At 39.1% G+C, this 72,089-nt stretch overlaps 2 long non-coding RNA genes across 4 annotated transcripts; one reads left to right on the plus strand and one right to left on the minus strand.

Moving 5' to 3' along the window:
* Window positions 1-20,200: 20,200 nt before the first annotated feature.
* On the minus strand, window positions 20,201-29,724 carry LOC102552950 (uncharacterized). 3 transcript variants are annotated; one of them, XR_591613.4, is made up of 4 exons: window positions 29,576-29,724; window positions 21,716-21,868; window positions 20,501-20,586; window positions 20,201-20,394 (listed from the first exon to the last, which is right to left on the minus strand). It is a non-coding gene; the product is annotated as an uncharacterized LOC102552950 (long non-coding RNA). The 3 variants fall into 3 exon arrangements; XR_005502015.2 differs by having other exon boundaries at window positions 29,477-29,724; XR_005502016.2 differs by having other exon boundaries at window positions 20,201-20,397; window positions 29,576-29,710.
* Window positions 29,725-29,734: 10 nt separating this feature from the next.
* Window positions 29,735-35,781, plus strand: LOC102553090 (uncharacterized). Its single transcript, XR_352520.5, has 3 exons — window positions 29,735-29,951; window positions 32,399-32,501; window positions 35,492-35,781. It is a non-coding gene; the product is annotated as an uncharacterized LOC102553090 (long non-coding RNA).
* Window positions 35,782-72,089: the final 36,308 nt, after the last annotated feature.

The following is a 72,089-nucleotide window of genomic DNA, read 5'->3' on the forward strand; positions in this document are numbered from 1 at the left end:
TACTTCAGAAAGCGACTAAGTAACTTTTCAAAATAAAGTTTTTAAATTTTTTTTCTGTACACTTACACAAATTTTTCTTCTGTATTTGGAACGAGTAATTCATTCTTAAGTGATCTGGAGTGTTTAGAAAAATGCTTAGGATTCCTTAGGGAATTTAGGAGGCGACTGGGATGCCTTTTGAAGCTGTCAGTAGGCCATCAAGAAGAAATTGAGACTGCACTTCTAATCTAAGGCCTTTGAAGAGAAACTGCCCTCCCTAAGACCTCCCCACTGGACTTTAATCATGCCCTATGTGCTCTTATTACCCCTACATTTTTTCTTTTCAAATTTTATTAATTATACACTTTACTGCTTAATCTTCTTAAAATATAATATTCTTATGATGTTTTCTGTTGAGGGAATCTATAATATTTTTAACTGACTCTCAGAAGAAATTTGATATCCCTAAGTATTTAGCAGACATTTAAATTGTTAGCTAAGTGCTAAAACCTCCTTCTTTTCCTCTTCCATCGAGCCTTGACCAGAAGAACCAACGCACTCTGTACGTTTTACTCACTACTGCCATGACAACTTTAGCATAAAATTCCACCACATGCTACTTGTCCACCCCTGCCACAATAGCCTTTTAAAAATATTTTTCCAAATATTTGTAGAATTACTTCCATACCATAGCTCTCGTGATTATGACTCCAATCTACCTCAATATTTCTATTAATTATATATATATATATATATTTGTCAGTAAATTTGTACTGAGTGTCTACATATGCCTGAGATTTAATCCAGACTCCACAGACACAAAGAGATTAGAGGATATAGTACCTAAACTCAAGGAGCTTTATGCTGATTAAACAAGAAAAATAAAATGTAGAGACAAATCTCTATTAACAAATGTAAATCCTGCTGAAAAACCAATGAGAAGCAGGGATAGGCTAGAGGCTAGTTCTCTGGCATGACTCATCTATTCTAAATTTTAGCAATGATATGTATGGTTCTTGCTTTCCATACCACTGCTTGTCCATAGGTCATGTCTACTGTACCAGCCCATTTCGTGTTGCTATATGAAAATACCTGAGACTATATACTGAATAAAGAAGTCTATTTAGCACACAGTTGCAGTGGGAAAATTCCAAGATTGGCTGCCACCATTGGTTGACCCCTGTTGAATTCTTGTAACAGATAGCATTACCACTGTAGAAGCACAAGCAAAAGAGACCACATGATAACAACAGGAACCCAGAAACTAAAGTTTCAGTCTAGCTCTTCTTTACAACTCAGTCTCGTGGGAACTAATTGGCATCCCACATGACCTCCATTATTTCATCCCCAAGACATTGTCTCTAATTATCCAATCCCTTCCCACTTGACTCCTCCTTTCAAGGAGACCCCCACACTCACCAGTACCACTCTGAACACAGAGTTTCTAATATAGAGACCCTCAGTGAAAGAATGTAAGCCACCCTAACATAAAACTCCACTTTTCTAGATTTTTCCACTAAAAGAGAAGACTTATGAAATGCATTCCATGATCTGTATGGATCAATATAGGCCATACTCCCTTACTTCTTTCCTAAGTAAACTCTACTTTTGTTTGAGGTAAATCAATCTACCCAACTAAATGATTATGGGTTTCTATGAGAGGCAGAGAGGTGCAGTAGATGTGTTGGTCACATAAAATGTTGCTTTCCTTAATATGCAATAAAGAGGACTTATTCAGATGACTTGTGTGCTACTGCCCCTTGCCCTGCCCTTTCTATCCTCCCGTAATACAAACGTGGCAGTCCACTACTAAGTACAGCACTGACACACCAGACATTGTACGGTCGTAAAGATTAGTATCGCACACTGACATGAGAGGACCGAGCGGAGTTCCACAGTTTCCATTAGGTGACATACAAATACTACTTATTTTTTGATGCTGACACTATAGTCAAGTTTCTGGTCATTGTAGTTTAACATGGCTCCTGAAATATGACGCTTTCTGAGTTTTGCCTCATAGGGAACCACACATGGTGACTTTGCAAAAATAAATAAATAAAAATAATGGGGGGCTCTCAACCTACCTAGAGGATAAGACAACTAGTAGGGGCTCTTACTGTACCTGGGGTCAGTACTTCTGAAGCTCAATACATTTTTACTGTAGGACAGGAAATTCACAGAAGGATTAAAGTGATTCATGTTTCCCTAATCAATGAACAATTAACCTTCATTAGTGTACTGAAATCACTTTAAATGGTAGATAAGATGCTGTCACCTGGCAAGGACACTTCAAACACAATGAAAGCCATTACAATTATATTACATTGGATCCCTCATGGGGCAGATCTGATTCTAGTTCCAATGCAATCAGAACCACATTGAGAGAATATGGACAAATGTGTTAAGTACAAACCACCCGTTCCCAAGGTAAAAGCATCTATATCCTGTGACTGAAGTGTGGTTGGCCCCTCAGTGGTCTCTAAACATGTGATGTTTTTACACCCTTACCAACTTGTTCACACTCATGGTCCACTCAGCTCTCATCTCAGCTACTCCAGGCCCTGGATGTATTTACAGTAATAGACTTCCTATTGTCTCTCATTGCATCATTACACACCCCTGCCCTCATAATTCAATGCTTAGTGTATGTGACGCTCTATCGTGGCAAATTCACATCCATCTTCTCACCTGCAATTTTGATCATCTTTACAGTTCTCAGATATAAAACCAAGTTCTGTTTTAAAGAAAAATACCCAAAGTCATACTGTTAGAGTAAGCAATTTGGTCCCCAAATGGCTCCACAATACTCCATTGTCTTTCAATCAATTCTAAGTAGTTTTCTGTCCTTCACTGTTGTCTGTCTCTTGACAGCCTGCCATGTTATGTTTCCTAAGGGTAGAGATAGCGCCATGTGTTTCTAGGTTTCCTTCGATGGCCACACACACTGTACAGTAGAGTCTTGGAGCACGTTAACAAGTGCAGTGTAAGAGCCTAGTCCAATCCTACTAATTCTTCGTGTCTTTTATCAACTTATTTGATACAAGAATTATCAATAAGCCCAGAAGTGATTGTTAAGACCAGTCGGTTGGATCTGGCTAGACAGGAAGCCCTTCTGGGCTGTTTATCCTTCTAATCACAAGAATAAATAGAAGAGAAGCCAGAGTAGGGCCTTGAAAAGACCGGCTTGGCTCATCAAATATATGTCTCTATCAGTCTTTTGAAACAGACAGCCTATTTTTAAAAAGACTTCAGTTTAATTAGAATTCCTTTTCCCATGGAGATAACATCTTCAATTGATTTAATCCTTTCTCGTACATTCCTTGCATCCTGAGAGGTAGTAATGGTTTTCATTTTACATTCTGGTCTTGAAACCTGATAAACAGTGAGTGTCGATTTTATTTCTTCAGGACGGGGAGCTAGCTTCTAGTCATATATAATTCTCACCTCACTCCATCCCTTCAACCTTCCTGTTCTGTTGTTCTGGTCCACCATTTTCCCTCAGAGACCAGAACCAGTGCTGTTGAAATATTAAAATCATCTCACATATTAGAGATCATCAGTGTTTGCAGACATTTAGGAAATTCAGATAAAGTCCCATAACTTTTTACTTGAAGTAGACCCCTGTTTTGTTTATTAAGGAAAACTAACACTAACTAGAATATAAAGTTGGCTCTGTTATTTTCATTCCTAATTATAGTTATTATTGAAGACTGTAAGCCTGAACAAATAGTCAAGAAAACCCGAGACGAAGACTGCAGATTTTCATATAAATACATCTAACGTATTCCAGACACTAATGAAAATCTTATGATGAGATGCTAACAGTAAAACCAGCATGTCAGGAATTTCATGGAGGACTAAGTCATCTGATCAGAAACGTATTTGGAAGAACAAATTCCAGGGAGAGATAATGCCAGTAAATGATCCTTCAAATTTAACTTTTCCAACCAGCTCCAAAGTTCACCTATGTGAGTCTCATTCTAAGGGCAAACATTTCCATTGAAGAAATTATGAGCTGTTTCTCTGGACAGTCATTATTTCAAGAGAAATGTTTTCTCTTTGCATAAGTATTTAATGAACTTCTTTCCATTTTCTTTTTTTTCAATTGGTTACTTTGTATATTTACATTTCAAAATGTTATTATGCATGCTTTTAAAGTAATTTACCAACAAAGAGTTAGATATTACACACAAACATTTATTTTCTCACTAATTTGGCTTAGGGGGAAATGAGCAAATCCAGTGACAAATGGTCCTTATGATCTAGTCAAAAACAATCAAAGTCTTGGCTCTACTTACTTAAATGCAATTAATAATTAATATTGTCTAATAAATATTGTACAAAGTTATAGAACACAGAACTAATTTGTGTAGCCATCAGTTCAGGGTGACTGGCATATTATCACCTTAAATGACTTTTATTTCTTTATATCAGAAATGTTTAAAAATGTTTTGAGATGTGCAGTTAACTGTTTTCTACCACAGATATCATACTATTCTGTTATACATTACAAGTTAATCCTCCTTGGGATTAACTATGGGTTAATCCCTCCTTGGGATTAATGCTATGCTCCAATGCAAACTATTTCTGTTCGGTCTTCTATACTCTTGCCAGGTTCCAGTAATCTCTATTCCACTGTCCACCCACGTAAGGCCAACTTTTCAGCTTGAACATTACATATGAGCAAAACTAATACAGTATTTGTCTTCCTGTATCTGGCTTATTTCATTTAACATAGTGTCATTCAGTTCTTACCATGTTACTTCAAAGAACAAAATTGGTTCCTTTTATGCCAAATGTTGCACTGTGCACAAATAACACATTTATGTTTCTCTTATTTTCCTTACTCTGTCTCTGGACATTATGAAGAAGTGCTACAGTAAACGTGCAAATACAAATATTTCTTTGGAACACTGATGTCGTTTCCTCTGGATACACAACTGGAGTGACTTGAATGGGTAAATGGCTGTTCTAGCTCTAGTGATTTAGGGAGCTGTCATACTGTTTCTTAAAACAGTTATGGTAATTACTTTCCTCCACCAGAGCAGAAGAATTCTCCATACCCTCCTTGAACTTGCTACATTTAGTCTTTTTTGAGGATAACTAGCATAACTGGAGTGAGTCTTAGCTCCTATGGCTTTCTTTTCCATTTCTCTCCTGGTTAGAGGTTAGCATTTATTAATATATCTGGTGGCTGCTTGCTGACCTTTTGAAGGTATTTTGAAATACTTTGCTCATTTTTAAATGAAACTCCTTTGTTGTGGTTTGTGTTTGGGAATTTTATGGTTATTTTGTAAGGTTTTACTTTCAAGTTTTGAGCAATATTTTTCTCTTATCCCCTCCCCCACCAAGGTGAGCCATAGAGATGCTTTTTCAACTGAGTCTTCTGAATGGAAATGCTTACGGTGATTTCAGTGGATGTGGCCTCCATAGGCTCATGCTTGAATACTTGGTCCCCAGTTGTGGACTTTCAGTGCAGGATTAGGAGGCGTGACCATACTGGAGGAAGTGTGTCACTGGGGGGTGGGCTTGAGGATTCAAAAGACTCCCACCATTCCCAGTGTCTCTCTATCTTCTGCTTCCATCTGGCGGATCAAGATGTGAGCTTGCGACTCTTCTGCCATCTTGGATTCTAACCTTCTGAACCCATGTGCCCAAATTAAACATTTGTTTCACAAGTTGCCTCGATGGTGATAGCAAGAGAAAGGTAGCTAAAGACAAGACAAGTTTTGCCAGAAGTTGGTGTTGAAGAGTCTTCTTCCCTAACGTGTGCTTTGCTGGACTTACCAGAAGGCATTTGGCTATAGATGAAAGAATTTATTTCTGGATTCCTTTTGTCTTCCATTAGTCTGTTTCGATTTTTAACGTGAGGCCATGCAGAAGTCTTGTCGTCTGACTCTGTAGTGTGTTTTGAAGCAAGTTTCACAATATTTCTGCCTTTGACTGCTCAAGGTTTGTTGTACTTTGGTAATTTCAATAGTATTTTTTTCTGTTTCTGTTCCTATAAAGAATGCCATTGATATTTTGAAAGAATTGCATTGAACCTTTGCAAACCACTCTGGATACTGTGGATGTTTTGACACTGCTGGTTATTCTCATCTGTGAATTCTTTCTAATGTTCTGTGTCCCCTCCAATTTCTTTCATGAGTAGTTTATATTTTCATTGCAGAAATCACTTACTTTACTGGTTAAATTTGTCCCTATGTATTTTTGTTCGTATAACTATTATGAATGGGTTTGTTCCAGTCATTGCTTTTTCAGCAGTTTCTTTATTGGTTTGCAAAAGTGCTGCTGAATTGTGTATGTTGACGTTACATCTTGCAAACTTACTATTTATCATTCCTAACAATTGGTTTTTGGAGTCTCTAGATTTTCCTATGTGTAAAATCATGTTATATGCTTGATTTATTTCTTTAATGAACCAATTTGTTTAATACATTATAATGTATAGCTACCTGTTTAAAAGTTCTAGCTTGTACCAATAGAATAATATTCTAATTTGTTCAAATCATTTTATACTATTTAGATGCTCTTTTACATATTCAATACAAAATACTGAAACAAATGATACATTGTTAATGCCAGTTTATGTAAATTACTTTCTTGTTTTCTGGCTTTCCTCCAGGGTTGGGGGGCAGGTACAATTCTTTGACTAAAACAATCTCACAATCTCAGAAGCACATAAATTTACCATCTTCCTTTATAATCTTCACCCTTGGTAATCCCCATCTCTTAAAACTACCAGCTCCCCCCATACCTGTGTTGGCACACCATCTTCCTTGAGCTTAATTTTGTGAAATATATTGTCTGTACCTTTAGTTCCACATTTGCACACCTTTATATTAAAATGTATTGATTTAAGTACAGTTCAGTCACGTTGGTGTCCAATTAGAAAGTCTTTTAATTTTTATAGAATTATTCAGTCTGTTTACATTAATAAAGATAGGGTTAAGTTTAAATATTTATTTAGATATGTGAGCATGACTACATGACTATATGTACACCATATATGTGCAGATGCCCATGAAAGACAGAGGAGGGCATTAGATCTCTGGGAACTGGAATTATAGACAGTGGTAGGCTTCTAAATGTAGATGCTAGAAACTATAGCATTCTATGTATTTTATGTGTCAGTTTCTCATAATTAATATCCAAGATAAAATAGATGCACACATCACACACTAATTAGAATGAATTGCTTCACTTTACCCGGAACTTTATAGAATTGTGTGAATCTACTGCTTACTGGAGATGTCACCTCACTGGAGATGTCACCTCACTGGAGATGTCACCTCACTGGAGATGCCTTTGCTTGTACTTTACTTTTAACTTTACAGTCAAAGGAAGTTTTCTGTTCGGTCTTTTGAAAAAAATCAAAAGTTTTTTATTAATAGTTGCTCAGCTATTTACCATGGCCAATTATTTCCACCCCTTGCTGTAGATCTGATTTTCTATTTAGTATCAATTCTAAAGATTTGTGTAGCATAACTTATACTTCCAGTCTTCTGACAAAGAACTCTTTCCGATTCTTTTGATCCAAAAATACCTTGATTTAGCCTTCATCTTTAAAGACTGTTTCCTGGGGAAAGATTTAGTGTTTTGTTTTCATGAAGCACATTCAACTATTTTTCAAATGTCTCATAAACTACATATTCTCTGATAAGAGTCCAGACATAATTTGTGTATTGTCATTTTCCTGTGCGTAATGTCCCCTTTTCTTTCAGATGCCTTTTATGACAGCCTTGTAATTTTAGAATTGGGGAAAGAGCTTATTTTTGTTTTCTTACTACCTATAATATATGTAAATTTTATTGGTATATACATTTCTGTGTTCAGTGGTTTTCTTAAATATGTCTTCCCCATGCTGTGGATTTCATAACCATTATTTCTTGGAATATTTTCACTGTTTTCTTTCTCTTCATAGGACTCCTGTAACACTAACTTAAAGTATTAAATATTGCCTCACAAGTCACAGAGACTCTGTTAATCTATTTCTTGATGTCGTTTCATTCGAGCTTAAGATCTTTTAGATCTTGTTCAATTTCTCTGGTCATATTTTTCTACATGAAACCTGCTATCTGTGTGAGCATCTCATTTCTAACATTATCAACTTTAGTTCTTTAATTTGATTGTATTTCATAAATGACCCTTCTGCTCAATGTCTATATATTTACTCAACATGCTTTATTTCCCTTTGCATCTTTGAACACAGTTTTAATAGTTCCTTAAAAGAAGTTTTATGCTCATTATAACATTTTAATCATGTTAGACTCTTACTGACCATTAGTGATACTTTCTTAATTTCTCTTCAGGGCTACCAGCATGCTTCTTATGTTGTAGGAAGTATGAATTATGCCCTTATGTTTTCCATTCAGTAAAGTCTTTGGAAGATTGTTTCAATTCTTTCAAATGTTTTTATGTTTAGTGAGAACTTATATTTTTTATTTTCTTTAGTCCCAGGATATAGCTTTTTCCCTAAAATACACTCATCACTGCCTAGTTATGCCTCTTTTGAGCCTCCATCCAATGCCTAGTCTACTTGGAGAGATAGATGTTTACCTATTAGAAGTCCAGAGATTTGCCACCTCCTAAATCCACATGACACTGTTAGCTTTGCTCATCTCTCAGCGCCTGAGAAGTCATCTCAGACCTCACTATCCTGCACTGGCTACATTCAATCTGACATTTGGGAAATAACTCAAACACTTTCCCAGGTTGATATGTGAGCCTTCCTTTCATTCAACTGTCATCTCTCCAACACCTTTCTTTTCCTTTAAAATCTCAGTACCTCAACTCTGATCTCTACTTGATCATGAGCTGGACTGATACTCTGCTATCCTTTACCCATTACCAGTGTGAAGGGCCCCTCGATGGAAATGCCAGGTGAATGTAGGGTTTCCTTTACACATCTCCCTTTCTTCCAGGAACCACAGTTCTGTGTAGTATGTTTTCAGCTTCTTAGAAACACCTTTTAACTAATTTCCACCCACACCACCTGTTTCTACAAGGAATCATTAAGCCTGATATCAGTTACTTTTTTGTGTCCAAATGCATGGTTCCATTTTTGTGGTATTTTTACTAAAGAAAAAAATTTTAACTTATGGAAACAAAAATGCTCAAAGTTCATAAATGCTGGCATGAACTTGTAGAAAAAGTCCATAAGAAGTCAGGAGACAAGAAGTCATTTGTCATTGATGGTTATCAAAATTGGCATCCCTCTTACAGAGATTGAACAGAAGGGCTCCTCTCCTTCCTCCTGATAATTACATTTCTCATTTTTAATTCATTCTTTGACAATTTCATACGTGTATACAATGAAATATGGACATATGTAACCTCCATTTTTCCCCTTCAATACGTCAATATCTTCCCCTAAAACACTGCCTTCATAACATCACATCTATATTTCTTGCAATGACTCACTAGGAATATTAATGTTATACATATCTCCATATAAAGCTCCCCAAGCACCTAGCAACTGGCAATGGCACCTCAATAGTTAGGGGTGGTGTTTTGATAGCTCCTTCCCCCATCTATGCTGGAGTTTTTGGTGAATTGAACTTGCATAGGTTTATCCAGGTAACCATATCTGATCTGAATTCATGCTGTAATAATCAGATCATGTTCAAAAGAAAGTGTCCACGAATTTCTTCCTCACCCTTTGGCTCTCCTTCTTTCTATCTCCTCTTTTCAACATTCCCTAAGCCAAAGCATTCACTGTCACTAATTTTAAGCACTAGGACTTGTTATGAGTCTCTGTAATGACTACAGAAGCTTCTCTGACCAGTGTTGGAGCAGGGAGGTCTATGGGCATAAATCTAATTATTTGGAAAGCAATTTGACAACAGCACTATTTAACAAAATAACAGTAGTAGATTCCACCCTAGGTTCTATGACTCCCCACCCATGAGCTTTTTGTCCAACATTATAGTACCAGACATAAAGTCATTCCTGTGAAGACCTCAGATTCCATCATAAAGCAGTCAGTTGTACCATAGCAACCGTGGCACTATTGCAGAAGTGGGCACATCTTGACTGGCAGGGTAATACTGTAGCATTGAGCTCCAGCATCAAGTAAGAGCATTGATGCGTTGTCTCCACACAAGTTTGTGTAGTATCTCCTGGTCCTATGTAAGTCTCCTGATTACATATTCCCCAGTTTACTTCCAAATAATCTAGGTGAGGTTATTTTGAGGAGCAGTCTCATTGTCTAAGGACAAAAAAAAATGAATCAGGAACAAAAACAAGAGACAGGTTAAGAAAAAAAATGAAATATAAAACATCAAAAAATGAAAGAAACAGAAAGGATAGAAGGGAAAGCATGATGAAATCTTAAACATTATAAACATGACTCCTCATTCAATGCCTCCCAAAACATTGTCTTTTCAATAACACAAAATACTTCTATGATCCACATTTAGCATAGTAAAAATTTCCAAGAGTACTTTGAATAATTTGCATCATGTATGTGCAAATTGTCCTGGGTCTTTGCTTAGGTAGTACTTAAGAACTTTTGGTGTCAATATGACATTCTGAGATCCCACATTTAGCTTCTCTTTCCAAAAGTTGATTGAACTGTCTGTGAATATCTTAAAACATCAATTATAATACTGCTGACTTATTTCAAAACACTCCTATGAAAACATATAGTACTAAGATAGTATTCTCTGTGCACTTTCAATATACTACTGCCATACAAAATTTACTTTGAAATTATTTCATCTGAACTTTATTTAGAAGAACTTGTAACATCATGAGCCAACATGTCATCATGACAAGACAGAGAGGTGAGAAGGGTTTTAAGATCTTGGTGATTCTTCTGAAACATGTAATTAAAAAAAACTTTACAGTTGTTTTTCATGGTATAGTGCATTTCCTCATTATTTAGGTCATTTATAGTTAAGTACTCTGTTACTTTATATAGCCAGAAATTAATTGTTATTGCAGTATTGTCATTAATACTCTACTATTCCAGCACGGAAGTTGCCATCAATTAATCAATATGTGTTACTGTTTTCTAATGAAACATTGATAAACATTGATGAAACAGATAGGTAGGTTCAGCTTATGGACTACAGTCACCCCACTTAGACATAAGTGACAACATGGGGCTTCATCAGTTGTGGCACAATCTGTTTACTGAATAGATTAATAACGCTCTATGGAAAAATCTGAACAAATGGTTAACAAAACTAAGGACCAGAGACTGATTTGCTATAGATTATAAAATAAAATCTCCTGAGTATACAAAAGAAATTTAATCCAAGGAAATGCATAATATATTAACAAAATAGACAGTAGTAACCCTGTAATTCTGTCCATAACCTAATTCTCAGAGCCCAAGAATTTGTTCTGTCACATAACAAATCAGATCCCATAGACGTGATTAAGATCACACACTGAGCTAGGCAGACTGCCCTGGATTCACATGCACTCAGTCTAATCACACCAGTCCTTAAATATAGAATCTGTCTCCACAGTGATAGGAAGACAGTGATAGTGAGATGCGGCTGGCTTTGAAAATAAAGGAAAGATCTGTGAGTCAAGAAGGATGGGCAACCAGAACCAGCTGGAAAAGAACAAGGGAAGAGGTATTTTCTGGGAGTCTCTGCTGAAAAACACACCTCAGACAGCATGATTTTTTTTTTTTTTGTAATTTTCGGTACTTTAATTCTGTTAAATCCCTTTTACTAGTACTACTACTACTTCATGTAAAATTGTTTCCCCTTTTCATAATTTCTTAAAAAACATTTCCAAATAACAGTAAATCAGTACAATGCTTTCTTCCATGCATTACGTGTGTAGTATATTAACAATCCTGTGGCATACATACTTCTAACGCCAACACTTGAAAGGAAGAGGCAGGCAAGTCTAATTTCAGAACATCCTGGTCTACACAGAGAGTTCCAGTCCAGTTAGGACTACACAGTGAGCCCCTGTCTTTTTTTTTTTTTTTATTAACTTGAGTATTTCTTATATACATTTCGAGTGTTATTCCCTTTCCCGGTTTCCGGGCAAACATCCCCCTCCCCCCTCCCCTTCCTTATGGGTGTTCCCCTCCCAACCCTCCCACCATTGCCGCCCTCCCCCCATAGACTAGTTCACTGGGGGTTCAGTCTTAGCAGGACCCAGGGCTTCCCCTTCCACTGGTGCTCTTACTAGGATATTCATTGCTACCTATGGGGTCAGAGTCCAGGGTCAGTCCATGTATAGTCTTTAGGTAGTGGCTTAGTCCCTGGAAGCTCTGGTTGCTTGGCATTGTTGTATTTTTGGGGTCTCGAGCCCCTTCAAGCTCTTCCAGTTCTTTCTCTGATTCCTTCAATAGGGGACCTATTCTCAGTTCAGTGGTTTGCTGCTGGCATTCGCCTCTGTATTTGCTGTATTCTGGCTGTGTCTCTCAGGAGCGATCTACATCCGGCTCCTGTCGGTCTGCACTTCTTTGCTTCATCCATCTAGTCCAATTGGGTGGCTGTATATGTATGGGCCACATGTGGGGCAGGCTCTGAATGGGTGTTCCTTCAGTCTCTGTTTTAATCTTTGCCTCTCCCTTCCCTGCCAAGGGTATTCTTTTTCCTCATTTAAAGAAGGAGTGAAGCATTCACATTTTGATCATCCGTCTTGAGTTTCGTTTGTTCTAGGGATCTAGGGTAATTCAAGCATTTGGGCTAATAGCCACTTATCAATGAGTGCATACCATGTATGTCTTTCTGTGATTGGGTTAGCTCACTCAGGATGATATTTTCCAGTTCCAACCATTTGCCTACGAATTTCATAAACTCGTTGTTTTTGATAGCTGAGTAATATTCCATTGTGTAGATGTACCACATTTTCTGTATCCATTCCTCTGTTGAAGGGCATCTGGGTTCTTTCCATTTTCTGGCTATTATAAATAAGGCTGCGATGAACATAGTGGAGCACGTGTCTCTTTTATATGTTGAGGCATCTTTTGGGTATATGCCCAAGAGAGGTATAGCTGGATCCTCAGGCAGTTCAATGTCCAATTTTCTGAGGAACCTCCAGACTGATTTCCAGAATGGTTTTACCAGTCTGCAATCCCACCAACAATGGAGGAGTGTTCCTCTTTCTCCACAACCTCGCCAGCATCTGCTGTCACCTGAGTTTTCGATCTTAGCCAATCGCACTGGTGTGAGGTGAAATCTCAGGGTTGTTTTGATTTGCATTTCCCTTATGACTAAAGATGTTGAACATTTCTTTAGGTGTTTCTCAGCCATTCGGCATTCCTCAGCTGTGAATTCTTTGTTTAGCTCTGAACCCCATTTTTTAATAGGGTTATTTGTTTCCCTGCGGTCTAACTTCTTGAGTTCTTTGTATATTTTGGATATAAGGCCTCTATCTGTTGTAGGGTTGGTAAAGATCTTTTCCCAATCTGTTGGTTGCCGTTTTGTCCTAACCACAGTGTCCTTTGCCTTACAGAAGCTTTGCAGTTTTATGAGATCCCATTTGTCAATTCTTGATCTTAGAGCATAAGCCATTGGTGTTTTGTTCAGGAAATTTTTTCCAGTGCCCATGTGTTCCAGATGCTTCCCTAGTTTTTCTTCTATTAGTTTGAGTGAGACAGCATGATTTTTATCAGCGACGTCTGCCTCAGACCATAGATCAAAACAACTAAGACAAAGCAAAGTCATGTTGTTGTCCACCAGGTATACAGTGATGCATCATGCAACCAACATACCGCCTTATTATTCAAAGTGTTCTTCGTGACAATTAGTTTCCTTTATTCAGTATTTTTTATTTCTTTTGCCTACTCCATCTCTAACACCACCCATCCACCACAAGGACGTGAGCAGTTCTGAGTGGCCATCTCAAAGGCAATGGCTCTCTGCCCTTCTCTATGCTGCTCTCAGCTCTGGGTAGTCATGCTAGACAAGTACAGGCATTTGTTACATCCTGAAGGCTTGCCATTTGTAGTGTCCTTAGTCCTAGCTCTCTGTATAACATTCATGGGCACACATGTCTTTTGGATACTGTCCCAGATCAATGCTCATTACTTGGGAGTAGCTTTTGTCAATCCTGGTTGAAACATCACTATCCTCATCTGAAAGTCTACTTCTCAAACACATTGGCATCCCTGAACAGCCAACTTCATACATTGCTTAGTCAATTTTTCGGTTCTTCATATAGAATGTTTTTCTATGCAAAATAACCCAAACTAAAAGGAAACATTTCTTATGATCAAGAGTACATATCAAGTCCATGTTCCTAACCTATGGAATGGATGACCATCTCCCCCTGCTAAAACTGAGCACCCTCCAATGTTTAGACTACACAGTGGATTAAAGTTAAATTCAAGATGCTATCAATATTCATCATTAGTCTTCAACCTACAATTGACAATTTCAGTTCAGATTTTCAAACTGTTCCACTAAATATAAAAACAGCAACTTGACCCTGATCAAATAGTTTTTAAAGGTCATCTCTATGAAAACACTGCTTTTCTATCATTCCCAGGAAAGAGGTCATTGACCTACGCTAGCGTTCTAGGCTAAGCTTTGGTTTCAGAAAGGGAAACCTTAGAAGTCCTCAGCCAGAGACCTCAACCTGGTTCAAGGTACATAGCTCCTGTAGCCGTCAGGTTCTCATAGAACAGCTGTGAAAATCCCACAATCTCTCAACACCAAGGCCACCTAACTGAAAGAGGAACATTTTCTCACAGAATATGGAACCAAGATTCCAAGAAGAGGGGAGTGCACAAGTGTTTATGTATGACTGGGAGAAACAAAATAAAGAAGGCTCTACTCATTGGCTGGACCCAGTGAACCACTTGAGCATCCAACCTCTGTGGCTCAGGATACGTGAAACAAAAGTAAATCATGTTTGAGTACCAAAGACACATCATCTTAGCACCAAAAAGAAAGGGAAAGAGAGGAGAGGGAAGGGGAAGGGAGGAGACATGAACTGTTGCATTTACAAACTGTGTCACCCCAGGCCTCATTTAATGATGAATTGAAAAAAAAATTTGAAATAAATTGTTAGCACCATCATTACATTATAAAATTGTAATTTGTCATTTCAAAAATACTAGTATAAAATTGGCAGTAGTATGGTTTCTGAGAAAGTCAGCTGCCAAGAGGCCAGTAGACACATCTTCAAGGTCTGTCTGTCATTACAAGAACTTTCCAATCTCTGGCTCAGTAAAAAGAAAACAAAACCAAAACATGTATGTTGATATTATGGGTATATATCATGTAATTTCTCTTTTAATTACATATATAATTTTTGTCATTATAACCCATACTATTTTTGAGGAGTGTGCTATTAGAATGTAATATGCTTGTGATGAATTTCTGAACTTCTTTCCAAATGTTATTTCCCTTTTGGCTTTGGTTAATGCTATCCTGTTCTCCACCAGGATGGAGATAAAGGTAGATACAATTGTTAGCACGGTAAAATTTGAACATGTTTTATGAAACTAGCACATGCTATCACATCAAATAGCTTTAAATATAAGGTTATCCTTCACATGTCTAATGAGAATAGCCTGGAATTATTTTTACTATGTTGAATGCATCTACGATGTTTCTAGAAATTTAGATTAAAGTTGTCAAAAATGTATACTATTTCATTGATGGAAGTTACACTTTCAAGTGAAGTTTGCCTTATTAAATATGTTATTTGAGAACCTTGTGGAATCCCCCTTATCTTATTTTATTTTTCTTAAGACAAGAGACTCATTGTATTCCCCGGCTGGCCTCAAACTGAGAATCCTCCTGCCTCAGGCTCTCAGGCTGGGAGTATAGGCATGTACCACCATGTTTAAGAAAAAAATTCCATTCACAAGGCCATTGAGTCATTCACACAGCTTTCTGACGAGCTCTCTGCAAGTCTGTCAGTCTGAACTGTTGAGAATGCAGTCCAACTTCAATGCGCGTATAATTCTGACACTTGCTATTTTACCCGAAGCATGGATTCACATTACACTGACGCTGATTATTTTTGCTGAATGACTCTGTTTATTTAATAACATCAAAGACTTGCAATTTTAAGGTCATGTTTCCTGAAATCCTTACTGAATCTGCGTTAGGTTTCTTTGTCCCCCTTTGATTATCCAATTGATTGAGCCAGCTTCAGACTAATGTGTCTTCCACAAATAATCATTTGTGTTCAAAATACAAGAACTGAGGAAAATCCCACAGGAAATGAAAATCTTTGAAAGGAGTTGATTATGAGGGGTGTGTGTGTGTGTGTGTGTGTGTGTGTGTGTGTGTGTGTGTGTGAAATCTACCCATATTTGTAGAAGACATCACTAGCTTTACAGAGCTAAGTTATCCTTACCGATCATATTTAGTTTCCCTTAGGTTTCAGTTGGGAAGGCATAAATACCAAGCTAGGATTTTTATGTGGGCCTCAGCACGTTGCATATTCTGGTGAATAAAGAAAATAATACTTCGTTCAGCTCTGGCTTCACTTGTTAACAAGTGAGAGGAACTAATGAAAACCACAGGTAATCCCCCAGCCTCACTGCAGCCATTAGTTTCAATCTTGTCCCCCACATGTCCTTTTACCAGAACTGCTGACAGGAGTAATGTGGGGCGGGCAGGGCAGGGGAGGCCTCCTCAGCCTGCACACTTCTCATCCTCCTGCTAATGAACTGTTGAATGGCCATGAGGCAGAAGTCCTGAGAAGAGAGGAGGAGAGAGAGGCAAATCCAGTGATAAGCCACCAGTATTGCCAGCTCAATCCCTACCCTGTAAGCTATCCAGAGGCTGTGATTGCAGCCTTCTACCTGCAGACACTGAATCACTAGAAACATGGGGCACAGCTCCTAGTTGTCCTGTTTGGTACTCAATTATGATTATTTGCCTTAAAAGATTTCTAGTGAGTCTTTTATTGGGACATATAATCAAGTGGCTGCTGGATATTCATCCATGTTACCAATTAATAGCACAAAGGAATTCACTAAGAACCAAACATACCATGTTAATACTAAAATCATCTAATGTTTTCTCCCAGCTGGCGAGGTTTAATTTCACACCAGGCTTGTCTCACCCTCATTAAAAGGCACTGCATCTAAGGCATGTTTGTTAAACATATACATGACAGTCTCCAACAGAGAAAAATCAAAGACCAACTACATTCACATTGGAGAGTACAGACAAAACTCAACATGACCAGTGAGATTTGTTAGGCCACAGAAAATATCCAGGGACTGAGAAGACTTCACTTTTGCTACTTTGTAATAAACTCCATTTCCATTTCAGTTTTCTTGTTCAAGATTTTGTGTGGCAAAATTTTAATTGCATCTAACAGAGTACTCAAACTTTTACAAGCCCTCAAGTGTGCTTAGATGTTTGCTTTGAAGGTGTAGGATTGAGAGTATAGAAATTGCCAGAAGTATGTTAGCCTCCCAACCTCACCAAAATAAAAATAAAAATCAACAAAAAACTCCCTAGGGTGAGCTCACAGAAAAATAAAAATTGAAGCCGAATAGAAACAGACAAAGTCTAAGAGAATTTGGTGTCATTGCCCACCTGACCTAGATGTGAAGGACAAACAATGCAGAGTGCGCACACTTTGTATTTCAGTAACTCTCAAAGTTTTCATGACCTAGGGGTTTGCAGTGGTTTGGAAGGAGCATTTTTCATGTAAGATTTATCTTGATGAGAAGTCCTACAACAACGTTTCTAGAATAATTTGACTAAAATCATCCCATTCAGTCAGCTTGCCTTGCAAAATCAAAATGCACAGTGAGGGAGAATCATTATTGCTTCCTTCCTGGAGTCCATTACTAAATGTTTCGTGGAGCCAAAATTTCCCTTTCTATCCCCAAAAGAAGCCTAAGGCTTCTGAATGTCAACCAGGTGTATTAAGTATAGGAGATGAGATGGGAATGCTGGAAACTTCATGTCTGTTCTGAATAGTCCATATGCTAGCTTCCATTATTTTTATTCATTCATTCATTCATTCATTCATTCATTCATTCATTTTTACACTCCAGATTTTATTCCCCTCCCAGTCCATTCCCCCTCCCAGGGTTCCACATCTCATACCTCCTCCCTCCCCCACTCCCTGTGTCCCCACCCACCCAGCCATGCAGACCTCTAAACTTCCTGAAGCCTCCTATCTCTTGAGGGTTAGGTGTATCTTCTCTGACTGAACCCAGACCCTGCAGTCCTCTGCTCTATATGTGTTGGAGACCTCATCTCAGCTGGTGTATGTTGCCTGGTTGGTGATCCAGTGTCTGAGAGATCTCAGAGGTCCAGGCTAATTGAGACTGCTGGTCCTCCTACAGGGTTGCCATCCTCCTGAGCTTCCTCCAGCTTTTCCCTAATTCAATAGAGGGGTCAGCAGCTCCAGTTCATTGGTTGGGTGCACATATCTGCATCTAACTCTTTCAGCTGCTGGTTGGGTCTATTGGAGAGCAGTCATGGTAGGTCCCTTTTTGTTTTAGGAACGGCCCATAGCTTCAGTAATGGTGTCAGGTCTTGGGGCCTCCCCTTTAGCTGAAACCCACTTTGGGCCTGTTCCTGGACCTTCTTTTTCTCAGGCTCTTCTCCGTTTCTCACCCTGCATTTCTTTCAGACAGGAAGAATTATGGGTCAGAGATTTGACTGTGGGACAGCAACCCCATCCCTCACTTGTTGCCCTGTCTTTCTGCTGGAGGTGGAATCGATGTTCCCTCTCCCTACTGTATGGTCTTTCATCTAGGGTCCCCCACTTTGATTCCTGAGATCTCTCACTTCCTAGGACTCTGGTACATTCTAGAGGGTCTTCCCAACCTCCTTCCTCCTGAAGGTGCTTGTTTCCATTATTTCTGCTGGCCCTCAAGGCTTCAGTCATTTTCCCTGACCCAATACCTGATCATGTTCCCCTCTCCCCCAACCTCATCTTCCTTCCCTCCTCTGTCCCTCCCTCTCTCCCCCATTGTGGAACTGAGGCATTCTCACTTGGGTCCTTTAGCTTGTTGATCTTTTTGAGTTCTGTGGACTGTATGTTGTGTATTCTGTACTTTTTTTTTGGCTAATATTCACTTACTAATGAGAACATACCATGCATGTCCTTTTGGTTCTGAGTTACTTCACTCAGGATGACATTTTCTAGTTCCATCCATTTGCCTGTAAAATTCATGATGTCCTCGTTCTTAATAGCTGAGTAGTATTCCATTGTGTAAATGAACCACATTTTCTGTATCCATTCTTCTGTCGTGGGACATCTGACTGGTTTGCAGCTTCTGGCTATCACAAATAAGGCTGCTGTAAACATAGTGGAGCATGTGCCCCTGTGGCATGGTGGGGCATCTTTGGGGTATAGTCCCAAGAGTAGTATTTCTGGATCTTTAGGTAGGTCTATTTCCAATTTTCTGAGGAACCTCCAAATTGATTTCCAGAGTGGTTGTACCAGTGTGCAATTCCACCAGCAATGGAGGAGTGTTCCTCTTTCTCCACATCCTACACAACATGTGTTGTCACTTGAGATTTTGATCTTAGTCATTCTGACTGGTACAATGTGGAATATCAGGGTCATTTTGATTTGCATCACTAAGGACTTTGAACATTTCTTTAGGTGCTTCTCAGTCATTCAAGATTCCTCTATTGTTAATTCTTGGTTTGGTTCTATACCCCATTTTATTTTAATCTTTATCCAATTGTTTTTAAGTACAGAATTGTGTATTTCTGTTGTTGTACCCATTTAAACTGTACACTGTGTAATATAAAGACTGCATCCAGCTTTAACTTTTCCTAACTACTAGACATCTCAATGTCTAAGGACCACATTTAAAATATAGGTGCTTTAGTACAAGCACCCATATCTCAGAACAATTCCACTGGTTCCTCATATCTCTTGACCATCAGAAAATCAGCTGGTAACCTGATTCAAGGAAGCTGATCTCCAATGATAACATTCTGTGCATTCATTGCTTCTTTCTCTTTGCTCTGTGCCCTGGATTTCTACATTCTAAACCAAACCCAGAGAGTTCCATGGCAAAAGTAGGGCCAACAGTACTACAGTGTTCTCACATGTAAGTTATCAGCATAAGGCAGCTCTAAGTGTCGAAGTGTTTTCCCTGGTAGCTGTCCTTCTAAGGAAGTTCCCAGGTAATACTCACCATCTCATTGCACAGTGAGTAACTTAACACATGAAGAAATGTATGCTACTCGATCCACACTTGACATGCATGGCATATAGTGGCAGACCACCACTAATTCTTCCTGTGTACCCTCCAACTCTAGAGAGCCACAAAGCTTCAGTGCCAAACACCAAGTGACAATAAGTAACAAATGGTCTTTTGGTTTATTAGTGAGCAGTAAATGCCACTTAGCAGGTGATTTCGGTCATGCATCCTATGCATTGCTCTCCTAACAGTCTCTAGCGTTGGGTAGACCTAGTTTCGAATCTTCAGTTGAGGTTTCCTTTCTTTGATGTCTTTCAGAATCAACTCCAAGGCCAATCTTGATTCTGCTTGATGATAAATAGATTTATAATGAAAACATGGAAAACACATAAATCTTTTCTAAATGTTAGGACAAAATTTCATTTTTAACCAGAGATAGAGGCATGTTACCATAAGCCTAGAGGATAATCTTGAAAAATGCTCCGCATGTCATCTTGAAACTCAGAGTTCAAGGCTAGACAACATGAAGGCATTGTCTGAAAAGGAAAATCAGATAACATAGATAAAAACATTTAAAATGTTTATTTGTTTTACCCTTGGAAGGTCTCTCAGACCTTTTTTAAAAAAATACCAAATGATGCTAAAGAGAAAATAAAAACATGAAATGTCACTTGACGGCACTGATTTTGGTCTGTGTATAAACTGCCTTTGCATTAAGTAGAATACTTTGAGGATGATGTAACATTGGACTCTTACTACAGTTACAGGGTCAGTCTCAGACTGGAAACTCTTTTTCCTCCCGAGAGAGAGGCTCTAGCACGCCCGTTTGCACAGACTCCATTGTAATCTGCTCCAAGGAGCCACATCGTCTGGCAAATGTTGAAGGAAATGTCTGCATCTGGCTTAGTATCGCCAAACGTCTGGTAGGAGTATTAGAAGTAGACCTTTGAAAATGGGTTTTGTTTACACTTGGGGCATTGCCCACAGATAACATGTTACTCAAGTTTGTTTCTTCTGAACCCTAACCTGCACGAGCATCATCTAAGAAATCTCAGAGGGAGAAACATAGATGGAAAAACAGTTGTTTCTCACAGTTATCCAAGCCCTGCAGAGACGAGCTGAGCGGGGTATTAAGTGACTCAGCCAAGACTCCATGTATGGAGTACCCTGATGTCCTTCCCTACAAGTGGTGGGAGGGAAGATGCTAAGATGTTCTTTCCAGTTTTAAACATCACCTAAATGATTAAACATGAAGAGAAAGAAAGATTCCTTGCTATCTACCAGAAAAAAAATGATTTACAATTGGGAAACATGTATACCTATATATAAACAAGTTCGCTGTCCTCCAAATTGTCTATGCTGAGCTATCCATTTCCCCCTAACAACCCTTACTAATGGTGGACTCGTACTGCCTGCATGTTTTTGCCTTTTACTGAATTAATACAGTTGTAATTATTCAGTGGGTGCACGCTCTCAGCTTGCCTCTCCCACTTCGTCATGTGTGGAAAGGTTCCTCCTTGTCCTTTCATGGATCTTTAGCTCATTTCTTTTTAGAGATTAATAGTATTTCATTCCAGTTGCCTGGGTGTAGCATAGATTATTAATCTACTCACCCACCTCAGGACGTCTTAGTTGTTTACAGATTGGAGCAGCTAATGAACAAACCTGCTGCATTCCTGTGCAGACTCGGTGCGGAGGAAGCTGTTGATCTTCTTTGGGTAAATACCAAAGGATGTTGTTTCCGCACAGCCTGATTAAGAGCACCCTGAGTTTTCATAGATCATTGCCCCACTCAGCCTTCATCAGAGAAGCTTCCTCCTGCAGAAGAGGGGGAAAAAGTACAGAAACCCAAAGCCAGGCACTATGCAGAGAGTGAGGGACCTAAGAACAGAGAGTCCTAAATTGGGTGTCTTCATCAAATCCCTCCCCTCAGGGCTCAAGGCGTACCTTTCCCAACCTCTACACAGAAATGGCACCCAAAGAGTTTCCTTTGGGTATATATTATGGCTTTCAGTTTTGAGTTTTTATGAGTGTGCGAAGAAGTTTTTTTTAATTTATTTAATATTAATAATAATTCTTTGGTTTCCAGGCAAACATCCCCCTCCCCCCTCCCCTTCCTTATGGGTGTTCCCCTCCCAACCCTCCCCCCATTGCCGCCCTCCCCCCAACAGTCTAGTTCACTGGGGGTTCAGTCTTAGCAGGACCCAGGGCTTCCCCTTCCACTGGTCATCTTACTAGGATATTCATTGCTACCTATGAGGTCAGAGTCCAGGGTCAGTCCATGTATAGTCTTTAGGTAGTGGCTTAGTCCCTGGAAGCTCTGGTTGCTTGGCATTGTTGTACCTATGGGGTCTCCGGCCCTTTCAAGCTGCGAAGAAGTTTTAAGAGGGTCTCTGATTCTTGTGATTTTTCTTGGGCTCTTTTCCTTTGTTTTGCCCTACTCCAAAGTGTTAGTTTATTATATTGTATTATAATATATTATATTATATATCATATTATATTCCCTAGAAGCCTGTTTGTTTTCTAATAATAGAAAAGGAGTGCACCTGAATAAGAGGAAAGGTGGGACAGAACTGAGAGGAACATAGGGAGAGGAAACTGTAATCATAATATATTATATGAGAGAAAAATCTATTGTCAATAAAAGGGGTGGAACTTACTAAATCAGTGAAAATGCTAAGAAGCTTGTAGAAGGCTGTGGCACTTTAGAACTCTACAGGGGACTCTGATTTTGTAGGCAGAAAAACACCCTCAAGGGACCATTGTGACTTCACTCTATTGCTGAACGAACTTACTCTCGAAGTATCTAGTTTCTGATTTCTTGTTGTACCAGAAAATAAATTTCCATTATGACAGTGATTAAAAAAAATATGCTGAGTTTTTCACGAAGCTGATGAAAGTTTCTTCCAAAATGATCGTGCCATTGTCCATTCTTACTGAGAATGAGAAAGAATTCCTATTGCCCCACATCTCCACATGGGAAGGTGAAGACACGGCAAGACAGAAATATTGAAATAGACATTTCCTTCCAGTCCAAGACTACAGAGATAGTTTGTGTTCCCAAAAGCTTCTGTAGGAAAAGCTGAATGGAAGTCCACCATCCCAGCATCCTTAAAATAATGCCATCTCCTGCCAGGATGATATCATTTCTTCTGAATACCAATGCAGTACACCCATTGGATAGCACATGGCAATCTAGAACTTCACCTCTCGACACCTAGTTCTCCAGTATAGAAGTGCCTCCTAGTCATTCTTCTGGCTAGCTAGGTGTGGCAGAGTCAGAGAAAGCCTACCAGAGACCCAGAACTCTCTCGCCATCTCTTAGTTGTAGCTAGGCCATTTGTGCTTGGTAGCAGTGGAAGGAGAGTTGGAAGCTATGGATCTCATCCCCACTTCCATCCAGGAATAAGGAGGAGAACTAAGTGTCAATAAATAATGAGTAGGAAACTGAAATGACGAAATACACAAGTCAGCAATTATAATTAGAAACCTCCCCTTACTTCTAACAAGAATATAAAAAAAGTCCTGATAAACTTTTATAGAACACGGCATACAACAGGACAAAAACATTTTTTACCAAGCACAAATGGGATTGTACTGTTATTTATTTTGTGTTCCTGGCCCTTTAAAGGCCCCTAGGCCATTCAGTGTCAGTTACCTCTTGGAATTCTGGGAACAGGAGAGGATATACAAAGGCAGCAGAGGTTGAGAGAGATAGAGTAGGAATGGACTAGGATTGGACTAGGATTGGAGTAGGTCAGAGAAGAGTAGGATTTAACAGGCAAAAGAATAGGGGTCAGAGAGTGGGGTTAAAGAAGACGGTTGATTCAGGAAGAGAGAAGATTAAGTAGGACAAGACAGGAGAAGAGATGTGGGAAACAGAGGGGAAAGAAGGGAAGGGGGAAAGAGGGAAGGGGGAAGGGGAAGAAAAGGAAGAAGGAAAGGAGAAGAGAAGAGAAGAGAAGAGAAGAGAAGAGAAGAGAAGAGAAGAGAAGAGAAGAGAAGAGGGGAGGGGAGGGGAGGGGAGGGGAGGGGGAGAGGAGAGGAGAGGAGAGGAGAGGAGAGGAGAGGAGAGGAGAGGAGAGGAGAGAAGAGAAGAGAAGAGAAGAGAAGAGAAGAGAAGAGAAGAGGAGAAGACTGAACAGGGCTAAAATAAGAGACCATTGGTGCAGAAGAAGCTGAGTTAACCCAGAGAAGATATTATTAGGAGACAGAAGAACTGACAATCCACAAAGTAGCAAAACAGACAAGCCGCATGGGATATTTTACCTACACACATCATTGGCTAAACTATTAAACAATAATACTTTGAGAAGAACCAAAACGCTAGAGTATGTTCTACATTCAAAACAGCATTTCAGGAGCACATCTAGAAAGTCTGAATATTTCTAATCTGAAACAGAATTCTAAATAACTCAAAGATGGGTGAAGTCTCAAAGGAAAGAGGAAGTCCACTAAACCTCGTCAGTCTTTATAACTGACTGAGAAGGTGATCACTGGGTCATTTTGGAGAGTGAATTTTAATGAGTGGAACCTAAAGGCAAACTTGGGAGGCCCACTGATAGCTAAGACTAAAAGCACTGAGCAGTTTAGAGGACTCAATTCTGTTGCTGCCTCAAAACTTCAAACTATGAAATTAAAATAAAAATGTTTAAAATGCATTTCAACACTGAATTAGGAATGATAACCCACGCAACATCTTTGTGAAGTTTAAATGCAACATCTTCAAAGTATCCTCCAAGCAACATCCCAGTAAATGCTCAACAAAAGCCAGTGCTGAGACAGTGCTTCAGAGCTTTGAGAAACAAGTGTGTAACTGTGCCTACCGCTATCCAATGAACAGAAAGGAATATGTTATTCACATAAAGGGCTTTTGAGTTTATACCTAACTAGCCTATAAGACATTTCAAAAGAGTAACTAAAGAAAAATTTTTCAATAAATAAATAGCCTTTGGAGGGAGCTAGGAGTCGCAAAAAAGAGAAAAAGCATATGTGTTTGTTCATTTCCTTGTGCCTGCTCTCTTAACCAATGTGTTCAGCTGCTCAAACAAATAGCATTTCCACAGCGTTGCTATTTACAGCCATAGCCTAAAGCACAAAGATCAGACTCAGCGTCTGATTAAACTAAGTTTTATAAAGAATGACAAAATAATTGGTAAAAACATTTCAGCTTGGGTATGGAAAACAGAAAAAAACAAAGTAGCAAATGCTCAAAGCACAATGGATTGGGAGAAAAACACCGTCTCTTCTCTTTGGCATTTCTCTAGGATTCATACCTTGGCTGAGTGACAAAAACCTGTCCATCAGTTGCAAGCCTGAGCCTATCAGCCTTACAAATCAGAGTTAATAAAAGTCAATCAGAGATGGTTTAACTTGCTTGCTATTGCCTGAAGCAGGATTCAGCCTCTGTGTCTGTCATCCACTTAGAAAACACTTGTCTATGGCTGCCTATAAATTCTTGAAAATTTACTCATCTACATTTCTATAGATAGAAAAAGATCATTTATATAAATATGTGTCTGGCCAACACAGATGTGTATGAAACCCTTACAGGTAAATACATAATTAGGGAATTCATCTCTTACACTTACAGACTCATAAAAAGAAGCATCTCTCTTAAACCACTAAGAATTTGAAGGTCAGCCTTTAGAATCTTGCTCTATACATACATGTCTTCCAGTGAAAAAGAGTGCTAGCCTCTACTTGTATTTAAAATTGGATTTAAAATTGCAAACCGTGAGAGCAGTTGTTGACTGTCACATCCAGGTCTTTGGCTACTATGCCAGCAACAGCAGGATTTCTGCCACAACCCAGAGTTCTCTGCAACCTAGTACATACATCTACCAAATTCTCAGCAGGGCCTTTCGGGAATACTCCAGGGAAAACAAAACCAACAAACAAACAAACAAACAAACAAAAAACCAACACCCACCACCACAAGAACAACAAATCTGGAAATAACAAGAAATAAAAAAGGCCTGCCCCATCTTCTCCTTCATTTACTTAGCAAGTAACGGATCACAGCTATGTGCCTTCTATGTCTGTGATACATACAACAGTGTGTAAGTCACATAGATAATTTCAGATATTCGTTAAATGTCCATTTAATTTCAATTTAACTTAAAATATATTGAATATAAGGTTAGTCTTATTTTTAAAAGTAGAAGGCAATTAGCACAGTTAATATTTATATAGTATTTAGTTCAGTTCCTAATGTCCAAATATTATTGTCTCAGGGTCTAACAAAAATAAATGTTCCTTAAAGACCTATCCTATTTTACAACTACATCACTCTCTTCTGAAGTGCGCGTATCCCTTTGTGGCTACTGGTTCTTATACAAAGCAGTAAGGTTCTAATAACAAAGATACAAGAGCAAGACAAATACGTGTCCTGGTGAGTTTAACTACTGGAGGAAAGACAGAAAAAGGGTGAATAAATATAAAATGTCAGGTTGCTACCGTGTCCTAATAAGCCATAAGTGATCTAGTCCCAGCAATTTCAAAACATCACCACCATTAGCATCATCAACACTGCCATCATCGTCATCACTATCATCAACAGCACCACCACCACCATCATGATTCTCAGTGTTTCCTGTCCTTGCTAGATTCCCGAATCTCCTCTTTTCTGATCAAGCCTTCCACACTGATGGAGAGGATTTCTATTCACTCAGAACCATCTTCCCTATAACTTATAAGACATCAAAACACACTAAAAGGATAGAAAATATAAGTACATATGTTGAGGATTCACATGCACCTTTTGTCATAAGCACAACAATTTAAAAATGTGTTCAAATTTTATTTACATTCTATAAATTATATACATGTCGATAGTTATATTGAAAATTCTATACGTGTTTGTAAATTACACATGTATTAAATTTACTCAACAAATATTCCTCCAGTATAATTTTTCAGCTTTAAACTTTTACATCTGGTTGTTTTCACCTCAGGGCTCATTACAAGAGAAAGAATTGTTGGGTCTCAAATGAGGGGAATTTTGAGACTTTGGGGATCGATAGGTAAATCTCTCTTAACAACATTATCTAGTCTTTGATGACATCATCCCTCTCAGTGACACAAGCAGCAGCCTATGTGCTAGGCCTCTCATAGTTCATTTAGGATATTGTCAATATTTCATTATCTTCAGCTGTTTAGATGGAAAAGATGGTGTTCATGTGATATTTTAAATTTTTCATTTATTTGCTTCTTTGTGAGGTTGTGTATGGGCCATGCTTAGTGAGAAATATGTCCCTTCCCTGCATCCTCATCCCTGCCTTTCTACTCACGTCTCTCCGTAGTGACAGCGCTGCTGAGCTGGCATGTTCGTACCTCACTCACGATAATGGTTTTGAAGAAACTTCTACTCATCCTCTATCCATGCTCCAAGTCTATCCTTCATTTTTGTTATGAATTCTACTTTTATTGTCATGATACAAAAATCCTCTCCCCAAACTATGTAACTGCATCTCTCTGATCTTTCTAGTCACCCTGACACCATTCACTCCCAGCAGAGTGCAGAAGAGATGTTTGTCTGCTGGTCTTACTCTTGTTTTTCAACTCTCACTTCTTCAATTTCCCCAAAGCCTGTAGCATTTTAGAGCAGAGTAAGGTCTGCGGCGTCACCTTGGGATCCAGCTCCCCAGAGCTTCACTGACTAGCAGTGCCCCTGGGTCATAGCATGCTTGCAAAAACACTAGGCTGGATTTCAGAGAAGTGAGGAGATGGGGACAGGGTTACAGTAAGAGACAGAGCAAGAATTCCATAGTCATGTATCTACCTACTAGTTCTAGGTCTGCTGTGAACTATCTGGGTTCTTTGCTCTAGACCTAACGCTACCTACAAAACGTGTGGGTGACAGAGTGAGCCTCAGCTCGAATTTCTCATTGAACCAAGTTATGAGTGTTTACAATAAATAAGACTTAGGGAGATGCAAACATTTAACTTTTGTGATGGATTATGAGGTAAGAGTAAAAAAAATCTTCTCAACTACTCAGAACATATTTATTGGTGAGGAAAAAAATCACTAAAGCTTGAAAATTTTCGACATGGTTAAATTAAAGAAGAAAATTTTTCTAATTTAGAAATATCACTGCTAAGAGAGTTGGATTTTTTTTTTACCTGAATGAGAATGAATAAAATTTACTAGGCAGAGAATCATCAGGAAAATATTAAGCTTTTCTTTATATCCTACCGAATGAATAATGAACTGCTCCACTGGACGAGAACTTATTTGCGGCTTGGATTTATTAGACCGTTTTCTGATGGTAGAATTTCAGGCCAGAATTATCCATTGGTAACTGAATACAAAAGTTGGACTTCTTTGTCAGATATGGGAACTGCCACCTCTTCTAAATACAGAACAGATTTTCCAGTTCGTTTTGCAGAAATGGCTTCCATGGGATTTGATAGCACCAGAATCATTTATTAATGTAATTGTCTCCTGCCTAGAAATTATGCCTAATGCTTGCAATGTGAACAGAGTGTCTTATCAAACATGAACTGCTAATAATAATAAGTTCCTGAGACTCCAGCCACTTAATAGCTTAGTATACGATTTTTATAAATTTTAAAAATCGATAGAGGTGGTCATTCAACAATAAATGTAACTAGCCAAGGACTTTATTTACCATTAAATTCGCTTCACTGTCTAAATACAATAATAGATGAGAATGGGAAAATGTCATTGGAAATTACCATCTTTGAAATAATAGCTTACTCATTGAAATATTAAAAGAATCCAGTCCTAATCAATATCTTCCCCTGTACTGTAATCTAATAGAATCTTGGTATAAGAGAAAGGACATTAGTAAAATTGAATTGCATTATAAATATGTGCTTATATTTTGACTTACTCTTTAGTTTTCTTGTTTTTTGAAGCTATAGGCCTTAGATTTTAAAATAAAAATTTTCCAATTTTTATATCACCTACAGAGGGAAATATATGTTTTCCTGTACTTACTAAAAATTTTGGATAAATATTACGTACAGATTTAAAACACTTAGAAAACAGAAGACTGGTTATCTTTTTATCTTAGTTTACAAGAAGTGTCCATATGTCTGTGGTGTCCAAAACTCCATATTTAGTACTTATAGTTTTCCCAATCTTTTGCTTTTCCAGAAGTGATTCCATGTACTATTTTCATATCTAAAAATTAGTCCCAAATCAAGGAAAGATCGATTTTCCTCGCCACAGAAAGATGGGGAGAAAGTGTTTTGCCCAGTGCTCATTGCTCCTGTAGACACTCTCATGGGTGGAAAACTCAAGTTTCCAAGGAAAGGAAGCTCCACTTCCCGCACCACCTTGACATTTCTGTTCCTTCTGCTCCTGTGAGAAGCAGACCACAAAATCAAGGAAGACCTCTGGCAAGGGCCCTTATTACTTGCCACATTCTTACCCTCTCTGAAAGTTATTTTACTTACCAACTGGTTGACCAGTGGGAAAATGATAATCCCAAACTCTTTGTAGTGTGACTCAGCTCTTCTAAATTACCTGAGTGTATCTCTAATAGCTGTCATTACCTGCTCGTAAACAAATGCTATACTCCCGTTTTGAAAGGTTCTCAGAATGAAGTCAAATCTAAACACAGGGTCATCCAAACTGATCCAGGGTTGGTGGAAAGGTGCAGAACAAGGTGGACATACACGTATGGTGCTTTGGCAGGAAGGGGAAGGAATTCTGGGAGGGAGATCGGGGGCGGGGATTGGGAGAGGGGGAATGAAACAAGTGGGTCCTAGAGTGCCCCTGAGTGCTCTTCGGGAAGATGTACTCATTTGATAGAGCTCTCATCCTTTTACTGTCTTCACCTGTACCTACATCCAAGGAGTCGAAGAGTAACTAAGGACAAGAGTGATGGCCATAATACATCATGCAGGCTCACATTGATTTAGTGCTGAGGTAAAGGTCTTACACGGGTTTTCAAAGCGTTGCTCACGCTAATCCTTGCCGAAGAGCCAAGATTCAATCTAAGGTTCTGTTTTTAGGAAAACATGGATCCAGGATTCAATCCCAGATCCCATGACTTCAGGGTGCTTAACTGGAAAATACAAACGCAAACTACAGTTTATAAAAGTGATTATTCTACCCACTGGTGTTCACAGAAAAAAGTAGCAAATATAATACCTTGACTTTATTATAGAAAAAAAACCTTTCTCTGTTATTTTTAAAAACTGCAAGTCAGTATTTGAAGATCTCTTAGAAAATACCGCAAGTGGCAGGAAATAAACATGAGAAAGATAATGTATATTTTAGCTTTCCATTGCCGAGACAAAATGACCGAGAATATGAAGATACAGGGAAGAAAGGTTTGTTTTGAGGGATACTTTCAGACAAGTCAGTCTATGGTTAGTCCACTGGGTTGATTTGGGTCTGTGGCTAAACTGCACATCATGGTTGGAAAAGCAACGTGTATCAAAGCTGCCCTCATCTGCCGCACAGGAAGCATGGTACAGGGGATGGGAAAGCAAATGGGCTCTCAATATTGCCTTCAAGACCATGTACCCCAACACCTTCCACCTGGCCCCTTCTTCTGAAGGTTCTATTAGTTCTACAGCACAGGCTGACAAATCAACCTTCATCATATAACCCTCGAGGATACTTTATAGCCAGACAGCAATGGGTAACAGTATCTCAGTTGTGGCACTATGTCAGGACCTGGGCCAACTACTTCCTACTTGTTAGCTTGTGAAATTATCTCCACAGTCCTTACAACATGACTTGTTGTGAGTTATTATTTCCATTTTACAGGTAGAAAGGCTAAGGCTTGCATACATTTCTGAGATGTGTTCCACTTTCTTACTGGATCCAAAAACACTGACAGTTTGCTACCAAGGTAAAAAACATTGCCTCTGAAAAACTGCAAGGCACACGTATTTAAGCCCTAACTTCCTCCGGTTATCATTGCCCTTATCTACCTGATGTCATACAGCCTGAGATATGTTTAACAACTTGTATCCAGAGAGAGAGAGAGTTAAGAAAGGAAAGAAGGAAGGTGGGTTATCCCTGCCTGCTCCCCACACTTCTTTTCTCCCAGTGCAAAGAAAAAAAAGAATGACCCAGTGGATGATGCAGACCCAGAAGTAAGAGAAGTGTGCATGGGAAAGACCAGGCTTGGGCAACAGAAGAATCTATGCAGTCACTTCTCTCTTAATGGGAAGAGGGGAAGACACAGTTGGTGTGGTGGCTAACATCCACTTAGAAATAGAAAATGATGTAGGAAAACTTCCTGAGCCTCATGTGTAAAAACAAAGGAATAATAATAATAATAATAATAATAATAATAATAATAATATGGCTATGCAGTTTTATAGCATATGTTTACTCACTGTGACTAGATACCTTTCCAGTATGGAATGCATCTTCAACTCCAGCCCCTTGCTTCTTGCTTAGGTGTAAACCATAATCAGTCTGGCTCTGGGAGGAGAATACTTCCAAATACTCTCTTCTCACAAGGAGTATGTGCTGCCTTCTGGAAGAAAACAAGCATTTTAAACTTGGGATTAATCAAGATCGTGAAAATCATTTTGGCTTCTTCCTATTTCTGTGTTACTTCAGTTTTTCCTATTAACAGCTTCTCTGATAAAGGGGTTCATGTTAACCTGGAGCACAGGAGCACAGTGACACACAGCTCTATTCTCACTTAAGTGTTCACTAAATGCTACCTGACTTTAAAGAACTGAGAGCCTTCTAAAACTTTTTTTAAAAGACAGTTTGGTTGCTTTTGTGGAAATTGGAGCAAGAATAAGAGTGAACCCTTACATTTATTAAAAGCACTTTAAGATATCATTGTGCAGAGTCTAATGTAGCTGGCAATTTCTCCTTTGTTGCCTTTTCTGCTTACTGAGATGATCTGGTCACACATTTTAAAACAAATCCTGGCCCTCAATATTTTGAGTGTTCATATCTCTTGAGCCAGATCTCCAAAGTCAGAGTGGAAGAGAGCTAAGAGATAATTATCTAGGCAGTTCTGACCTTCATTAGAGTCATGTGGCCTACAATTTTCTGCTTTCTCTTCAGTGTGGAGAGTGAACACATAGCAGCCAAAGGGTTATTGCACAGGTCGGAGGTTTTTAAGAAAATTACATTCAATCACCCTAGCATGGGATATCTGGAGAAACAGTGATTCTGATGTAGATAAAAGTTGGCAACTTGGCGATATCTAGCAAAGGCAAAATTATACATGACCTATGACTCAGAAATCCTTCCATAGTTAACTTTATTTGTTTATTTGTATGTGACCCAGCGGGAAGGAACAAAGGAACAAAGAGACATGTCTACAATTCAAATGTAACCATGTGATGAAATACTATACAACCACAACTTATTTCTTTTTGCATTGTTATTAGAACCATGACGGGGCTCTCTTTGCAACACAATTGGCAACTTGAAACATATAATGCAATGAAACAAGCAAGATGAGAAAGGACTGATATCCAATACCCTTTAAAGGTGAGCATGCTTGCCAGGTGTGGGTAATCTCAAGGTGGTAGCTGAAAGCACAGGAGTGCAGATGACCAGCCTGGGCTACATGAGATCCTGGCTCAAAATATGGCCCATACAAAAAAAATGTGTGAAACATTTATAAAATAGTATTGTTGTATAGAGTTGTGAAATATATGCAGCAAAAATAAAGCATGAAATGAAATATTTATGTGCATCAATTCATGAAAATCACTCCATTTGCAGAGAAGGAGGATGGAAAAGAAAAGAGCAGAATGCTTAGACATCATCAGCTATATCTATAAATTTATTTCTTTAAAAAACACACACGCATCTGAAGTACAATGTTAAGATTTGATAAAGTTGTGTTGTGGGTCCATGGATTTTTATTATATATTATTCTCTATACTTGTCTGCAAGTTTGAAATATTTTATTATAAAATATATATTTTTAAATCATCCAAGTACAAGAGGTATTTCTCAGAGGAATCACCAAAGCAAGGAAAATAAAACACCCCATTCAACTCCTTTCCCTATAAGAAGCATGAATTATGGCACAAGGACTGTTTTGTATTTATGAGAGGGATCCTCCTAAAGGGTGCCTCACATTGAGAAGGAAGCATCCTTGCAAAGATCACTGCCCATTCATCCGGGATCCCAGACAAGGATGTCCCACTTCAGATTTAACACAAGCTCGAGGTCCCTAAAGTATTAAGGTTAGCTCGACTCAACATTTTATTACCTAGCAGAGCATTTTCAAGAACTCAGAGACAGGATCACCCAGCTAACTCTGGGTATTGCCCCACCCTTGGAGCACAGCAAAGATAACTGTGGAAAAGAGGGCTGGAAGGTCGAGCCCTCAGCGTTGCCAGGTTTGTTTACCGTTCTCCCTAGACCGCAGTCGTCAGAACACACATGTGCACTTTTCCCTTAAAAAAAAAATCTTTTGAGGGGTAGTTGTGTGAAACAAGGATCTGTTGAATTTAATTCACAGATCAAAGAGGACGGAAATTAACCAACACAGTAATTGATTATTTCATGGGTGACATAACCAAGGAATGATTTATCTTAATAAAGAGCAACTTCCCTCTAGTCCTTAACTGAATTCCAGCCAATGCAATAATACTCGGCTGTTAATGACTTTGATGTTGATGTGGAAAAGTGAATGACTGCGTAATCACTGAAATGGGACCTCATCACAGTTGGAAACGTTTAAGCCAAATCATTTTGGACTGTGAAAAGAGCCCTGAGTGGTGGATATTGGCTGGGTACCAGATCTTCAGTCTTAACTAAACAGGGCCTGAAAACTTTATCATATCGCAGTGCTCTGGCTGGACTCTAACTCTGACAGCTCACAGGGACTGGAGCAGAATGTATACGTCTGTGGCCTCGTGGATGAAAAAGAGAATTCCAGGGCTTAGAGTGCCGATAATAAATACGTGTCTATCAGCATCGAGCTGGGAGTGTAATTAGTTAAATCCATCTTTGGGAGAGGGAATAGAAGAAAGGAAACAGAAGTCAACTTAAAAAAAATGAGCCAAAAGCTTATTTTTATACCCCATGTTACTAAATATGGCTAAGAGCTTGCAAGACAGCATTAGTCATAGAAGGCGGCCTCCACCTCCTCCCCTCCTCCACCCTCACCACTCAATAACAAAACGAGCTAAAGTTAGCCCTTCTCTGGAGTCAGTACACTTGATTATTATTATTTGAGTTACAGCTGAGAAGACTGCAAGAGAGGTAGGATCCTTAGGGACACAGGCGACTCCCTGGTGCCCAGATTTTCTTATTTCCTAGTGGGAGAAGGAAAACAGTGCTGGTCTCAGCCCAGTCTCCAGTGGTCAGCCCAGTAGATTTCCTCTTGTTCTAAAATCAAATCGGGTCCTAGATAACATCAGCTTCCCAGAGTTAAGTTATTGCATCCGTGTATTATAACGCAAGTCTTCAGCAAGCCTCTGCAGCCAGCGTGCTCCTACTCTCCCCTCAGCCCCTGGTTTCCAGCCTGCCTTCCTCTGCCTCCCACTGTCCCCAGATGCCCCTAAGCAGAAGTTCCAAGGAGCTTTCAAGTAAGCCTTGTCCATGCTTTGAGGCCACAGCATGGTGACCCAGACTTACTAAGAAAACAGCTGTAGGCATTTAAATGCCACAAAGCCCCCAGGCTTCAGAGATTCGGCATGGCAGATTGTGAGCATTAAAATAAAAGAAAAAGAAACCTTCGGTTCGGGCAAAGAATTGTTAAACTACTTGTCTGGGCCTGCAGCTGGGGCTGTCTCCAAGCTCAACACTGAAAACGCCCAGGTGGTGAGATCAGGAGTCACCCGTGTGGCCCGTGTCCTTGATGGGAATAATTTATGTCTTTCAACCTAAGCCTTGCTCACTTATTTCCAAGGTACCTTTTCCCCTCTAGGTACCAAGCATGATGTAGCAGGCAGCTTTTCCTAGCACATAAATGGCCCTGGGTGCCTTTGTTTCTGTCAGCAATGTCTTAGGTGGAATAATGTGGGAAACACTGAAAAGGCCCACACCCTCTCCTTTTTTCTTTTTCCTCTTTGGTGCTCTCCAAACCGTCCCTTCAACCACACAACAACTTCTGTTTTACTCCCTCCCTCAAAATTCAATCTGAATCCAAGAGCTTTTTAATTTTTAGCCACATTTTACAAGCCTGGACTTTCAGGGATATATGTTATGAAAGCACTGAAAGAAAAGTCTTTCTTGTCATCAAAACCATAATAATTATGTGTCAAAGATAATTACTGCTTGGCGTGTATTACATCTAATACCAAGTGACAGAGAGAGTAGTCTACCGGCAGACAGGAGGAACTGCTGGCTGGCTGAAATCTGATATAAAGTTAACCACCGGACTCAAGTGCTCTACCCACTGGAATTGTACCAGATAAATGTGAACTCCACCTCCCCACACAATTTTTTAAAGCAATGGTTAGTCTGTTTATGCTTGTTGTTGTGAAATTTCTAAAAAGTACATTATTTTGTTCATACAGGAACATTAGTAATATCTCTCCTAATGGTGGAATGCTATATTCCAAACGCCCATGTTTCCAAAAGGAAAATTGCTGGACAGCAAGGATTGTGAATGCATCAGCTGAAGTCTCGGGCAGTAAGGAAGAGAAGACTTCATAGCCATCATGTGTAGACTTATGATCAGTACCATCCGGGAACCTGATGCCTGAGAAGAAAGCGTCGGCAAGATACAGAAGATGGGCCACACCGAGATGGGAACAAAGAAAGGTCTCAGATGACACCAGAGTAAACTTTGATGTGCTTTGAGAAATGTCTTTTCTCTAAGTATGGTGATCGCTGTTTAAATCCTGTGCTGGGAGGATGGTTCAGTGGTTAAAGTGCTTGCTTGCATCAATATAAGTCCCTGAGTTTGGATGACAAGAACCCATGTAAAAACCAGATGTGGCGAGCCTGTGATCCCAGCACTGTGGAAGCAGAGGCAAGGGGATCCTCAGGGCTTCCTGGCCGACCAGTCTAGTTCCAGTTCCAGGTTCAACAAGAGGAACTACCTGAGAAAATAACATGGGAAGAGAATTTAGGAAGATGACCCCTATCGATCTCTGGCTCCCATATGTACACACAGGCACACACACACACACACACACACACACACACACACACACACACACACAGAGGCCAGATTTGGAGTGCTTGGTGCAGCTCTTGGCCCCTTTAAACCAGAGAAAATCTGGCTTAAGCCCAGCAAAGGGAGGAACAGGTCACCTTCAGGCACAGCTGTGTGATTCACACACATCATGTGTGGAGTTGGGGGAATCTGTTGTCAGCCACAGAAGTATCACCAGAAAAGTCAGGAAAAGTCAGAGCTGCTATAAACTGTCACCTGATTAGACAAAATCCCTAAGAGCTTCCCAGACACCAATCATTCTCCTTGGCTTGTGTGCAGTTAGGACCCAGGAGCAGACATGTAGATGGTTTTAGAGGACATTCATGGCCCTTTAAGTTTCCAAGGGTGCAGGTAGCCTCTTAGACTCTTTGTGAAGATTGAGTGGAAAACTATCAGGCTTATGTGCACTTCCACCAAAGTCCTTCCCATTAGTAAGCACACCTGCATTCCCAGCGCTATGGAGACAGAACAAAAGGACTGGGAGTTCCAGGTAAGTCTGTGCTTCACTGAGAGACCCTGTCTAAAAATGAAAAAAAAAAAAAAAGAAAAAGAAAAGACTTGCTACCAATTAACTGAAACAGGCTATTTGGCAAAATGGGAAAAAAGCTCAGTCCATAAAGTGCTTGCCAGGCAAGAATGAAGACTTGAGTTCAAATCCTGGCACCCTGGAGAAAGTCGGGCATGGAGGTACGCACATGTTTGCAATTCCAGTCAGTGCTGCAGAGGCAAAGATAGGCAGACCCCTAGTGGGGCTCACTGACCATCCTTTCTAGGTTAATTGCTCAGCTCCAGGTACCAGTGAGAGACCTTGTCGAAAAAAAATTTAAGATATATTAATGACCTCTTAGGAAAGACACCTGGAGTTGACATTTGATACACACACACACACACACACACACGCACACACACACACACGGAGGAGGAGGTCATTTTGATATCATGTTAAATTGCTTGTGTTCTGTATCAAGTCTACAGGAATTCCTTTCAAACCTCAAAGGTTATACACTGGAAAAACACTGAGATTGGGAAAGAAAAAAAACCCACTACAGTTGGCAATGGTATGACTCAGACAATAATTTAAATGATATTAAGCACATATACCTAATAATAATGAAGTTCCTAAGAGGCGTCTGGCTCTAGGAGCTAGAATAATTAATGCCAAAAATCTCCAGTTGGTGACCATTTATTTTCTTAGGAAACACTGCTTCATCATCCTGCCAAGCTAATGCAGAGCCTCACGGATTTTATGCAATGCAAATTGTACTAGCTCAAGAAAGGAAGAAAGAAAGAAAGGAAGAAAGAGAGAGAGAGAGAGAGAGAGAGAGAGAGAGGAAAAGAAAAGAAAAGAAAAGAAGAGAAGAGAAGAGAAGAGAAAAGAAAAGAAAAGAAAAGAAAAGAAAAAACAAAGGGAAACCATTTCTCCCTGGAAAGAAATTGCACATCCTTTGGACCTAAGTCTCCCTACCCCACCCCACCCCACCCCTGCCACCTTGCTGTTCCTAAGGAATTCTCACATAACTTTTCCCTGAGTCTGCCTGTTTAAGGACACATGTTGTCAATGGTAAGCCCCATCCTCCACTGACGGGTACAGAGAACACAAAGCTCTACAGATGCGAACATGTGGTCAGCTGTGGGTGTGGTGGGAATGGGAATTAACTGATTTAAATCACACATTAGTGAAAAAGATCATTTCCAAATTATTTAGGCATACAAATATAACAATGGTGACCTCAAATCTAAAGCTTGTAATGAACTGCACATATCCCTCTGTAACACTGGATGCTATCTTCCGATTTGACCATTAGCAGGAGAAGTGGAGGGAGGAGAAGGGAAAGGCTTAAACACAAAAGAATAAAACTGTTGTCAGGACTAACCACAGTTTGATCACCATGTGTGCGGACTCAGAGATTCTAAAACATATCGTGGGGAGGCCCACTAGGATTCTATGCACAGTTGTGTTTTCAATGCATGCTGCTTTTCTGAAGTATTTATGAAATTACTTTCATTGCCTTAAATACATAATCAAAAGATATTTACAAAACAAGAAAAATGGGCTTTTGGATCTAGCTGTTTATAGATATGTGAGACTTTTGATATTCTAAGGATATTACAAATCAAATGTAATCTGACCCGATGGGTCACAGAGTACAGTCCATGCTGCCAAGGTTGGGGACCTGGGTTTAACTTTCTGAATCCACACAGTAGGAGTAGAGAACAGACCCCAGCAAGTGGTTCTCTGACCCCCACACATGTGTTATAGCATTTGTACACACACACACACACACACACACACACACACACACAGAGAGAGAGAGAGACAGAGAGACAGAGAGACAGAGAGACAGAGAGAGAAAATGGTCCAATAAACTTGTACCTTTGGGTATGTTTGGTAGAAAGTAAAGTGGAATGTAATGGTAAAATTAACCATATTAACAAAGAAACATAAACACAAATCAATCTGAAAAAGTAATGCAATCAAATAATCTAATCAATATAATATTTTATTTATATATGGTATTCAAATAATACTTTAAATTATATATCAGGCATATTTTTAGAGAGTCTGATTTTTTTTAGATGTTATATTTCAATTCATCGCACATAGACTGTCACCTGTTCAGGAGACCATGAAAAGTCTCCCACCCATGTGGAACGTGGATCCCACTACAGACTTCAGTAAATTGGTCACTGCCTGCATCCACTTCCTAGAGGGGTCTGATTAGACTGAAGTCACATAAAGAGGAATAGAAAATATAGAAATGCGGTACTCTCTTCCCCCTCCCTCCCTCCCTCCTTCCCTTCCTCTTCTTCTCACTCCCTCCCCCCTCTCCTTCCCTCCCTCCCTCCCTCTCCCTTCCTCTCCTTCTCAGCCCCCCATCTCTCTCTCTCTCTCTCTCTCTCTCTCTCTCTCTCTCTCTCTCTCTCTCTCACACACACACACACACACACACACACACACAATTCCAGCTGGGTTCCTCTTTTCTCTTTGTGACTGAAGAAGAGTTTTCAAATGAAACATATTTATCTTCAGCCACACAACAATAAGCAAGCAAATTGTTAAAGAAGGGGAAGCTGGCAAACAATGTAAAAATAACAAATGGCTAAGGTGCTTGTGTTTACAAATCAGTGCCCCAGCACAGAGGAGTGTGGTTGATGCACATTTCTGAATCTACTGCTGTCAGTACATCATTCAATACAGACATGCAGTTTTCATTAGTTTCTTTCTTTTGCTTTCAACAAAAAAGTTATAAGAGCAGCCCTGAAGGGAAGTAGGGCTTTAAGACGGCTGGTTTAGACTAGTTTGTTCAGTGTGGTGCCTGCCAAGAAATATGTCTGACTTGGGGATGGTGGTGGACACCTTTATCCCAGCACTTGGGAAGCAGAGACAGGCAGAGCTCTGTGAGTCCAAGGTTAATCTGCTCTGCCTAAGTTCTAGGACACAGCTAAAAATACATAGTAAAATCTTGTCTCAAAAAGATGAAGGAAGTATAAAAGAAAAGTAATATTTATGGATAGCTCTGAATTTAACCTGAGTCATATATCACCCAAATATCCATTAATACTTCTCTTCCCACAGAACCCTTTGAATATCGGTTTAACTGTGTTTAATTACCTCCCAAGTGGTGAATTATCCTAGCTAGACCACTTTCATAACCTTTTAAGGATTAGTGCTGTGTGTCACTCCAGTGTTCTGAGTCTAAGAGTGAAAACGAGCCCAGATCCGCCAAATCTCTGTATCACTCATTGCTTAGAAACTCTTATCTTTCAAGTGAATCCCACCGAAGCCAACCAGAGGAAGCTCTGGGCTGTTTTTCTTCGTAAGAGGCTGAGCCCGGCTCATTCGCAAAGCCAAAGGGAGAGCCAGATAGGTGAATCTTCCCAAAAGGAAAAATGGGAGATTCCCTGATGAATAGCTGAGATGCAGGCTATCTGAGAAAAGTAATCCGAGGAATGCATTATCTGGAGGTGTTTCCTGCCACCCATGCCAGCTGATGACTGAGAAAGCCCAGAAGGCGCTCTCCCTCCAATGTGGCCTACATCAATGACACATTTCTGCATTGTCAGGCTGAAAGCCATCCGTAGTCATAAAGAGAAGGAGGTGTCCTCTCTGGGGGTGTGTTGATGGATCCCATCCAGAACATCAGAGGTGATCTCTGGGTTACTCGGACGTTGGACGCTTTGGGGTCTGGTGACGGTGCTTCTGCATCTAAATCAAAACCATGCTCCCTGTGTCATGCACCACATTACATAATGTGAGTAGGGCTGTCTACATGCATAATTATCACTGCTCATGAGAAACAGGCCCAAAAGAATTCTCTGACCTTGCGCTGATAAATTGTGCTCGAGGAACAAGGGGCTCAGAACTGCCAGTCTTAGTTACGGGCCCTGAAAAATTAAATTGGACTGAAGGAAAATCAGGCTTCTGCGTGGTCCATTTCTCAGTAGGGTGATACTCTAATCTATTGAAGGCTGCTCCCCGAGACCCCAGTTCAGACCCTACCTCTGCTCATCAGTCAGCACATCGTTCCCGGCACTAAACGACATGCTTGTAATTTCCAACCTGACTGGAATTAGCTCCTGAGAAGAGCCGGGAGGCAGAGGCCAGGGGGAAGGAAGTTAGAAAGAAATGGCTCAAAAAGCACTCTTTCTAAATCAGAACCATCTGCTGGAGTCATAAATGGTTTTAAGTAGAACTCAGCGACAAGCAAGTTCACATAGAAGTAAAATGCAATGAAGGCACCCCTCAAGGAAAGTTCCCAGGTAACAAAACCATATTGCCATATATTAGAGCAAACTTTTGAACCTGCTTGGTGGCTGACACTTGGCATTTGTATTTGGATCCTATTACAGAGAACCATGTAGTACTAAGGACCTCTGTGTGTCATTAAGAAACACTGGGGCGGGACTTGGCTACCTTACATAGACTTGTCATCGTTCATTAATCTCACAGAAGACCCTTCAGACCGTGATTCCTCTGGGAGCTTTTCAAGGGGGAGCAAGCAATGGGGACACACCACTCCTCAGCTCTGACAAAACCTCCATTGTAGCTTCTGACATCTCCCTAAAGATCTGCAACACGTGAAAACTTAAATGTAGAGTCACTAATCTGAAAAGGAATGCCACCTTCTACCTCCCTGGCTGTCGAGGTGTCAGTGGGTAGTTTACAAAGATCTCCATAGGTCCTGTGAGATGACTGTGTAGGTAAAGTACTTGCCACCAAACCTGATGATTTGAGGGTCGTCCACGGGACTCACGTGGTGGAAGGAAGAGAAAGAGATTCTCAAAAGTCCTCCAGTCTCCACACATGTGCTCTGGTACACACACACACACACACACACACACACACACACACACACACAGAGAGAGAGAGAGAGAGAGAGAGAGAGACAGAGACAGAGACAGAGACAGACAGAGACAGAGACACAGAGACACAGAGACAGAGACAGACAGAGACAGCGAGACAGACAGACAGAGAGAACAATAAATAAATGCATTTTTTTAAATTTAAAAACAAATCTTGACTCAAACATTCTAGAAGGAAGTCAGAAGATTCTCAGCACCACTTTTCCCATGTGTACAGGCTTCCCAAGCTTGTGTGACAAAGAAAAACATTTTTGTTGGGAAAACACAACACAGAAACAAACAAAACTTGGAACTAACTGCAAAAACTAAATGTCATCGTGATAAGCAAGTAAAACAAAATGAGTAAGCTAAAATAAAAGCAATGCCCGTCTCGGCTACCATATCTCATAGCTTTTTCTCTCATCTGTGTAGTGTAAAAGTGACCTGAGAGGAGAAAGAGGCTGCTAGGAAGAAGTAAGCGAAATGGAGAGAGCAGGGAGCAAGAGAACGGAGGACAAGGCAGACTGCATTGAAGACATGATCTAAGCATGTATACACGTGTGTGGAGATGTCAGAGCAAAGGCTATTTTAATTTATACAATCGATATGCACAAAAATTAAAATAATATTGCATCAAAATCTAAAAGCCCCCACAGGTGCTAAGCCAGTTTTGTATCCGAGTATAAATTCTTTAGAGGAGCTTTTAAAAAAGTCAATTCCGCCACAATCCAGAAACAAACCCACTTTGCCATTTATATTTTCCTGGAATTTGGTGATTTCTAACATAAAACTACATGTGTTGAAAGCATTCGCCTAAATAACTAGGCTAAAGGAAATAAGTAAAAACCTTAGTGCAAAGGAGCTAAAAGTGGACCGAACTGCGTCACGATTTTTATTCGTATAACAAACGTGGAATTACTGGGGAGGAGCAAAGACCAAGAACAGAAGCCAGCAGCCTCTCTGAACCCAGGCCTGGCAGCTCAGTAAGGTGAGCATCGCCTCGCTGCTTTATAGCCGGAGGGAATCCAGGCGGGTAGTTAAGTGAAATAAAGAATCTCTTTAAAAGCAAACATCAAATTGCAGCCACATCAATCATTCCTTGATTTAAAAACAAAATAAATGAGTGCTTTTCTCCACAGTTGGAAATTTCATTACTTCTCTATGGGCCCGTCTTTGTTTATAAGCTGACTAAGGATTCCTGGAAGTTTTGCTTTCGTTTGGGAAGAGGGGTCAGATTTTTGATGGCCCCAAATGGACCCAAGGGAGTCTACTCCATGACTCAAGTTTAACTTATTTTTCCTTCTCTTCTGAGCTTTTTCTGGTGGCAGAACAATAAATATATCCTTCAAATATACCGTTATAAAACAGGCTCCCTGCTGTGCTAACTACCCAAGGAGTTACTCACATTATGGGGTCCTAATGAGAGACAGATCTTTCAAACTCACATCTAAAATGTCATTTTGCACACGGCTGTTTTATTGCCTAAGAAGCAGTGATCCTACAAGGAAATGGTTTATTACACTGAAGCAAGAAGTTGGGGGTGAGCGGTGAGAACTACTGAATTAAAAAAAAATGGAGGCAAAGAGACTGAGAAACTATTCTATACTTTTTGAGGAGGTAACTTAGTGGTTAACTGTTTCTATTGATTGTGCCAGTTCAGAAGCCCATTAAGATGTGAAGAAGAAGAGGAATAAGAAGAGGAGGAGGAGGAGGAGGAGGAGGAGGAGGAGGAGGAGGAGGAGGAGGAAGAGAAAGAGGAGGAAGAAGAGAAAGAGGAGGAGGAGGAAGAAGAAGAAGAAGAAGAAGAAGAAGAAGAAGAAGAAGAAGAAGAAGAAGAAGAAGAAGAAGAAGAAGAAGAAGAAGAAAAAGAAGAAGAAGAAGAAGAAGTATGTTAAGGAAAACGCTTCTAAGTTTTTGGAAGGGAATAGTTGAGATTTTTGGAGGCCCTCTGGAAAGAATCCAGAAAGAAAAAAAATTGTCCCTTGAAAATGATGTAATAGCAAGAGTGCATTGCACAGAGTCCACAGTAGACGTAGACTCAGAAAACTGAATGACAGAGGTGAACCCAGGTCACCGTTCTTTTCGGTGATGGGACACATGGATGAAATCTGCAGCCTCTACCTCTTAGTAAGGACACAAGTGCGATATCAGGAAAGCTAAGAGTAAGTTCTCCTTACATGAGCTCATCTGGGGGCTGTTTTTCTAATATCGTCCACGGCTGAGATCTACCTCCAAAACACTATGCCCAGCATAGCACCTGGGTGGAAATGCAGGCATGCATTCAGGAAAAATAAGAGAATCATTTTTAGATAAAGTAACAGATACACATGATCTAAGTGGAATTCTGCTCTAAGGAATTTAGTGTACTCTAACTTCCTGATGGACTGCAGTCATCATTTGTCAAACAACAACAGCAAAGAAACAACATTTCACTAAGGAATTTGTATTCATTCTTCTGATGCTGGGAATCCCAGACTAAAGGGTGGGGTCTGTCCTTGCCATCCCCCTGCCCCCTCTGTGAACTCTCATGTTCTGTTTGATGCTCTAGTGCATGGCCCTCGTCTGCTTCCTGAGGTTCCTCTCTTTTCCTCCCCTTACCTTCACCAAGCATGGAGTTCTGCTCCACTACAGCCATTGCATGCTATAAATTTCATTATAGTCAATAAAACATAGACTATAAGCAAGTTAAATTACTCGCTGCCACTGCTGCTACTGGAATTTCTGGCAAGCCAACACTCTCCTTCTTGGCTGCCCCATTCTTTTTCTGAAAGGATCCTTTCCTCATAACTGCAAAAGTTTATTTCCCTACATTTTGGCCATCCTTTCCTGCTTTCTCATGGAAGTTCATGAGTAATACTTATCAAGGGTGACTTGAGGAAGAGATATGCTGAGATTAAGAGAAACCTATTACAAAACAAGAAAAAGTGTGTGCGTGTGTGCGTGTGTGCATGCGTGTGTGTGTGTGTGTGTGTGTGTGTGTGTGTGTGATGGTTTGGTTTGAGTCTGTGTTATGACTATGTATTTGTATAAATGTTTGTGTGAATGTGTATGTGTGTGAGTGTGTGTGTTTGTGTATACATGTTTGGTGTCCTTGTATCACTTTCTCACACTCTCTCTCTCTCTCTCTCTGAGTGACTGTGTGTGTTTGTGTGGGGCAATATGTTTATGTATGTGTGTGCATGTATTGGTGTGTATGTGTGTGTTGGTGTACTTGTTTATCTCTCTGTATGTCTGTGTGTGTGTGTTTGTCTCTTTCTCTGAGTGTGTGTGTGTGTTTCTGTCTGTCTGTCTGTCTTGGTATGTCTGTAGACTAGATATCTACTTTAGGTATCATTCTTTAATGTCAGCCTAAGTTTGAAACAGATTTTCTGCCGGTCTAGAGTTTGGGTGTCTAGCCAGTGATTCCCAGCAATCCTTCATCCACCTCCCATGTATACTATCACATTCAGATTTCACCCTGGCCCCCAACCACTGACAAGTTCTGGGTATCCAGCTCAGGTCTTTCTGCTTATTGGATAAACACTATGCAGTCTGAGATATCTAGCTCAGCCCTGGGGGAAAAAACAGTGTTTTTTTGTTTGTTTTTTTTTTTAAGATCTTATCTCTTTCAGCTCCTGAAGGTTGTAAGAAAACAGAGGAAGCAAGAAAACTTAGAGATAGCATCTCTCTCAGACTGAATCTGGAGAAAGGATGATAGCTTAGATGAAGTGACCAGAAAACCCAGCCTCAAAGACTGGGAGGAAATCCCTCCAAACATCCGACTGTCCCAGTCGCATCAGTGACTGTGTGAAAGGTGGTTCACAGAGATGTCACAAGAGGCAAACAAAGATTAGCTTTGCTAAGTAGTTCTGTTACCAATACACTGTGAGTAGAACTTAGAAGTCTACAGAAGAGGCAGCTCAGAAAGCAGCTGAGTGAATAGACTCCAAGATTCCATGGAGGATTCCACTGTGAATGACTACAACTCAACGAGACTGGGCTAGGTCCATAGGAATGTGGTGAGCCTGCAAGGTCCCTCACACCTCCACAGCTGGTATGGCAAAGTCAGCAGGAAAGACTTATATTCATGGACCACAAAAACAAGATCAGGTTACTTTTGCATTCAGATGCTGTCTTGGGAAAGAAGAAGAAAGGGCCTTAGCAAATGGGTTCTTCTGCAAATAAGGTTGAAATGACCAAAGTGATCTAGATATGGATCTCTGTACCTTCCTCCCATCTATTCGCTAAGATATGCAATCCTCTACATAACCAAAATAGATACAGTATAATAAACATGAAACTAAATACATTATGATTTGAGGTATAATTTTTACTCGATGGTTATAATTAAATTAATAAATTGATTGGATAAATCTAGGGGAGTCATTTTGCAGAATTTTGTTATTTATTGTTTATGCCATTGAAGTAAATTCTGACTCATCCCTTCCCAGCCATGATGAAGTTAAATGTTGCTGTCTCTCGGTTTCTGTCTCTGTTTGCTTTTCTCTCTGCCACTTCCTTTCTGTCTCTGTCTCTCTATCTCTATATCCTTCTGTCTCTCTGTCTCTGCCTCTCTATCTATGTCTGTATCTGTGTCTCTGTCTCTGTCTGGATCTCCGTCTCTCTCCATCCCTCTCTCCTTCTTCTGACATTCTGGGTTATTCCTATCTTTGCATGTATGTGTGCTCACATGCACGTGTGCACATGCATGTTCTTCCTTCTTTGTTTATGTTGAGCAGGGTCTCTCACTGGACCTGGAACTCAATTCTTCTAAGTGAGCTGATGGACAAATTTCAGGGAAACGCCTGCCTTAGCCCTCTTTGCCCCCTGTGTTACAGCTGACAGAGTACCCCTTAGGCTGGATATCCAAGAGTACTGGGATCCCAAACCAGGCCTTCATGCTATGAACAGGCACTTTGAGCTATCTCTTCAAGTCAAAGATACAGTTTGTGATTAAGATGATATTTTTGTACTTTTCAGTGTTGATGACCCTTTCAAAGAGAATCTCAGTGGAGAAAAATCTCACAATATATACTTCACGTGTAGATGAATTTAATGTGCAATAGGCACTTCAAAGACAGAAATTATGTTAATAACAAGGGAAGCCATAAGCTCTGTCCTTATTGCATGCCAAAGATTCTATAGGATTTTTTTTTCTGCTCTAAAATAATACAAAAAAACTCCTATTGATTTTCGTAAAACCGTTAAAGAATATAATGGGGGTTGGGGATTTAGCTCAGTGGTAGAGCGCTTGCCTAGCAACCGCAAGGCCCTGGGTTCAGTCCCCAGCTCCGAAAAAAAAGAAAAAGAAAAGAAATATAATGACCCAATTCCTAAGAACTTGGATTTACAGGTCACATGGGAGAATCTAAAATGCATAAAGTAATGTGTTTAAACATACAGTTTTAAGATTTGACTATAAAGCATAGGCACTTCCGAGTCATCAGCTGTTTCTGTCTTTCTAAGCTCTAGGCCTCTAACTGTAGAATCACTCTGTTTCCCTCTCAGTGTTTACCTAGGAAAGAGCTCACCTAGTTTGGCTGCTTCGGATACACTGAAACTTCTGTTTCCAAAATACTGACAACTTGGCTAGACAAAGCCAGCATTGTGCTCCCTAAATATATCAATGCTTTTTAAACGAAATTAGCTTCTGGCTTTTGTTTTGTTTTGCTTTTCCAATTACCTTGTATTTACATCACACTTCTCCCTGCAAGTCACAGAGTGATGTACAGGTGTTAACTGATTCACGCTAACACACAAGTTGATGGGAGACACAATATTTTGGTGCCGATGTTAGAAATAGAGAGCCAGAAAGGTCATCAGTAGCAAGAAGTAGGGAAAACATCCTAGATGGAAAACCTGGGAGACTGTACCATAGTCTGGCTTCTCCGTGCACTGGCTGATTTATTAAGACCGTGAACTGCTGGGTCTCTGAGCTTGGAAGAAAACTAAACTCAGAACCCATCACTGTCTTTATTCAAGAAAGCATTCACTTGCACCTACAATCCCACACACTTGCACAAGCAATTGTTGAGTTCAATTAAGATAAGGTTATTCACCCTTGATTTTTATTTCAAAAGCAAAAACCATTTGCTCATAACAACAGTAGGCAAAAACATAAAGAAATATGGCAAGGGGGATAGATAGATAGATAGATAGATAGATAGATAGATAGATAGATAGATAGATAGATAAGCTTTAGTTTCCTCTCACACCTTTCTATTCAACCTCTGTTCTCTGAATATACAAATATGAGCATGCCTTTTCATGTTTTATATTAGTCTTAATGTAATAAAACAAAATACTTTAAATTTTTCGTATGTAAGAATTCATAAGTTTGCAATTACTGTAGACATTTATTTATCGTACCTACAATGTCACGTTCTTGCATTTTTAATAATATTCTCTCTCTTTGCTCTTCATCAAGGAGAAAGTGAAATGTGGGCATTTCCTTGGTCTTACTTTTTCCCACTATTTGTTCCTTGATTCTTGAGGATGCATTGTTCCACCCATGTACAGCTTCTCTCCTGGAGTTCTACAGAGCCCATCACTAATGCCAAGAACAGCCAATGACCTGCTCTGCTCATCCATGGTTTCCATCCAGAACCTCTGCTTGACCACTAAAATATAAAAGAAGCAAGTAGTAATGAAAATGCCAGGAAAGTTTCTGCCTTTATTTAAGAGTCAGAAATTTGAAGAAATACACTATCCTTCCTGGGATCGTGTTGAAATGACCAAACAAATAAATGCTATTTGGTACACAAGTTGAATGTTCCCAAAGGCACAGATTTCATCCCCATCTGTCCACCTACACACTTCAGCAGCCTTTTTATGAGCATGGATTTTTATTATACACCCAACTATTGGGGGTAGAGTTTATGATCGGGGGAGTTAATCCGAGAGGTCTATCATGTGGAATCATTCTTGGCCATAAAACCATAACAAAGAACAAACAGAGCACCCCGGCTTTTGTGTTTGTTTTAATTATTTTGGTTTTCTTTTGTTCCCTCTCAGAAGCCTTACATTATACCAGGTTGAGATCATAATCTTGATCAATTTATGACTAAAGAATACTGGGAGGACCTAAGTATAGTGAAAAACAAATGACTGTCATTAATAACATATTTCAACTTGTTTTTTAGAATGTATCCCAAATTAACCTCAACAGGAAAACTGCCCTCTTTGGGTACATCAGGAAAACAAGACTAAATGTATGAATAGTGAACATGTACCATCATTCAAGACAATGGACTTTCTTTCCTTTCTTTCTTTTTCCATTTTTGAGAGTTTCTTTTTTCCCTAACTTCTTCATGAATCCATTAATGAGAAACAGGTAGAACAAAGCCCAGAGGAAGCCTTTTACCCCAGGCAGATATAGTCACCCTGTTATTGGGGTCAATGTACAGAGAACAAACAGCCGAGAGCAAATACTTCTTTTTAAAAGGTTCTTATACATCACGATTTAATGGTAAAGGATGATTTGTCAAATGGAAATCCATTAGTAATTTTTCTTTCCAGAATGATATAACTTTGAGAAATGAAGATTATTAAATACAGGAAGTAACTTAATTCACAATGAATCCATCCCCATCATTACTGATAATGATGATCACCCACGAGATGTATCCTGAAGTCCTTTGCGTATCCACTCGTTAGCCAAGCAAGCGAATCAGCACTGAAGCACACGGATTTGCATGAGGATCAGGCACACAGCACTGTGAGAGCTACAGCTTTGGATTTTATTTTCTCTAAAGGATAGTATATTAGTTGGGAATGTGATATATTTATAACACGTTATGGGGGACAAAGCTTAGTCATTTTAGCTTCTAATCGCCTAATACTGAGCGATTCAGGCTGAATTGCTCGTAATTTATGTCAAGCTAAAAGAATAAGCAATTTTGATGTTTGGAAATTTCCCCATCCTGAAGTCTGTGACACATCGTTCTTAAGTCAGTGACTCATCCTCTTGACAAATAACATAAATCGGTTTCTCTATTATTTAAAGACTGAACACACTCCCTGTGACAGGTATTTCATCTCAAATAGCCCAAAGTTCTTTCCATTATGTTAAACAACCATTATTCTCCAGTTCTGAACTAGAAAAACAAGGTACACATCATTGAAAGTCTTGCCATGAGTCATTCCGCAATTATCTGAGAATAATTATCGTTGGATCCTGACTCACAAATAATATGGCCGGGCAGCCGCTTTCTTTGTGCGAAAACTTAATGCAAAAAAAAAAAAATGAAATAGAAGAAACGCCTGTCTCCAGTGTTCAGAACATCTGCATGAGTAAAAAATATTCAAAAAGATACCATGAATTTTTAAAACGAAATGCAGCATGTAAAAATTAAGCACCTGGTCTTTTTTTTATATATATTTCATTAAAAAAATTCTAAATATACTCTCACCAGCTGTACATTTTACTGCATTTTATATCATGGCAGACACTCAAAGCAATACCGCAGCTTTTCTCATCTGAATTCCACATAAAAATTAATAAAAATAACGTAAAAGGGGGAAGAAATGGACCCTGCCTCTTGTGAGATGCAACAAGAAATTAAGGATGCCACACAAACCGACAAGAGCATAAACATGATCCAGAAAAAAAAAAAAAAAATCTGACCTCAAACAGAATCCAACAGATAACAGCAAAGAGATGTCTTATTTTTGATTCAAGTTTCCAAAATAAAACACAGGAATTTGGATAAGAAATTCCATCTGGTTTAGTAGAAGGATGTATTTATTTATTTTAAGAGATATGAGGAAATGCGTGAAGAAGTCATCTTGCTGGGTCTTTTTTTATTAATTATCGTTTTTAACCTTATGATTCATATGCCAATCAAAAGGAACATGCGTGTTACGAGCCAGGAAGTAACACTTTCTAAACGTGACAGCTGGATGGAATGTTCTGTAAAACCGGCACCAATCAAGGTTCCATATTGTTAACAGCAAAACCAAAAGGAAACGCAAAAACTGGGGCAAATTCCTAAACCAAACAAGAATCGTTGTTTCAATTGGCAGATAAGCTTCCATGACAACTGACAGCTCCCAGTCCATGTGCACTGACTGAGTATTTGGTAGAAACTGGAAAGTTTGCCACTTTACGAACCCACATTGATTCTGCGATCATATTGCTGTAGCATCCGTTACTGGTGCAACATTGCCTTTTCATTTCTATTAGATCAAGTGTGGTTCAACAAACATCCGCTTTTCCTTAGAAGGGCTTCCACAGGCAAATCTCTCTTCCCTTGAAGATATATGACAGCCCTAGCCGGGCATCAGGTAAGTCTACTTTGATTCAACGTTGGCATTCATACCTCCAAATACTGTTTTATTTTTCCAAATATGCACACTAAGTTCTGCTCTAGGTGATGTAGAGAAATAGCAAGCAAATCACTCAGACTCCAGACCCGTAGAGTGAGGGGTGGCCTGGGAACGACAGTGCGAGGAACCTCAGCTTCTCTTCCATGCCGCATCGCTTGTAGGTGGGAAGTTCCACACTCGGCAAGAGGTGATACCAGCCACATCACAACCTTCAGGAAAATAACAACATACATGACCTGTGATTTAAGAAGAAAATTATTCTCTGCTTTTAGAGGAAATTTTCTGTGGTGTGGATCATATAATGAAAATGAGATCATTTTATTTTTCTTCCTCAACCATTATGACTTTTTAAGTGTTTTGGAATAATAACTATAATTGAGGATAGTGATTTTAGCAATGCTTAGCTACAGAAAGGTAAATATTAATTAGTATAAATTAATATAAATATTAATAAAAGGCACCCCAAGTTGATCGTAAGTCATATACTTAATCTGAAGAACTTGGATCCTTTTCCTACTAAGCCTCTTAATTATCATTAAATACTTTAAAACAGACAGTCATTTACTAGCCAAAGTAAATTAATTTGTCTTGGTATTTTCTACTAAAGAAATACGCATATGTCATATATTTTAATTGTATCACCCACCTTCTCCTTTAAAATGCTCCCTTTTAAATTTTATTTTAATTAACAAAAATGTTATGTTTTGCCCCTAAGACTGTGCACCATGTGAGTGAAGTGGCCATGGAGACCAGAGAAGGCATCAGTACTCTCACATACCCTGGAACTGGAGTTATAGACGGCTGCTCGCTACCATATGGGTGCTGGGAATAGGTACAGCATCCTCTGGAAGTCCAGACCATACTGTTAACCACTGAGCTATCCCAAGGCCCCACCCCAATATCCTCCTTTTAAGACTTATACCTGTGCTAAATTTCATAAAAATAAATGGAGAGGAGAGGTCTACAGTACCTGTCCTTTAAGCCATAATCTGGAGAGGCAAGTTATGAGAAATAGCAACCCAGGCTTCTTTCTTTAATGTTTGACTATTGCTAGCCACATATTTGCACAGCAACTCCAAACCATGCTAATATCACAGACCTGAACAAAACAGTAAATGGCTATAATAACTAGTGTTCTACATGGCCCCCGGGCTCCTTAGAAATCAGTAATAGTTGGCCCGTATTTTGATAGGAAGAGTATAGTGGATCTGGCAGCATTTCAATTCTATTCTATTTACTATTGAAAAAAAAAAAGTAGGCAAAGAAAGTGTGATGTTTCCTATTCTCTCCGTTACTTAATTTGGCACATGGCTACCATGAGGCTGGAAATTGGCATTTGACTGCTTACCTTGATCTTTACTTGATCGTCCACATGAGGACAATCATTTCCCTTTCTTATCCTCCCTTCCTTGTTAAGATTTTTCACAATCTTCTGCCTGAGAGAAGTGAAGGATGCTTGGGCTTTTTGGAATAAACATAGATTCAATGGAAAAGAGTTTCAATGGCCCCATTGAACTCATAATACCATTTCTCAATGTCCCCCCCTTTTCTTAAAAAAAAAAGGTAAAAATGTTTTCATGGGAACTTAAAAAAGGCTATTTTAGTGACCTTTTGTCCCTCCCTGAGAGGAAGAAGCTGACAGGTAGATAGATGGGGCATTTGTTATTGTGATTATCTCTGACTCAACTTCTGGGGTTTTATCTGGAATTCCTGCGAAGGGTCAACAAGTGTATTACTGTCTGTCCTCACCTTCTTGTGACCCTGATTTTAAACTGTACCTCACTGAAGTCAGAAAATAGATTACAGGGCTGCATTTCAGCAGCCAAATGTTGGGATGAGATGCATCTGAAACGTGTAATTATCTCAAGCAATGACAAATTTACAACTTTTTGATGTATTTATGGATACCCACTTTTGTTAGTCTTTAATGGTAGAATTTAAAGAAAAAAAATCTAGTAACCTTTTTCTTTGACAATGTTTCAGAGTTGTGTTCTAATATTTTATGTTTTGCTGAGTGAATCCTGTTTTATAGTGTTGTAATAAATGATTCCACATATGGGTAGATGATAGATGCAGATATGTTTATTCTTATTATTTAATCATAGATTCAAAACATAGTGAAGATTCCTATTGATTTACAGTCTTAAGAAAATAGAAAAGATGTATATATTAAAACACAACTTGGCACCACAATCCATTCATACATATATGTATAAATTGAGAAACTTCTGAAGAAATATGAAGTATAAGATTAATCCAGCATGAGAGAATCATAAAGTCACTAGGGTTAAAGGACATTCGGATCAGGGGCTGAGGAAGAGTCACGGACCAACTTAATTCAGTGGATTTACATTAAATGGGTAAAATGTCGCAAAGAAGCCCTTTGCTCTGCATAATCATGATGTACTAATAAGACTAATAAAAGAAAGGATAGTGGAAATTTACTTACCAAAAAAACACTCATGAATATAATTAAAAGAATAGAAACAAATGTGTAAGAAGAAGGCAAATTTTGAAATAAATGGTAAAACCTCGAGAAAGGCAGTTTTGAAGGGTGTGGCTTGGGTGTGTGGGCTCTAAACATTTGCTAACTGAATTACTTTAGGAACTAACCTCATGAAGGCCACTTCTACCAGGGAGAAAAGCACACAGTGATACCTATCTTGCTTCTATCTCTCTGCCCCGAGAGGATAAAGAAAACCAAACTTGACCTAGCATCCCAAGAAATTTTAAGTATGAAATTCATCTGGCTTGAGAGAGTAATAGAGTTTCTAATGCGAAAGGGCAGTGTGTGCAGAGGCAGTCGTTTTTGCTGTTGTTTTGTGAAAGCGCCTGTTTTAAATGTAACAAACAACATTTGAATGACAAACAAACTCCACCTTAGGGTGATAAACCAGACCTTCCATGTAACACAGATCACTCAAAAATGCTACTATGATATACTGGAAAACCAAGATGTGTTTGGAAGAGCCTATGCCAGATGAGAGCCCACCATGGCATTGAGGATCAATCCCACCCCACATAGAGTGCAGCCCCCGATAAGCCAACTGCTTTTAAGTGCAAGACCAACATCCCAGAATACTTTGACTCACATACATTGGTCTTGAACAATTTACACACATGCGCGCGCACGCGCGCACACACACACACACACACACACACACACACACACATACGCATGCACACACGCACAAATTAGGCGAGTAGGGAAGGAAGGATGAGTCCAGGAAGAACTAGGTGGAGAGAGTATAATTAAAAATCATATGGAACTAATGAAGATTTTTAAGGACATTGATTACAAGAAATGAAACTATCTAGCATGCTCAAATATTAACAGTAATTTTTGGCTATTTCTCTTAAGTTGATGAAAATTCCAAGCCTACTTTGGAAGTATATATGTCTTTCTTACTCATTTCCAGGAGTGGAAGGCAAAGAAGGGGGAAAAAATCTATGCACTTTATTTTCCGTTGTTATAAGAATTTCCCCCTTTTTATCCAGGTTCAGTGGAAGATTTTCTCAAAATAAATGTGCCACTATGATTCTAATTGTGCCTTAATTCATTGTCCCTGTGGTTTAGTTAAAGTGACTGAGAAGGTCCTTGTCCTTTTCGAGTAGGATAGCTAAGTTGCACGAAGTGTCCTGCTGTAGAAATCCTGTGCACAGAGACCGGATGGCTACACAAAAGAGTGGACTCACCTGGCTAGTCCTACCTGACCTGAGACCAGATACTCATGACCTTGCTTTGCTTCTGTGATCTTTCTCCCATTGTTGCTATTCTGTGTGTTTAGACCATCTTTTACATATTTATCTCCAGATACTTTGTGTTTTGAAGCTATACTATACTGAGAAAGTAATAGTCAGCAAAAGTATTTATTTAGAAACCTCTAATTCCTTGTGTACCAATCAATGATAAATAAATATAAGTTATATTATCTTAGTAACAGAAGAATTAGTCCAAATTCTTAATTATGTTTGCTTTTTCTCAGTGCTGGGACTCAAACACAGTTCCTCACACATAGGAGACAAGCACCTACTGATACCTAACATCCCAAGGATGTTCCTAATCTGTTGCTATCTTAATTATAACTTCTTGGTTCCTTCTAAATACATGAGTTTAGTTTAATGTACCCCAATGCTTTGATAAGAACATAGTTCATAGATATCAACATATTAAATTCATCATAGTTTAATTTTTTTCTCCTGTTTTTATATTTGTCACACACAGGGAGTTGAAAGAGTAGCAATACAACAAAAGCCAGTGTCACCACTGGCCATTCCCTATAAGAGTAGTAGTATTACTGATTCTGAAGCCTCCCACTGAGTCTTGCTGGCAATTCCTATCCCCTACCAGGTTTAAAAAAAAAAACTATTGTATATTTCCTCTTCTTTGCTTTATGGGCTTTTCCACACAGATTTATATTTAGGCAACTAACTGTTCCTGCTGCCCTGGATTTGAACTTAACAAAAATAGAACCACAATGAACCTATGCTAAAATGGCATAAAAGGAACATCAATAACAAAAATACATCAGTCTTTAATTTGTTCATTTGCCTTTCTTCTTTCTCATAGAGTCAAATCTCGTCATTTTAACTTGGACAAACTGTCATTGTTTCACTTATTTTCATCTTTTTCACTCTTTTGAAAAAGTATTTTCCTAGAGGATGTAAAACAGCCTGTCGAGCAAAGCATTTCCTGGTCTAACTCCCTGAGTCCAGTCCTCAGCATCAGCACAAAGGTGGAAGAGAACTGACTGCATGAACTGACCTCTGACCTTCACACTCATGCCGCAGCGTGCTCGTGCCCACACACACACGACACCACACACAATAATATTCTTTTCCCCTATCCTAAGCACATAAAATGCTTTACTGTGATCTGTGCTTAGGATTTGAAGCGTTGTGTTCAAATTTTTTGAAGCTAAGGACTTGCCATATAGAAATGAATTTTATGGAGGTATAAATACAGTGTCCTGTTACTTACTCAGCCATCATTTTTCCACCATAAGCTCTGTCTTATGTCAAAGCAAATACACCAGGTCTGTTTCTGAGCTCTGTTTTGATTGATCAGTGGGCTCATTTATCTATGCATAAATTCCAAACTCTCTTACCATGGATTTATGTGAAGCCCTAATGTGTCCCAGAGACCAAGTTATAACAGGCCAGCCACATTGCCCAGAGATGGGAAACAACTTTTTACCGTCTTATTTTCTGGCAATGTTTTTACTTTAAGATCTATTTCACTGTCTTTTACTATGACCATGAAATGTTTGTCTTGTATGTCTTCTTAGCATCTTATCTTGCATTTTTCATTATATTTCATCAGCAATGATCACTTTTAAATATAGCCTTTTATTCTTTTATTTTCATTTTGAGTTTCTTACTAAAGAATTTGCTATGTTTGCATTTGCTGTAATGACAATACAAAATCTTTAGATTTTTTCTAATATTTTCCCTAATTTCTTTTATTTTATTTCTCTCTGCTAAAATATCCCTTTGTTCGTCTATGTAGCACTGCAGAAGATTAAACCGGGCCTTCAGCCTGCTAGCTATGCATTCTCCTGATGAGCTATGTTCCCAGTCCTCCTTCTACTTTATTCTGAAGAAAAAAAATGCCTCTGCAAGTAACCTAGGCTTACTTTGAACTTGAGATCCTCTGGCCTCAGCTTCCCCAGTAGCTCATAGGCCTATGCTGTGAGGCCTGGCACTAGGGGATGTGAGTCGCTCTTCTGCTCTTCATGGCCACCAGCACACACTTGCACCTAAACACACAAATACACATACCCATAAATAAAAATAAATAAACCCTTAAAAATCATCCTCCACTTCTAAGTAATGCAAATGGAAGTTTTAACATAGACAAGCAAATGGAAATTGCATTTTTTAAGCCTAATGAAGCCTGCATTCTAATGCACACATATTCAATAACTGACAACAAAAACTATGATCCTAGCCCGGGATCTCTGGGATGTTAGTCAATCATGCATGTTGATATAAACTAGAACTCTACACAGGAAGTAACCTCCTAGTAGCGTTACGTCCCACTAAAGACATTAAAAAGCTATGACGTCGTGAATGCTGACACGGGCACAAAGCTGCTGTAGAGAAGGGAGTCTCTGGTCCCTGGCAATTGGCAGTTCATACTGACTGTGCACTGTTGATACTTGAAGATGTTGACAGTTGTCACTGTCAATGAACACAAACAAGTGGGTCCATGTCTTAGGGTTTTTAAGAAGATAAAGTAAACAATAATCACCCAATTTGAAGGCAATATCTGATAATTTGCCCCTACCATGTGAATAAATGTATAAACTTCTCAAATATATTTCAATATAATTTCTATATATTTATGCTCTGGCTACATTCAAATTATGCAAGTATCTATTGTACATAGCAATAAAAATGGGAAACAAGGAGCTTCCAGTGCACAGATACAGCAGCTCAACATTTTTCTGCCCAATTTTATATTTAATCTAATGTTTCAGAATTTTTTTCTGAAATGAAATGAAAAATAAATGCCTTCTTATGATACATTTCCCCCAAGAAACCCTTTTCATGAAAGGCAGCAATTAGATTTTTTATTATATTAGCACACTGAATATATCTCTACAAAATCTCTTGCTTGTGTTTATTTTTATGACATTAAGACCATTATCAAAAAATTTAATGACGGTAGAGCGCTTGCCTAGCGAGCGCAAGGCCCTGGGTTCGGTCCCCAGCTCTGGAAAAAAAAGAAAAAAAAATTTAATGAGTAAATTTATTGCTTCCCAAAATTCAAATTTTATATAACATTGGATTTAAAATATTGTTCGCTATGATGATATCTATTGAAATAGAATTCAAGGTGAATAGCTATGCCTCTATTTTTGCTTAACAATGGATGAAAATAGCATTATAACATTTCCAAATGTTGGGATAATTAATAGAAATATTTTAGCTTTTTCCCCTCAAAACACTTAGATAACTATAATATGTTTCATTTTAAAAATAATTCTTAGGCAAATGGATGGAACCAGAAAATATCATCCTGAATGAAGTAACCCAGTCACAAAAGAACACACATGGTATGCACTCGCTGATAAGTGGATATTAGCCTAAAAACTCAGCATACTAAAGATACAATTGACAGATCATATGAAGCTCAAGAAGAAGGAAGACCAGAATGTGGATGCAGCAGTCCTTCTGAGAAGAGGGAACAAAATACTCACAGGAGGAACTACAGGGACAAACAGTAGAGATTGAAGATAAGGCCATCCAGAGACTACCCCACCTAGGGATCCATCCCATATGCAGCCACCAAACCTAGTCACTATTGCTGATACCAAGAAGTGCTTGTTGACAAGAGCCTGATATGGATGTCTCCTGAGAGGCTCTGCCAGAGCGTTACTGACACAGATTAAGATGCTTGCAGCCAACCATCAGCCTGAGCACTGGGACCACTGTGGAGGACTTAAAGGACTGAAGGAGCTGAAGGCGTTTGCAAACTCATAGGAAGAACAACAATATCAACCAACCAGACCACCCAGAGCTCTCAGGGACTAGACCACCAACCAAAGAGGGGGAGACCTATGGCTCCAGCCACATATGCAGCAGAGGATGGCATTGTCTGTCATAAAAAGGACAGTCAATGAGAATCCAGTCCAGTGAAAAAGAATGCCAAGGTGTTGAGGTGGGAGTGGGCAGGTGGGAGAGGAAGCATCCTTATAGAAACAGGGGGAAGGGGCATGGGAGAGGGAGGAACCAGGAAAGGGGATAACTATACATAAACCACATCATTTTGGACAATATGACTAGAACTGGAGATTATTGTGGTCTATGAAGTGAGCCAGACTCAGAAAAACAAATGCCTCATGATTTGATTCATGTGTGAAATCTAAAATGTTTGACCTCATGTAAGTTGAGAGCACTATGGTGGTGACTACAGACTGAGAAGGGTCAAGGAAACAGTTGGGGAAAAGCTACAAGCAGGCATGAAGTCTCATGTACTAGTCAGATCTGCTGTGCTACCTCATAGCAAGATGGCTACAGACAACAGCGCTGAGCAGTGAATCCATGCCCGCCTCTTCTAGTCTTTCACTAGAAGAGGCGGGCATGGATTCACTCTCTTCTAGTAAAAGACTAGAAGAGGCGGGCATGGATTCACACACTTTTAATACCTGCAGAAACAGAAGCAGGCAGACTGCTGTGAGTTCCACTCTAGTATGGTCTAGATATAGAGTTCCAGGAATACGTAATGAGACTCCTACCTCAAAAAGAAAAAAAAAAAACCCTAGGAGAAAGCATTAGGGAAGTTTTTACCATAGGAAGTGATAATGTTTAAAGAGATGGTTGTGTTTAACCTGAATACATGTTTTTGAGTGTATACAAGTATCAAGCTATCTCATGTTGTCCCTTAGTAGTTTAATTATTATGTTTATTATATAACAATTACAAATGAACTTAACTAAAAGATTACTAGCTATTCTGTCACATAAATTTCCATTCAAATATATTCAGTAAAATGTTTCTATCAAATATTTGCCCATAATACATCATTTAATATTCAATATGCTACATATTTAATATTATATATATTATATGCACATATGTGGTATATAAATATATGTATGTATAATATAAATATATGTGTATATGTGTGTGCATATATATATGAACAACTTATATGTTGTATTTCTAGATACGTTTTGTTGGCATTAGCATTCCTCAGTGGTACATTATGTTATCAACTTCATGAAAACTGCACTGGCCAAAACATGTTAAGAGTTTTAAAGACTGTTATATTACTGAATGGATTAAGTTAAAGAATCTAACCATAATTATTAAGAAACTCATACTCATATTTTAATAAAATTAATTGCATACAAGTATACTGTGGAATCTGTACATAAAATATCCAATATATAAGTTATTAATTATACACAAATAAAATAAATTATGAAAAATATTAACTATAAGACTGGATTATGCCTAAGTTTTGAAAGAAAACTCTCAAGCTATTAGTAGAAGTATTTACTAAAAACAGAATTAAAGTCATTTTTAGCATTGTCAAATATTTTTGTGATATGCATTATGGAAAGTGCATTCTCAACGTGTTCGCAGCTGAGATTCTGTTTTGTTTTAACAATCTTATTTATGTCTTCTCCGACTGTGATATGTCAACCCACTGGAAAAAAATATTTCCTGAGTGCCAGCCCTAAGAACAATTAATATAAAGCATTATGTTAATAAATGTTATAAATAAATGTTATAAGCTCTTTATAAAGCTAATGCTATGCTGTATTTATGTACGATGTATCACATACAGTTCATCACAGTCACAGCTGTTAGTCTGTCTTCACAAGAAAGTTATTCTTAAGAGGGGATCAAAGGGAAACTTGGGGAGAGCTATGCAGCTCAGTGGTAGAGTACACGGTACATAAAAGGCTCGCAGGTCTCCAAAACAAGTAAGTTGATAAAGAGTTCACTGAGACATAAACATTTGCTAGAGAGAAAAGAAAAACTGTATGAAAAGCATTAGACACATCTTTGTGCTAGACCTGCTGTCTAGAAGTTCAGCAAAGTCTTCATACAACTGAAGTCTCTCATTTTCCTACTATCTTCCAACGTCACTGCTTAACATGATAAGCAAGTAATGACACCCAAAAAACTAAAGTGAGTCTTGGGCAGACAAGATCCTGGCATATCCTAGCAATGTCACAAGCTGACCTTTGAAAGAGGACAACTCGCGTGTGCACACCGCGTGCCTGTCTGCCTTCTACAAGCCGAGCCGGATGATGGGTGCTTCCAGCCATGCTGATACACTTCTACCCACTTGACTGCCGTGGATGGGAGACAAGTGATCCATCTCCTCCGAGCTGCTCTTTACAGGTGTCTCCCTCAGTCAGAGCAAAGCTCCGGTTTGTATAGCACTGTGCAGTGCTGTGTCTGGCCACTCGGTGTCTACACCATTTGCACTTGCTGGCTATAAAAGGTCATTGCCAATGCTACTGGAAAATGGCCTAAGGAACTGAACTGGTCCCTTCAAGAAGTCATCCAACAGACAATAGGAAAGACTGTCTAAGAAATACATTGCACATCTTCATAGATAATCCAAGTATAATTTAGGTTTAATTTCCCTCAGGAAAATGAGTAACTTTTTTTTTACACTCAACTGTATGAAATTTCCAATATTAAAATTATTTTGCCACACCAAAACATGGTTTCTTGTTCAACTTAATGCATATTGTGAGCTATAGAGAATTTATGAAAATGTTGAAATTCCCTTTCCCTTCTTTCACATTTTTATTTTAAAAATGGAAATCCCTTGGCTGCGTATTTCTATCTACCACTGCTCAAATTTCCAGAGTTTCTTCTTGTTGTTATTGTTGTTGTTGTTTTTGTTGTTTTAATGAACCCTGTTGTAGTACTCTGATAGCATTTTCTACCAATTCTCAATGGCTTAGCAGAGTGTCAAATGTATCTCAATTCATAATGTGATAAACTTGGTATACAGCTGATAAACCTGGAAATTATTTAAAAAGCATGAAGCGGGAATTTCAGGCTAGCACAGTTTTTGGATAATATTGCTTAAAACACTTAACTTTGCTTGATTATTTTACATACTCAGTGTGTGTGTGTGGGGGGGGTTATGTGCACATGTATGTGTAGGTGCTTGTGTTCTGGACCATGTGGGTGACATGCTTGGTGTCCTGCTCCATCACTCCTGGTCCTCTTCCTCTGAGACATCAGCTCCCACTGCACCTGAAGCAGGCTGGCAGCCAGACACTTCAGTACTCCCAGCTCAGCTGCCATAGCTGTGGAGGGCTCTGTCCAACTTTCTTATTTTTATGCAAGTGCTGGGGATTTGAACACAAGTGTTCATGCTTGCATGACAAGACCCACTGAGCCATCATGCCAGCCCCCAAAATGTCTTACACTTTTAAAAGTGACTCCATGAAAACTAAATTTAAGAAGCTCAAGTCCAAGTATCTATCAGCCACATATTACAGTATGGTAAAGTCCCCTGACGTGTGACTACAACCTCCCACCTGTGTTTCACTGCACAGACTCTCCAAAGAAGAAGAAAGAGTCTAAGATTTGGCTGAGCCAGGTGAAACTGTCAGTTTTCTTCATGGGGCAAGACAAACACTCAGAAGACTGTACGCTCTGACCTTTAATGCAGCCTCATGACCACACAAACTCTAGCAGTTAATAATATGCACTAAGTAAAAAGGCAAATGCTCATTGAATGAATCAATTAAACAAAGACTTGGAGCTTCTCGAAAATAAATTTTAGTGAGAATTTATCCTATATAAGGCCCCAGGATTCTTGCCTACAGATAAATGCTTACTGAACCGTGTCATTCCTAAGACATTACCCTTCCATCCATCTGAGTCCAAATAGGATCATAATCAAGCTGGATTGTGTCACTGTTGCCTTCAAAGATATGGAGTTTGGTGACTTGAGAAAAGATCTCAAGAATTTTAAAAAGAACAACGAGAGTCTATTATCTTTCTCTCCATAACAGTGTCTACTGAAGCCAGGGATAGAGGCTCCCACCTGAAATCCCAGTACTCAGGAGGCTGAGGCAGTAGGATTATCATGGGTTCAAAGTCATGATATGGCCTTGGGCTACGTAGTGTTGGAATAATGTTTTTGTGCACTGTGTAAAGATTGTCCTCCTTTTATTCAGATGCAGATTTCTGAGCCAGCAGAGATCTGATGACAGGCTTGATTTTGGTTTTGTTCAGATCTCCTGCCTTAGCATTTTGTAAACAACATTCTCCATCACATTCTGATTGGTTAAAATAAAAAAGCCTATGGTCTATAGCAAAAAGCAGAATAGTAAGATGAGACTTGCAGAGAGATGGAGGGGGGAGGAACTCTGGGAAGGAGTGAGGTGAGGGAGAGCCAACCAACTGGATATAGAGGAGGAGCAGGCCAGGAAGGAAGGAGAGTTAACTAACCAGCCATGTGGCAGAACTTAACGTTAGTTATATAAAGAGGATAACTAAGTTATGAGCTAGTGGGAAACAATGCTTAGCTATAAGGCCAAAGGTTTATAAATAAATATAGTCTCTGTGTCATTATCTGGTAACTGGTAGGCATAGAAAGGCCCACAGTTACAATATAGTGAGTTTTGGACCAGCCTAGGCTATAGAATAAGACCTGGTCCCCAGAAGAAATTTTAAAATGTAGATATAAGAAATTTATTGAAATCCAAGAAACAACTTAACAGTAGTATGTCACAAATATTTTCAAGTGAAGGTCTCTTTGTTTTAGACATCTTAAAAAAAAAGACAATGATCTACACAATTCAACAAATTAACTTTAAAAAAACACTTAAGGAAAGAGCATCAGAACTGAAACAAATTACCTAATCTTAAAGGATCTCTTATTTTCAATTCATACTTTAGGTTTCTCAGTGCACTTCACATGTTAAATAGCATTATAATAGAATGATTCAATGTGCCTTTAAGCAGAATTTAAGAAAAATAGAAAACCTACTTTTTGTGAGGGAGTCAGTGTGATCCATGGACAAATGTTCTCACTGACTAGTCATATCTAACCTCGATTGCGCTAATGGTCAATGGAATTGATGAGAAAGTCGACTTTCACCATCACGGCTGCAAAGGAGGTGGCACGGAGAGGGCCCTGTCACAATGCTGAAATGATTCTTGCTCCTACAGCACACAGAGTTGAATTCATGTGCCCACCACAAATAAAAACGCAGAACTCTATGACTTCTTTCTTAATTAAGAGAATAGGAAGTGCGCATTAGAAATGTCCTCTGTGAGGAATTAGAATCAATAACTCCATAGATATCATTTGTCATTTGGAGGACAGGGATATGGATGCAGGGCAGGGGAACATTGGAAGGTGAGCAAAGTCAGCAACAGATAAATAACTCCCACCATTGTGTGAGTGCTGCCTTGTTTACCCTAATCCATCAAACCCTTCTGCCATTTGTGTCTAGCTAAAAAGAACAGGGACATGAAGGGAAAACTTAGAGCATTCATTTAAAAACTCACATGGGCCAACAAAAACAAAGGGAAATGTTATTATGTTTACAAATAAATGCAAATGTTCTTATGAATCCAACATACACAAATCATGGCGTCCTTTAGAAAAAAATTCCAAGTTTATATTTAACTGCCTGGGAAAAATCCTTACAGTTTATGCCTTTGAGAATATTTCATTTCAAATGTAATGTCTGAATATACTAGCTAGGACTAGAGCAACAATGCCTTGAAAACTTTAAATAATTAGGGTAACCAGATAAGATGCATCTGAATTTTCCATCACTTCTGAATTTTAAGTAAACAACACACTATTTTCAAAGTATAAATAGGCACCAAGTTTTGCGTGGAAACATTATTCACAGTTATCTGAAATTCAGATTTAGCCAAGCACCCTGCTCTCGCATTTCCTAAATGTGGCAATCCAAAAAAAAAAAAAAAAAAGTGAGAGGAAGCCAAGCTTTGATTTTTTGTTTTGTTCTTAACTGAATAATCCACAGAATGAACATGCACACACACACACACACACACACACACACACACACACACACACACACACACACACAAAGAAATCATAGAAAGATTCATAAGGTAATTTGTTTTGTTGCTGTTTTGTTAATTTTGCTTTTTGTTAAAACACAGTATTTGTATATTAGATGAGGTAAAATGTGACGTTTTGAATGAGGTATGGACTGGGTAAGGATGAACTTTGACCATTTCTTTATGGTAAGTATATCCAATTGCCCTGTTTCTATTTTGAGCTATAAAATGCTTCCCTTTAACTCTAGTGACCTGACAGTGCTATAAAATAGCCAGACTTACTCTTCCCATCGGATACAAATGTTTCCATCGCTCCCAAAGCTCAAAAGGTCCCAGTGTCTCCACTGACTCCATCAAGTCCAGACACTAGGGATCTGGCTTATCTCTTCCCTGGCATTTTCTCTGGTATCAGCTGGTGAGTTCATTAGCAGGTGGACCAAAACATAAAGATTTCCTTTCATTGTGTAGATCTAGAAGGATGTACAGATTTTTATATTTACATGTAGCCCATGAAGACCAACATTAAAAAGTACTACAGATAAACAAAGCAATTAATTACGAGGTTAGACAATGATATAATTTTGCTAATTACTCACAGCTTGCCACCTGGTTTTTTTTCACTGCCCCCCACAAATGCATGTTTTTAATCTCCATAATAACAATAACGGCATACATCATTAACCCAATTTTACTCTTTTTTAATTTTTTTATAATACTAATAACAAAGATCGTTAACCTCTATTCTGCTTAATGTCTAATGAGCCATTTTAGTTAAATAAATATCATAGAAAACATTAACTATCACTCTGTATGCTACACCAGCTCTCGGGAGGGGAGATCTTCCTATCGCATCGTATTAGCATGAGTGTAACTCTACAAGTGTCTAGTCCCGAGCAGTCTCAAGGAAACAAAGAACAATTTATCACTTTCATCAAATTCAGGATCATCCTTTCCAAATTACTTATAATTTTTATTTATATGACTGCATTGTGCTTACCATGTTATCTTCGGAATCTAGTTTTGGAGCAGAAATGTATGGTTGCACATGAGGATGCCAGGAGAGTGAGATATGACATGTTTTTGTAGGCAATGTTTGAGCATAATTGCTATCCGAAATGTGAGTACCTTGCATGGGAACCATAGGGTTGTCTGCTTTAAATCAATATTCTCCCAAAGGGCACCTGCATGTTACAATGTTGTCACAATCTCATGGCATCAATCAGAACATTTTATATTAGCTACATCAAAAACAGCTCCCATCATACCAAGGGGTTGGCCCATGGGTGCTGCAGATATTTCAGGAATATCAGATTCAAGCTTCTTCAGGCATTCCACATTGGTTCATATCAGAAAATGCCCAGTAAGCTTCTAGACTTTCAGTATCAAACTAGGACTACATGATCTTCTCCATGCTAAGGTACTCAGCTTCTTGGACTGAACAATTCATGGATTCCCTGCCTTTCTAGGGTACTCTTGGAATCCCAAAATCTAATTATATAGGTTAATTCAACAAATAATCTTTAAATTATAATCTATATATGTAATATATATGTATATAATTCTACGTTGTAATCAGTAGAGAGAGACCCAGAGAGGCATTCTATTGGCTTTGTTCCCCTATAGACACATTATACTATAAAAACTTAAGAGAAAAAAAAACATTCTTTCCTAGGACATATTTGTATACTCTAAATTCTTATCTTGACAATATCCCCCCAAAATGTGTAGCCTACACCTAGTTTTATATATTTATATAAATTTATGCATTTCTCAAACAAACTTTGAGTATTATTCATTATATATCTATCCAATGTATCTTTTTATAGTTATTTTTATTGGATATTCTATGTATTTACATTTCAAGCGTTATGCCCCTTTCTCCCTCTTCTCTCCCCCTCCCACTTCCACTCTTTCTAGGCAGATACTCCCACTCCCACCCACCCACTCCCACATCAACATCTTGGCCTTCCCCTGCCTTCACAAGACCAAGGGCTTTTCTTCCTATTGATTTCAGACAATGGCATTCTCTGCTACATATGTGTACATATGGGTTCTCCCATGTGTACTTTTTGGTTGGTGGTTTAGTAACTGGGATCTCTAGGTGGTCTTGTTGGTTGATATTGTTGTTCTTCCTATGGGGTTGCAAACCCCCTCAACTTCTCCATTTCTTTCTCTACCTCCTTTATTGGTGTTCCAGTGCTCAGTCCATTGGTTAGCTGCAAGCATCCTGATCTGTATCAGTAAGGCTCTGGTAGAGCTTCTCAGGAGACATCCATATCAGGCTCCTGTTAGCAAGCACTTCTTGGTATCAGAAATAGTGACTGGGTTTGGTGGCTGCGTATGGGATGGGTTCCCAGGTAGGGTAGTCTCTGGATGGCCTTATCTTCAATCTCTACTCTACTGTTTGTCCCTGTATTTCCTCCTGTGAGTATTTTGTTCCCCTTCTAAGAAGGACTGAAGCATCCAAATTTTGGTCTTCCTTCTTCTTGAGCTTCATATGGTCTGTGAATTGTTTCTTGGGTATTCTGAGCTTTTGTGCTAATATCCACTTATCAGTGATATTTTCTAGTTCCATTTATTTGCCTAAGAACTTCATGTAGTCATTGTTTTTAGTAGTTGAGTAGTACTCCACTGTGTAAATATATCACATTTTCTGTATCCATTCCTCTGTTGAAGGACATCTGGGTTCTTTCCAGCTTCTGGCTATTATTAATAAGGCTGCTATGTTTCTTTTGGTCAGAGAGGACACTAAGAAGAGAAAAGAGTCTCTATGACCAGGGAAGGTGGTGAATGGTCTTCTCCCAGCAGGATGGCATCTTCCTTTCTCACAGTTGGTTTATGTAAGTGTGCACATAAAATGATTTACCCAATTCCATTCTTGACTAAGCAGTAATTACCATTCTTTTCAATACTGGTTTTGACTTTTGGGCATCACAGGCATAACATAAAACATAGAATTCCAAGAGCAATGGTTGGGTTGAATTACATTGAACACACACACACACACACACACACACACACATATACACACACACAACACAACACCCGGACACACACAGACCATATGAAGCTCAAGAAGAAGGAAGACCAAAATTTGGATGCTTCAGTCCTTCTTAGAAGGGGAACAAAATACTCACAGGAGGAAATACAGGGACAAACAGTAGAGTAGAGATTGAAGATAAGGCCACCCAAAAAAACCTGTTAGTTTTTACCAAAAAAGAATGAGGTGAAAGTATAACTATTAAATAAAGTATGCTCTCTTGCATAATCATCGTTTAACTCTTTCAAAGGAAAAAGATTGTGGCTCAGGAGATCTCAGGTTTTCTCTTTGATTTAAAATCTTAACAAGATTTAGACCTGGACTCACAGTCCGCATCCAGTGTTTGAGTTCTCTCATCTCCCCAGACATACCAGAGAGCAAGCTGGGACAGTAAATGCACACTGTGCAGGATGGCAAGAAAAATGCCCAATTGTAAAGTATCAGGTTGTGGTAGCCTTTGCCGTTGGCCTTTCTCCCTGTATACAATCCATGCATTGTTTCTGTAAAGCAAGTAACTAACCTCCCCACCAAAAGTTTGTTTAATATTACCCCCACATTACTTCCATTCTGAGTCTCCGGCATTTAATGGGCGGGGGTCTCCCTACTTACAGGCATCCTATAAACCTGGCAGGAGGCCGTTCTGCACTCTTTGATAGGCTACTGCAAAGCAGTGCTCTTGTCTCAAGAAACCATTCATCACAGACCTCCCAAACTGTGTTGTGATAGAAACAACTTTGAATTTCCTAGACAACTACCCCAGAAAATAGAAAGTCTGTGCTCTTCCCATTCCTTAATTTAGCTAAATATTCTTGTTCCCCAGCTCCCGGCACAAAACATTATTGATTTAAGACACTAAATGAGCTACACTGTCATGTAAGATTTGTTGACATTTCACACTGTCTTTGGAATAATTTATAACTAGCACACAGTTCAAGGGAAAAATAATGATTCAAATTTAGATTCACCATAAATTAAAAAGTGATTACTTTGGTGGGAGCATATTAGAATATCAGTACACAGTTATTTGTATTTTAAAATATGAAGCATCAATGATGAACCAGATCTCTATATAACTCATGAGCTTGGTAGGATAAGCTTTGATTTTAAAAGAAATACATTGTAGTAAAAAAAAATCTCTCACTACATGAATATATATTTATATGATTAAATATTATGTATAACACAATAAGTGCTCTGAAACGATAATCATAAATATATTCTTGTTTCCTATTCAAAAAGTGTACTTTTCTATACTCATTATATTAAGACAATTTCCCAATAATGAAGATGCATAGTTTTAAGAACTCTATTACTTTGGTTTCAAGAATAAAATCAGCTCCCATGGAAAAAAAATGCTTTCAGAGATTTAAAATTTGATAGCTTTATCATAAACTTCTAGAATATCCCACCTACAGATATGATAAACACCTAACATTTTTAGAAACCTGCCCCAAAGCTATGTAACTATTTTTTTTAAGTACAACCTAAATTATTCCATGGCAAAGGCAAAGCTTCCTTAATAAAATTTTTTATTTTATTTTATTTTTACAAACTCAGAGGGACTTCATTCTCCTCTCCATGATACTGAGAGAAATTTGTTGAATTTCTATTCTCACACGGTGAGCAAAGTGATAAAGTATTATCAACACTACAGTTCAGCCTGAGGTTACTCTAGACAGAGTTCATGCTCCTTACAAAGTCATTGGTGAGACGAATACGTCAAAGTCAAATTTTCCCGGCTTTCTTCATCAAGCTTAAAATATAACACATTACTACATCGAAGAGATGGCAGGTAAAGATTCGGTGTCAGTCCATTTTCCAATGTGAAAGTCATATATCCCATGCTATAAAGTGCTCTGAGATAAAACTTGGGGCCTCAAGATTTTTCTCAACAGACTCTTTGGGAAACTGTCATAAAGAATCGAAACCCATTTCCCAAACTATAAAAACCTAAGTATCCTTCTTTGCTGTTGTTTTATAAAACATTCATTTGGGAACATAATCCTTCCTTTTGAGAAATACTTATTTTAACTACAATGGACTTGTTAGTGTTATTTTTAAGTGACTTAATGAATAAATATATTTAATTTCTCAGTTTTAATATCTGATACAGTAAACATCAATAGCTATAACCTACAAAAGTCAAAGCTCCATGGGTTTTCAGCAATTTTCAAGAGTGTAAAATGTCTCTGGGACCAAAAAGCTTGAGAAAACACTGGATTAATTAAAGGGATAAATCAGAAGAATGGAAGGGGTGTAACAGACACAAGACATTTCCTAAGCAATGCTGCTTACTCGGTCCTAGGGGAAACTAGCCTCGCCTAGCTTCTATGCTCTGAGCTGCACAGCATCTGAGGACTGCATACCACAACTCTCTTGGGGCAAGCCACAGCAGTGGGTAAGTGCAGACCTATTTCTAAGCTTTGGTCCAGGTGATTTTTCCAGGGCTCTCAGGTTATCCCAGGTGCCACCAAGAAACTTCTGGGCAAAAACTGCCCCTAGCATGGGCATAGCACAGGCCTTGACTTTGTGATCACTAAGGATCATCTCCCACTATCCTCATCAGAACAATCTAGAGAAACAAGCAAGAATAGAGGTGTGTAAGTCTCAACTTGACAGATGAGGAAATAAAAACAGAAGACTTCAGGGTTTTACCCCAAGGCATGCAGATGGGACTGGGACCGGTTGTAGGACCCTCACTACCACCAGGCCAGTGCTTTCAGAAGTGCTTTTTAGAATCATAAAATACTTTTCAAGTTTAATGTTGATTCAAAAGTTCCATAGACACCCCCAAAAGGAGGGCTGCTCCCTGGGTAAAATAGTCACAGCTGCCCAGCCTTGGCTTTACTCTGGTCCACTGAAGCCTGTGGCTCTATCTCTTCCCCTGGATAGGATCCTCTTATGGCCTTCTTCCTTCATGTTCAACCTCTCCTTAGGTGCTGCCTGTTCACAGCTTTCTTTCACCCTATCTACTCATAACCTTTTGTTTACTTCCCTTGTCACCAGAACACAACTTCTAGTGCATTCTGGTTTTGAAGAGAATGCCTTTATTTAAAAGATATTCTGGCCTCATTACATGCATAACCTATTTTTCATGCTAATGTACTATATTTTCATTAATTCTAGTTAGCGTTATTTAGCATCAATATTTTGAAGCAAGTGCTGCTTTGCCTTTATAGTCTCCATTTAGCTTTTTTCCATGAATTGCCTTTGAATTCCTAATGATCCACTCAGATACAGAAGGAAACAGGACTAAGACAAGGCAAAAAGAAGGAGGGAAAAAAAATCACATGTTCTAAAAAGAACAAAGGTTTCAGAGACATGGTTGAAACAAATAAGAATTAATGGACAAATTAGGTTAGTGGCCTGGGATTGCAAATTGTGGAAAAAATAAAACCAACGTTATTTTGTTTCTTTTTTTTTTTTTATTAACTTGAGTATTTCTTATATACATTTCAAGTGTTATTCCCTTTCCCGGTTTCCGGGCAAACATCCCCCTCCCCCCTCCCCTTCCTTATGGGTGTTCCCCTCCCAACCCTCCCCCCATTGCCGCCCTCCCCCCATAGTCTAGTTCACTGGGGGTTCAGTCTTAGCAGGACCCAGGGCTTCCCCTTCCACTGGTGCTCTTACTAGGATATTCATTGCTACCTATGGGGTCAGAGTCCAGGGTCAGTCCATGTATAGTATTTAGGTAGTGGCTTAGTCCCTGGAAGCTCTGGTTGCTTGACATTGTTGTACTTTTGGGGTCTCGAGCTCCTTCAAGCTCTTCCAGTTCTTTCTCTGATTCCTTCAATGGGGGACCTATTCTCAGTTCAGTGGTTTGCTGCTGGCATTCGCCTCTGTATTTGCTGTATTCTGGCTGTGTCTCTCAGGAGCGATCTACATCCGGCTCCTGTCGGTCTGCACTTTTTTGCTTCATCCATCTTGTCTAATTGGGTGGCTGTATATGTATGGGCCACATGTGGGGCAGGCTCCTAATGGGTGTTCCTTCAGTCTCTGTTTTAATCTTTGCCTCTCCCTTCCCTGCCAAGGGTATTCTTTTTCCTCATTTAAAGAAGGAGTGAAGCATTCACATTTTGATCAACCGTCTTGAGTTTCATTTGTTCTAGGGATCTAGGGTAATTCAAGCATTTGGGCTAAAAGCCACTTATCAATGAGTGCATACCATGTATGTCTTTCTGTGATTGGGTTAGCTCCCTCAGGATATTTTCCAGTTCCAACCATTTGCCTACGAATTTCATAAACTCGTTGTTTTTGATAGCTGAGTAATATTCCATTGTGTAGATGTACCACATTTTCTGTATCCATTCCTCTGTTGAAGGGCATCTGGGTTCTTTCCATTTTCTGGCTATTATAAATAAGGCTGCGATGAACATAGTGGAGCACGTGTCTCTTTTATATGTTGAGGCATCTTTTGGGTATATGCCCAAGAGAGGTATAGCTGGATCCTCAGGCAGTTCAATGTCCAATTTTCTGAGGAACCTCCAGACTGATTTCCAGAATGGTTTTACCAGTCTGCAATCCCACCAACAATGGAGGAGTGTTCCTCTTTCTCCACATCCTCGCCAGCATCTGCTGTCACCTGAGTTTTTGATCTTAGCCATTCTCACTGGTGTGAGGTGAAATCTCAGGGTTGTTTTGATTTGCATTTCCCTTATGACTAAAGATGTTGAACATTTCTTTAGGTGTTTCTCAGCCATTCGGCATTCCTCAGCTGTGAATTCTTTGT

This window comes from Rattus norvegicus, chromosome 3 (genome assembly GCF_036323735.1).
Source record: "Rattus norvegicus strain BN/NHsdMcwi chromosome 3, GRCr8, whole genome shotgun sequence".
Lineage (NCBI taxonomy): Eukaryota > Metazoa > Chordata > Mammalia > Rodentia > Muridae > Rattus > Rattus norvegicus.